Below are 66729 nucleotides of genomic sequence, written 5' to 3'. Positions count from 1 at the left end.
TCACCCCCAAATTCCCTCACAGCCTTCCCTGGTTGCTCCCGGACCCCCCAAAGCCCCCCAGACCAGCCGGTCACCCCCGGAACACCCCCGTGGCTCCCGTTCCCACACCCGACCCCCCCCCCACCGAATCCTCTGGTGCCCCCCAATTCCCCCCAGACCCCCTCAGACCCCTCTGGTCACCTCCCGACCCCCCAAAGCCCCCCCGAGCAGGAAATGAGGGGAGAGGGCTCAGGAATTGGGGGGGGTCCCCAGAGTCAAAATGTGGGGGGGCGACCCCCCCCCCGAAGCGATTGGGAAGGGGGAGACCCCCCAGAGCTGGAATGGGGGGGGGGGGAGACCACTCCCAGGAGTTTTGGAGGGAAGAGGGGGAATCCCCAACCCAAAATGGGGGGGTTTGGGGGTCTCCCAAAATTAAGGGGGGGAGAGGGAACCCCCCCGGCCCAAAACAGAGGGGTTCCACTGCTGGATGTTCCCCAGACCCCAAAATGTGGGGACACCCCTCCCCAAAATACAATTTTTGGAGGGGATGTCTCCCCCGACCCATAAATTGGGCGGGGGGGGGGGGGGGGGGACACTTTGGGAGTGGTCACGTGCGTGTTTGGGGACATTTTGGGGGCTCACACGTGGGGAGGACACTTTGGGGAGTCTCAAGTGTATTCGAGGACATTCTGGGGGGCGTCACACTTGGTTTGGGGGACACTTTGGGGGGGAGTCACGTGTGTATTGGGGACACTTCTGGGGGCAATGCGTGTGGGGGGAGGACGGCCAGGGGGTCATTCCGGGGAGGCGGTCCCACGCCTGTCCGAGGGCAGTTTGGGGGGGGGGGGTCCCACCCACACGCGAGGACACTTTTCGGGGTGTCCCCCCCACCCCCGGCACGCAGGGGGGGTCCCTGGGTGCCCCCCGCCGCCGCCCCCCCGATCGAAGCCCATTTCGGGCCGCGCCGCCGCAGCTGGTTTCAAATTTGATCAGCGATGAACTTTATTTTCCGAGTTTGAGGAAAATTATATCCATCGATCCGCCGGCCCCGCTCGGCCGCTACTTAAAGCCCGGCCCCGGCGCCGGCCCGCGGCCCCGGAGCCTTCGTCCCGCTCCTCTTCCTCCTCCTCTTCCTCCTCTTCCTCCTCTTCCTCCTCTTCCTCCTCTTCCCCCTCCGGCTCTGCTTCCCGCCTTCCTCCCTTTCTCCTCTTCCTCCCCTTCTTCTCTTTCTTCTTCCCTCCTCCGCGCCTTCCTCCCCTTCTCTCCTCCTCCATCCCTCTTCCTCCTCATCCCCTTCTCCTCTTCCTGCTTCATCTCCTTCTCCTGTTCCTCCTCCTCCTCCTCCTCCTCCATCCCTTCTCCCTCTTCCTCCGGACCCTTCTCCGCTCCTCCATCCTCCTCTCCTCCTCCTCTTCCCTCCTTCCCTCCCCTCCTTCCTCCTCCTCCTCCTCCTCCTCTGCCCCGTCCCTCTCTCCTCCCTCTCCCCTGCCCCGCTCCCACCTGCCCGCTCCTCTCTTCCTCCTCCTCCTCCTCCTCTTCCTCCATCCCTCCTCCCTTCCCTCCTTCCCTCCTTCCCTCCTTCCCTCTCTCCCACCCCGGACCCTCCGTTCCCGCATCCCGGCTCCCTCCGTCCCCCCCCGCCGCTTCCACCCTCCCGCTCCCCGCCGATCTTTCCCCGCCGTCCCGCTGCCCCGCATCCCGGTTTCCATCCCCGGACCTTCTCCCGATCCCTGTTTTCCATCCCCGGACCTTCCATCCCCTCTCCCCGCATCCCCGCGGTCGCTCCATCCCCGCTGTCCCGGCTCCCTCCGATCCCGCTCCCACCGATCCGCTCCTCCCCGGTCCTCTCTGTCCCGCTCGCTCCGATCCCTGTCGCTCCTTGCCCGCACTCCCGGCTCCCTCCCTCCATCCCCCGCCGGTCCCTCTCCCTCCGATCCCACCGATCGCGTTCCTTCATCCCCGCCGACCCCGATCCCTCCATCCCCGTCGTCCCGGCTCCATCGCTGCATCCCCGCTCCGTCCATCCCGCATTCCCGATCCTTCCCTTCCCGCTCCCTCCGACCCCGCTCCGTCCATCCCCGCATTCCCGGTCCTTCCCATCCCGATCCCACTGATCCCTCTCCTTCCATCCCCACCGACCCCGCTCCTTCCTTCCCGATCCCTCCGATCTCGGGCGCTCCCTCCCCGCAGACCCCGCTCTCTCTGTCCCCGCATTCCCGGTCCCTCCGTCCCCGCATTCCTGGTCCCTCTGTCCCCGCTCCCATCGACCCCGCTCCTTCCATCCTCTCTCCTTCGATCCCGGTCCCCCGGCCCTGCTCCTTCATCCATTTCCCGCCGACCCCGCTCTTCCGCTCCCTCCATCCCCGATCCCTCCATCCCTCTCTCCCCCAGACCACCGGTCCTTCCCGGTCTCTCCATCCCTCTCCCACCGACCCGGTCCTTCCCTGTCCCCCCGATCCCTCTCCCTCCATCCCTCTCCCTCGATCCCTCTCCCACCGACCCCGCCTCCCTCCATTCCCGGTCTCTCCGACCCCGGTTCTCCGATCCCTCCGTCCCTCTCCCACTGACCCCTCTTCTGCCCTCTCTCCGCGACCCCCGGTTCTTCCCTGTCCCTCTGATCCCGGTTCCCCGGCCCTGCTCCCTCCGTCCCTCTGCCCCGACCCCGATTCCTCCCTCTCCTCCCGACCCCCGTCCACCATCCTTCTTCTTCCGATCCCGATTCTTCCCTCTCCCCCAGACCCCCAATCCCTCGCTCTCCCCAGACCCCCCAATTCCCCCTCTCCCTCCATCCCCTCGACCCCCAATTTCTCCCTCTCCCCCAGACCCCCAATTCCTCCCTCTCCCTCCATCCCCCAGACCCCAAATTCCTCCCTCTCCCCCCATCCCCACATCCCTCCCTTTCCCCACCTCCCTCTGCGGATGCCACGGACCTTCTAAAAGGGGGGTAGGGGAGGGTCCGCGACCCCAACCCCGACCCCGACCCTCTCTCCGGGACCTCCGGCCCCTCTCTCCGGGACCCGTCCCCGCCGCCTCCCTGGCCCGATGCGGGGCCGCCCCGCGGTGAGTTCCCAACTTCCCCGACGGCTGCGGCTCGGGCCGGTCCTGCGTGTCCCCCTCCCACCCGCGACCCCTCCCCACGTCCCCGCGTGTCCCCCCCCACCTCCCCGATTCTTTTTCCCGACCCCCCCCCTCCCGCCGCTGCCGGCCCCGATCGAAGTTTCTGGCAACAAAGGGAAATAGCGAATCGATCGCGCCGGAGATTAAGAGACAAGTGCGGGAATCCATCAGCGCCCGGAGAGACCCCGGAGAGACCCTATAGAGACCCTACAGAGACCCCCCGGGCTCCAGAGAGACCCCCGGGCCCTATAAAGCCTATAGGGGTTCCATAGAGCTCAGAGAGAGTCCGGCCCCACCGAGACCCCCGCCCTAGAGAGAGCTCAGAGAAACCCCCCCTGGTGCTGGGGAGACCCTGTAGACACCCTATAGATGCCCCCAGGACCGTGGGAGCCTATAGACACTCTACAGAGACCCCATGGGCTCCAGAGGGACCCCTGGGTCCTACAGAGGCTGCGTAGGGCCTATAGAAACCCTGGCACCACAGAGACCCCCACCCTAGAGAGAGCTTAGAGAGACTCCCCAGGCTGTGGAGAGACCCTATAGAGACCCTATAGATAGCCCCAGGACCTAGAGAACCTACAGAGACCTCACGGACCCCATAGAGACCCCTGCCCTAGAGAGACCCTATAGAGACCCCATAGAACACCAGCCCCGCAGAGACCCAGGCCCTGTATAGCCTAAAGAGACCCCATAGAGACCCCAGCCCCTGCAGAGGCCCTGGCACCACAGAGTCCACAGAGTCCCCCGGACCTCCAGAGCCCCCTGAACCTAGTGAGATCCCAGCCCCTATAGAGACTCTGGCCCCTCTGGAGACCACCAGCCCATTTGGAGACCCCCAGATCCTGTGGAGCCTATGGAGACCCCCGACCCTATAGAACACACCCTGCCAGCCTCTGTGGAGACCCAGAAACCACAGAGTCTCCCAGCCCTATAGACCCCTATAGGCCCCCCCCGATCCCTCCGCATCCCCTTTGCCCCCACCCCCATCACCCTATAGACCCCATGTCCCCCCTGCATCACCCCATAGACCCCATACTCCCCCTGCATCCCCTATATCCCCTATAGGGGGGGTCTCACTGCGGCGCCGGGCGCGAGGCGTGACCGGGGTGCAGATCGGGGGGGCTGCGGCACGCGGGGCACACGCGTGTGCGCCGACGCCTCCCAGTGCCACCAGTGCCACCAGTGCTGTTGCCGGGCGGGGGGGTCCCGAGGCGATTTTTGGGGTGCGGGTGGCACGTGCGATGGGACACGGAGGTGGGGGGGCGGTTCGCACATGCCTGGGGGGGGGGGGGGGGGGACACGACCAGGCGTGGTCTGTGCTGTGCACACCTGTGCTCTCTCACGTGTCCTTGCACACCTGTGCAGGTGTGCTCTGTGCACGCTCACGTGTGCCTTGCACACCTGTGCAGGTGGGGTCTGTGCACGCTCACGTGTGCCTTGTACACCTGCGCACGTGCGCTCTGTCTGCTCCCACGTGTGCGCTGTGCACGCTCACGTGTCCTTGCACACCTGCGCACGTGCGCTCGTGCCCGTGTGTGCTGACACACCTGCGCACGTGTGCCCTTGCACGTGTGCATGGCCTGCGCGCCCTCACGTGTGCTCGGCACACGTGTGCACGTGTGCTCTGCATTGGTGCGCACATGCGGCCTTGCACGTGGGGCTGGCACACCTGCGCACGTGTGCCCTGTGCACCCTCACCGGTGGTCCCTACACCCTCACCTGTACTTTGCACACCTGCGCGCGTGTGCCCGGTGCACCTGTGCAGATGTGCTCTGTGCCTTGCACGTGGGGCTGGCACACCTGCGCACGTGTGCCCTGTGCGCCCTCACGTGTGCCCTGTGTCGGGGTACACACGTCCTTGTCACGCTGCACACGCGTGGGCTGCACACCTGTGCACGCGTGCCCAGCACAGCCTGGCGTGTGTGCTCTGTGCACCCTCACCTGCATCTGCACACCTGCGCACGTGTGCCCTGCGTGCCCTTGCACATGGACTGACACACCTGTCCTTTCCACGTCCCATCCACGTTGGATCACTGTGGGGTTGGTGTGGGGTCGGTGCCGTTCCCGTGTGGGATCTGTGTCACTCCTGTGTCACTCCCGTGTCATTCCCGATTCGGATCCGTGTAGGATCGGTGTGGGATCCGTGTGGGGTCGGTGCCGTCCCCGAGCCGGATCTGCGGGAGATCGATGCCGTTCCCGTGTCATTCCTGTACGGGATTCATATGGGGTCGGTGTGGGGTCGGTGTGGGATCGGTGCCGATCCCGTGTGGGATCGGTGCCGTTCCCGAGCCGGAGCCGCGCCCGCCCAGCGCGGGATCGATGCGGCCGCGAGTCGCGCCCTGTCACGATAATGGATGGCTCCCATCGCGCCTGATCGATGCCGGCAATGAGCGCGCGGCTCCGCCGGTACTGCCGGAACCCCCCCGGTACCGCCGGAACCCCCCGAACCTCCCCCGACACTGTCGGAACCCCCCGGCATCTCCGACACTGCCGGAACGCCGCCGGTACTGCCGGAACCCCCGCGGTACCGCCGGAACCCCCCTGGTACCGTTAACAGCCGCCGGTACTGCCGGAACCCCTCCGGCACTGCCGGAACCCCCCCGAACCATCCCGGTACTGTCAACACCCCCCGGCACCCTGCCGGCACTGCCGAAACCCCTCCAGTACCGTCAACACCCCCCGGCAATGTCAGCACCCCCCCGGTACTGCCGGAACGGCCCCGGAACCCCCCCCGACCCCCCCCGGTGCTGCCGGTACCCCCCGGTACCGTGAACACCCCCCCAAAACCCTTCGCTACCTCTCGAACTCCCCAGGAACCCTCGGGCCCCCCCGGACCCCCAAAACCCCTCAGTGTCCCCGGGACTTTTGGGGGGGGGGGGATCTCCTCGCTGTCCCCCCCCACTTATGCCCCCGATTTCGGGGGGGCCGTCACCCCCTTTCCCCCCTTTTATTCCCGAATTTTGGGGGGAACTCCCCCTTTTTCTCCCCCTCCCTTTTGTCCCCCAATTTCGGCGGTGTCCCCCCCTCTGTCCCGCCCTCTTCCCACGCGTGTCCCCCCGCCCCGGGGGGGTCCCTCTGCTGTCCCCCCCCTCAGCCCGGAGCCGCCGAAGCCTCAAATCAAAAGCGGCGTCAGGACTAAAGTGGCTCCAAATGAAGAAAAATGGAGCCGGGGCCGGAACGCGGCGGCTCCGGGACCCCCGGGACCCCCGGGAGGGTTGGCGGGGCTCGGGGGGGGGCTCGGGGGGGCTTCAGCGCCGCCACCGCGACCTCCGGGACCCCCAGGAACCCCAGGGGGTGCTTTGGGGGAGGCACAAGGACCCCCGATATGTTTTGGGGGGGTCTTTGGGGGCCGACATCGGGATCATCGGGGCGGTTTTTGGGGGTCTTTGGGGGGGGGGGGGCAGCGGGAGCCCCGATGGGTTTTGGGGGGTGGCACAGGATCACCGGGAGGGGGTTTTGGGGGTCTTTGGAGGCTTCGGGGGCTACATCGCGCCCCCCGGTGAGGTTTTGGGGGGCGGCACAGGGAACCCCGGAGCGGTTTTGGGGGTCTTGGGGGTCTTTGGGGGCTTCGGGGGAGGCACCGTCGCCCCCGGTGAGGTGGTGGGGGAGCCTTTGTGGGGTCTCACAGTCACGTACGGCCCCTACAGGGGCCGGTGGTGGCCGCTCCCCCCTTTCACGCGACCCCCGTGCGACCCACCCCACATTCCCGACCCCCCCTCCACCCCCATCCCTCATTAATCACCCACTAATGGCTCATTAGCACAGCCCCTCCCCCTTCCGCCCCCTTCCGCCCCCCCCCCCCCAGACCCCTCCCCAAATCCCCCCTGTCCCCCCGGGACCCCCGGATCTCAAACAGCCCCAAACCCCCCCGAATTCGCCCCAAACTCGCGCCGGGGCCGGATCCGCCCGCGGGCGGCGGCGCCTTTGAAGTGGCTGCCCCGGGACCCCGCGGGACCCCCCGGGACCCCTCCCCAAATCCCCCCCGCCCCCTCCCCTCCAGGATGCGCTCCGTGAGCGTACCTGCGGCTCCTATGGATGGGTCCTATGGAGCCTCCCGGACCCTACAGAGGGTCGGGATGGATTCCTGGCCCCTACAGATGGGGGGAAATGGACACCCAGCCCCTATAGATGGTCACCCCCTATAGAGACACCCCCCTCAAACGCTATAGATGGGGGGGGATGGGCCCTCCCCACCCCTATGGATGGCGGGGAAGGGGACCCCCGGCTCCCTATGGATGGTCTGGATGGAGCCCCGGTCCCTATAGACGGTCGGGATGGATCCCCCCATATCATGCACGAGCTCTATATGGGCCCCCTGCCCTACAGGTGGGGGAGAATGGACCCCCAGCCCCTATAGATGGACAAGATGGACCCCCGGACCCTATAGACGGTCTGTACATACCCCCGCCCCAACAGCAGCGCCCCACAGGGGCTCTATAGGCTCCACGCTGTTTGCGCCGTTAATGACGAGCCATTAATTATCAATTAATTATCAATTAATTGTTATTAATCACTCTCCGTCGCCACCGTGCGTTCCGGTGCCTATAGAGGGACGTATGGGGGGGCTGTGTGGGGCTACAGGGGCTGTGTGGAGCCCTAAACCCCCCCCAAAACACCCCAAACTCCCCCCAAGCCCCCTTGAATCTCCCCCGAATCTCCCCCAAACCCCACGTCGAGACCTCAAGGTCCCCCCTCGCCCCCTCCCCAACCCCCCAAATCCCCCCAAACCTTCCTCAATCTCCCCCAACTCCCTCAAAACCCCCCAAATCCTCCCCCAAATGCCCCCAGAACTCCCCTAAAACCCCCTCGAACCTCCCCCAGGTTCCCCCAAACCCCACGCGGAGACCCCCAGACCCCTCCTCGCCCCGTCCCCACCCCCCCACTCCGATCGCGGCGGATCAAAGCGGCCCCATTGATCCCGCGATCGATCGGGGCCGGGGGCTCGGGGGGGCTCGGGGGGGGGTCCGGAGAGGTCCGGGGGGGGGTCTGGGGGATCGGGGGGGTCTTTGGGGGGGGGTCCGGGCTCGCTGCCATCGCCGCGGGCCATGGAACAGCGAGGCGGTAATTGGGGATCATGAATAATTCATGAGGGGGCGGGGGGAGGGGCCGTGGGAACGGGGGGGAAGGGTTTGGGGGTCTGTGGGGGGGGCTTGGGAGGATATAGGGGGTGACTGAGGGTCTTTAGGCGCGTTTTGGGGCAGTTTTGCGGAGTTCAGGGGGGATTTGGGATCTACAGGGAGGGATTTGGGGTCTGCGGCCGGGGTTTAGGGGTCTCTAGGAGGGTTTGGGGGTCCATAGGGGCGGTTTGTGGGTGTCTGAGGGGTCTGTGGGGGTGGGTAGGGGGTGCTTGGGGGTCTGCGTGTTTGAGGGGGGTGTCTATAGGGGGCCTACAGATGCGGGTTTGAGGGGTCTCTGTGTTTGAGGGGTCTGTGTCTATAGGGGGTCTGTGCGTATCTAAAGGGTCTGTGGATCTATAGGGGATTTGTGTCTATAGGGGGTCCGTGTGTGCACAACGGGCGGTTCTGTCCATGAGGGATGCGGGTCTATAGGGGATTTGTGTGTGTTTAAGGGATCTCTCTGCGCATATGCGGGGGGGTCTGTGTGTGCATAAGGGATGTGCGTGTTTATATAGGGTCTCTGTGTTTCTATAGGGTCTCTGTGTGTCTATAAAGGGGTCCGTGCCCCTATAGGGGTGTCCGTGCCCGGCGGTGGCCGCGGGCCCCAATTCCCAGCGCGGGTCGTTAACGCGATGAGAAAAAAACCCCAAACCCACTTGAAAAGCGGCGAATCCCGAAATCCCAAATAACGAGGAGGGAGCGGCGCCGCTGCCGGGGGGCACCGGGGGGGGAGGGGCGGGGGAGAGGAGAGGGGGGTGGAGGAGGGGAAGCGCGGCCGTGGCCCGAAATCACGGAATGTGCCCCTAAAGCTGCCCCTGTGTCCATAAAACCCCCCCTAAATCCCCTCCCGTGCCCCTAAATCTGCCCCCGGCCCCCAAATCTGCCCCTAAATCCCCGCCCTGTGCCCCCGTGTCCCAAAATCTCCTCCCACCCCCCTCAAATCCTCCCCTGCACTCCTGAACTCACCCCAAACGCACCTCGAAATCCCCCTCTGAACCCCAAAATCCCCCTCTGAACCCCAAAATCTTCTCCCACCCGCTCTAAATCCGCTCCCACGCCCTCAAACGCCCCCCCCCCCCCCCCGGGCCCCCAAATTTACCTCGACCCCCCAAATTCACCGCAAACCCTCCCGAATTCACCGCAAACCCTCCCGAATTCACCGCAAACCCTCCCGAATTCACCACAAACCCTCCCAAATTCACCGCAAACCCTCCCGAATTCACCGCAAACCCTCCCGAATTCACCACAAACCCTCCCAAATTCACTGCAAACCCTCCCGAATTCACCGCAAACCCTCCCGAATTCACCGCAAACCCTCCCAAATTCACCGCAAACTCTCCCGAATTCACCGCAAACCCTCCCGAATTCACCCCAAACCCACGAATTCCCCCCCTGCAGGTGTGACCCCCCCCGTCATGGACTGCGCCTGCGTGTCCGACCTGCTCCTCACGGCCCCGGTGCCCGCGGCTCTGGACCCCAGGTAGGCCCGGGACTCCCGGGCGGGGAGGGGACACACCTGGGAAGCAGCTGGGGCACACCTGGGACCCCCCGGAGTCATGGACACACCTGGGGACCCCAGGACACGCTTGGAACCCCCAAATCCTGCCCCACATGGGATCCAGGTGACGTCCCCATTGTCCCTGCAGGGTTCGTGTTCTCTGAGTGGGCACAGGAGGGGACACTGATGATGCCACAGCAATTATGTCACACTGATGACGTCACTGCCGCTGTCACAGTGATGACGCCATTGCTGTCACACTGATGATGTCACTGCTGTCCCAGCCATGTCCCCGCCGTTCCCGCAGGGTTCGCGTTCCCGAGCGGGCACAGGAGGGGACACTGCTGATGTCCCGCTGCTGTCACAGCTAGGATGTCCCAGCGATGACGTCACAGCGGCGATGGGCGTCACGCTGACGATGTCACAGCGATGATGTCACACTGCTGATGTCACACTGCTGATGTCCCGCTGCTGTCACAGCGAGGTCACAGCGATGACGTCACAGCGACGATGGCGTCACGCTGACGATGTCCCAGCGATGATGTCACAGCGATGATGTCACAGCGATGATGTCACACTGCTGATGTCCCGCTGCTGTCACAGCGAGGAGGTCACAGCGATGACGTCACAGCGGCGATGGCGTCACGCTGACGATGTCCCAGCCATGTCCCCGCCGTCCCCGCAGGGTTCGCGTTCCCCGAGTGGGCGTACAAGGCGGAGTCGAGCCCCGGCTCGCGGCAGATCCAGCTCTGGCACTTCATCCTGGAGCTGCTGCGGCAGGAGCAGTACCGCGAGGTCATCGCCTGGCAGGGCGACTACGGCGAGTTCGTCATCAAGGACCCCGACGAGGTGGCCCGGCTGTGGGGGGTGCGCAAGTGCAAGCCCCACATGAACTACGACAAGCTCAGCCGCGCCCTCAGGTCAGGGGACCCCAAATCCCCGTCCCCGGGACCCTCAAAGCCGTCCCGGGATCCCCAGAGTCGGCTGGGAGCCGGGGGACACCGGCCACTGGGGACACTGGGGGGACACGAGGGCAGCCCCACACGAACCGTGACGAGCTCAGGTCAGGGGACGGCCCAAATCCCCATCCCGGGGACCCCCGGGCTGATCCCGGGACCCCTAGACCCACCTGGGAACCCAAAAACTCCCCAGGCACCCCCAATCCCCAACTCCGGCACCCCCTGGAACCCCAATCCTTATCCCGGGCACCCCCAGAACGATCCCGGAACCCCCAGGGGCCGCTGGGGGCCACTGGGGAGGTTTGGGGGGGCTCTGTGGGATCTCTCGGGGGTCCTGGGGGGGTGCCGACAGGTACGGGGGGCATCGGTGGTCTCATGGTGTTGACAATACTGGGCATACTGGGAACCGGCACTCCGGACACTTGGCCGAACTGGGGCGGCCCCGGGCGGTTCCGGGGGGTGGCGGGGGGTCCCAGCCAGGCCGCGCCCCCTCCCCAGGTATTACTACAACAAGCGGATCCTGCACAAGACCAAGGGCAAGCGCTTCACCTACAAGTTCAACTTCAGCAAGGTGGTGCTGGTCAACTACCCCCTCCTGGAACTGGGGGGGGGGGCTCCGCTCCTGCTGACCCCCGGGCCCTGCCCCGCCGCCGCCCCCGGCCCCGAGTGCGCCCCCATCACCCCCGAGGTACGGCGGGGGCAGAAGAGGGGAGGGGGCTTCGCTGGGGGCCTGCCCCCGAGGTGCTGGGGGGGCTCTGAGTGAGATACGGGGGGGAATTGAGGAGGGGGCTTCAGTCAGAGCCTCCCCCGAGGTGCTGGGGGAACTGGGGGGGCTCTGAGTGAGACACGGGGGGAACTGGGGAGGGGTCTCCACCTGGAGCCATCCCCGCAGCACTGCGGGGCACAGGGAGGGCCTCCCGCGGCCCCCTCCCCAAATTCAGCTCCCCCCGCCCCCCCCCCCAGACGCTGCAGTCGCTGTTCTGCGCCCCCCGCCCCGCCGACCCCCCCGGGCGCCCCCCCCTCTTCGAGAGACCCCCCGAGACCCCCGAGAAGCTGCGGCTGGAGGCAGCTGTGCCCTTCCTGGGCTCCGGTGAGGGGAGGCGCGACCCCCGAAATGGGGTGGGGGGGACACCGGGAATGGACCCCCAAAGGGGGAGGGGGACACCGGGATGGGACCCCTGAACAGGACCCCAGAATGGGGGGGGGGGGGGAGGACGACACCGGGACTCGGACCCCCAGAATGGGGGGTGGGGGGCAGCGGGATGGGATCCCGAAATGGGAATGGGACCCCCAAAATAGGGACACCCCCCCCCAAAAACGGGCGGGAATGGGACCACCAAAACGAGGACCTCACAACAGGGCAGGGACCCCTAAAACGTCCCCCCCCAAATCCAGTGTGGGTCCCCACCCCCACCGGTGGGACCCCGCCCCCCCCGAATGACCCCGTAACCCCCTGACGCCCCCCTCCCCAAATTCCCCGCAGGTCTCTCGGGGTACTCGAAGGCTCCGGCGCTTTTGGGGGGAGGGGGGCTACGGGCGGCCCCCCCTCCCCGAGTACCCCTGGGGGGTGGGGGTCGTACCTGCCTGGGGCGCTGCCGCTGCCCCCCCCCCGCCAAGCTGCCCCCCCCGGCCGCGCTCTATCCCCCCCCCTTCTACCTGCCGCCCCCTCCCCCCGCGCCCCCCGCGCCCCCCGCGCCCCCCCACGCCGGAGGGGGAGCAGGGGCGGTGGGGGAGGGGTCGGACTCGGAGCTGGAAGTGACGGACGGGGGGGGGGCGAGCTCGGGGGACGAGGCCGAGACCCCTCCCCCGCCCCAGAGCCCCCCCCCAGCGCAGCCCCCCGCCCGCGGGAAGGGCCCCGCCCGTACCTGAGAGACCTCCGGGGGGGGGGGGGGGGTACCACATTCAGCCCCCACCCCCCCGTAAATTGGGTGGAGGGTCCCATGTTCGACCCGGACTCCCCCTAAATTGGGGGGGAGGGGTCCATCCAGCCCTGACTCCCCCCCCGAAATCCCGGGATCCGCCCCCCGCCCCGCCCCCTCCCCCTTCCCCCCCGCTGATTTTGGGGAGGGGGTGACTTTGTGCCCCCCCCTTTTTAACCCCCCGTTGGAAGTGCAATATGGTTGTGCCCCCCCTACCCTCGCTTGTGTCGTTGTGATGGAGGAACGAGCCCCCCCAAAAGACCCCTCCCCAAATTCTTGCGCCCCCCACCTCCCCCCCCCATGTAAATACCCCTCCCCCCCCCGCCGCCCCGGCGGCTGCTCAAGCAATAAAAGACCCCTCGCTCGGCCTCGTTTTATTTCGGGGGGGGGGGAGGGGGTGTTGGCGTGGGGGATGTCCTGCTGGATTGGGGAGGGGTCTCCGCTGTCCTCCCCCCCCACCAAAAAAACCTCAGTGCGGCAGAAGCAACCTTGACTTTATTTGGCATTTTCCCAAATTCTTTGGTTTTCCACCCACACTGTGGGGCGGGAGGAGCGGCGGGGAGGGGGTGTTTTGTGACGCCCCCACCCCCAAAGTTATGTACATCACCATGCCCACCCCCAGCACTAAAATTGGGAAGGGGGTCTCCCCCCCTCCATATATAAATTCATATAAAATCGCAGCAAATGTATAAAACCAAAACAAACAGCGCAGGAGGGGCAGCGGGGGGAGCCCCCCAGAGCGGGATGTGGGGGGACCCCCCCGCCCCAAAATAAAATAAAAAAGGGGGGGGGGGGGGCTTGGAGACCCCTCCCCAAAAACTTCAGGCTCGGCGTTTGTCGCCCTCCGGTGGCGGCTCCAGGAACTGCAGCCCCGAATTGAGGGGGGGTCGCGAATCGTCCTGGGGGGTTTTTGGGGGGGGGGGGGGGGGGGAAGGGGAGGTCAGGGGGGGGCGAAGGGAGACCTCCGGACCCCTCTCCGAGCTGCAGCCCCCTCCCCTCACCTCCCTCACGTGAAGACGCTGCGCTTGGCCAGGAAGAGCTGCCAGTAATGGTCCTCGATTTCCTGGGGGGGACGGACGGTTGTTGGGGGGGTCCACACCCCTCTTGGGGAGGGAAAGACCCCCCCTCAATCCCGTTACGGGGGGTCCCAGCTACACCAGAGGGGTCCCTACACCCCTTTTTGTGTGGGGCAGAGACCCCCAAACCCTCTTTTGGGAGCACGGGAGTCTCTACCCCCGCTTTTGCCGAGGGTCACAGCCCCCCCAGGCCCTCCAAAAACTCCCCGGAACACCGCCCTGGCCCCCCCCGTGCTCCCCCCTCACCTTGAGCCCCCTCAGGGCCTCCTCCAGTGCTCCCAGTTCAGCCCCCAGCCAGGCTGCTGGGCCCGGGGACAGCCCCAAATTGGGGGGTGGGCTCTGCTCGGGACCCCCTGCCTCGGGCAGCGCCCCCGGAGTCCCCCAGGGGCCGCTGGGGGCCGCCCCTGCAAGAGATTTAAAGGGGGGGGGGGGTCACACAATGGAAGTCAGGACCCTCCCCCACAACCTGGACACCCCCTCCCCAAGTTCCAGTGCCCCCCCGCAGCGCTCGTTTCTCTGACCCTCCCCCTTGACCCCTCCCCATTTTTTACCCCCTCCAACCCCCCCCCGCGCCTGCAGACCCCTCCCCCCTTCCTTGACCCCCTCCCGAAATTTGGGCCCCCCCCCCTCCCGCGGCCTCCCTTTCCCTGCCCCCCTCCCCGAGCCCCCACCCCCTTTTTTTGTCTCCCTCTTCCCCTTTTTTGACGCCCCCGCAGCATTCCCCCCCCCCCCCTTTTCTCTGACCCCCTCCCCAAATTTCGGTGCCCCCTCCCCCCACCTGCGGCCCCCCCCTCGGGGCGCTCGCCGTCGCTCTCGGCCCCATCTCCCGCGTGTCTCCGCTCCTGCTCGGGGGGGGCCGCGCCGGGACCCCCCCCCAAATCCTGCTCGGAGGGGTCCCCGTGGCCCCCCCCCGCCCGCAGCAGCTGCCGCAGCGCGGCCACTGGGGGGGCACGGAAAAGGGGGGGGGGCTTTTAGGGGAAATTTTGGAGGGGGTCTAGAGGGAATTTGGGGGGGTTTGGGGAGTGTCTGGGTGGGGTTTTGAGGGGGCATTGGGGGGGTTTGGGTGGGTTTTGGGGTGTTTTGGGGGTGGGTCTGGGGGGAGGATGGGGGGGTTGGGTGGGTTTTGGGTGGGTTTTTGGGGGTATTTGGGACAGTTCCGGTTGGGTTTTGGGAGGTTTTGGGTCGTTTTAGGGGGGTTTTGAGGCTCAGGGGGATGTCAACGGGGGGTTGCAGATGACTTTGGGGGAGGGGTCTCACCTCTCTGCAGGGCAGCGGCCGCCAGCCCCCCCCCCTCTGGACCACGGGGGGGTTGGGGGAGCCCCCCCAGGCCCCCTCTCTCGGCCTCACGTTTCTCGGGGGGGCCCCCGAATTCAGTGCCTTCCACGGCCCCATCCTTTTCCCGCTCTGGGGGGGACACGGGCTGAGACCCCCCAGGGACACCCCCAAAACAACCCTGGGAAGACCCAAAAACCACACGGGAATCCCAAGAACCACCCGGGACGCTCCAAAGCCCCCCCTTTTTGGGCCTCTGCGGTGGGTTTTGGGGGATTTTTACTCACTCCAGGTGGCCCTGGGGGTTTTGGGAATTCCTGGGTCAGTTTTTCAGGGCTTTTTGGGTCTCTGGGTGGATTTTTGCTGTTTTGGGGGGTTTTTACCCCCAGGACTCCCAAACCTGCCCGAATTCGGTGCCTTCCACAGCCCCGTCCTTCTCCTACTCCTGGGACACTCCCAAGTCCAACCCAAATCCCCCCCCACGAACCCCAAAACCACCCCTGGGACCTCCCAAACTGCCCCAAACCTCTCCCAGAACACCAAAACTTCCCCAAACAGCCCCCCACGACCCCCATTTTTCCCCAGACCCTCCAAACCAGGACCCTCAAGATTCCCCAAAACCCACCCAGGATACCCCAAACCCCCTCTCCAAGACCCCTAAAACCCCAACACCCTCCAAAAAGCCCCCAAAGCCCCCCAAAGACCCCCCACTTACCGCCCAGGGGTAGTGGCTCCTTCAGGGCCCCCCACCATTTTCAGAGGGGTCCCGGTAACTGGTGGGGGGGGGCGGGGGGGGAGGGTCAGCAGAGACCCAAAACCACCCCAAATCCCCCCAAAAGGCCCCCCTGGTTATCCAGGGGGATTCTGGGGGGGGGCTCTGGGGGGAGTTAGGGGCTGGGGCTGGCTCAGGACAGGGGTTTGGGGGGTGCTGGGTGGGTTTTGGGGTGGTTTTGGGGGGTGTGGGTGGGGTTTTGGGGGTGGCTGGGTGCGTTTTTCGGGGTTTTTTTTTTGGGGTTTCACTCTCTCCAGATGGCCTGGGGGATGTTTGGGTGGATTTTGGGGTCTCTGTGGATTTTTGCAGTTTTTGGGGGCTGTTACTCATCCCAGGTGGCCCTGTGGGGGTTTTGGGGTTTCTGGGTCAGTTCTTCAGGGATTTGGGGTCTCTGGGTGCAGTTTTGGGGTGTTTTTGGGGTTTTTACTCACTCCAGGTGGCCCTGGGGGCCATGTCCCCCCCCGGCCCGCGCCGCCTTGGCCCGGTGGGACCCCGGCAGTTTGAGGGACCCCGCAGTGTCACTGATGATGCTGCACCAGCTGGGGGGGTCGGGGGGATCAGGACCCCCCAAATTCCCCCCAGGACCCCCCCAAAAAACCGCAGGACCCCCAAGGCCCCCAATCACCCTTCCAAGACCCTCAAAATCCCACCAGGGACCCCCAACCCTCCCCTCAGAACCCCCCAAGCCCCCCCATGACCCCCCCCAAAAGCCGCCCCTCCCTCACTTTTTCCTCTCGGAGACGCTCTGGGCCACCAGCTCGTAAATCTGGGCGCCGTTTTCCAGCTGATGATGACGTAAAAGGCCTTGTGGTCTAGGGGGGAGCAAAATTTGGGAGGTCATGGGGGATTGGGGTACACCCCTGTGCCGGATCCCCCAAAAAAGCCCAGGACCCCCAAAACTGAGCCTTGAGCGGCTCAGAGTGAGCCCACAGCTCCTAAAATCAGCCTCAAACGAGCCCCAAGCGTCCCAAAATCAGCCCTGAGTGCCCCCAAAATGAACCCCTAAATGCCAAAAGCAACCCCTGCACCCCAAAAACAACCCCCAGGCCCCCGAAAGAACCGCCAGGTGCCCCAAAAAGACCCCCTACACGCTCCAAAACCCCGCGGGCCCCAAAACAAGCCCAGAGTGCCGCCAGCGAGCCCAAACCGAGCCAGGCTCCCCCAAACCGAGCCGAACTCCCTCAAACTGAGGCGAGCGCTCCAGAACTCGGGGCGAGCCCCCCCCAGGAGTCGCCGTCCCGCACCTGTGGCCACCTCGCGGGTCATGGCCGAGCGCAGGCGGATCACCGGGGCTCAGCATCTGCTTCCCGTCGGGCGCGGGGGTGAGCGCGCGGCTGTGGCAGCGCAGCACCAGCCGCTCCTCCTGCCGCTGCAGCAGCACCAGCAGATCGTCCAGCAGCAGCACCTGCACCTCTGCGGGGCCCCCCGAAATTCAGGGCGGTCGGTAGAGGGGTCGCAGGAACCTCTCCCCCCCGAATTTTGGGGATTCCACCCCCCTCAAAGTGTGCTCACCCACGGCCTTGTCGCGGGTGACGCGCCAGGTCAGGGGCCCCTCGTGCACCAGGGTGCGCTTGGTGATGTCGGTGTTCTGGGGGGATTTGGGGGTTTTTTTGGGAGGTTTTGGGGGGTTTGGAGGGGATTTCGGGTTGTTTGGGGGTGATTTGAGGGAGTTGGGGGAGGTCTGGGGGTGACTGGTGTCGGTGGTCTGCGGGAACTGGGGGGCTTGGGGAGCTTTGGGGGGCAGCTCAGAAGGGTCTGGAGGGATCAGGGAGGGGAATTGGAATGGGATTTAGGAGGATTTTGGGGAGTTAGGGGGTTTGGGATAGGATTTATGGGGATCTGGGGGTTTGGGGTTGTCAGAGTGGGAAAACGGGGGGGTTTGGGATGAATTCGGGGGTCCTGGGACCCCCCCTTCACCTTGAACTCGCTCAGCAGGGGGTCCGTGCTCTGCTTCAGGTTGGAGAGGTCGAGGCGCCGCTGGTAATCCTTGAGCTTCTGCAGGGGTACAGGGCGAATTTGGGAGTCCCAGGGGGAATTTGGGAGGTCCCGGTGGGAATTTGGGAGGTCCCGGTGGGAATTTGGGAGGGTTATGGCGCCCTCTGCAGGTGAAGAGGGGGCATTGCAGACACCGCTGAACGAGGGGTCCCAGGAAAGATCTGGGGGAGTCCTGTGGGGGCTCTGGGGGACCTTGGAGGGTCCCAAGGGGTTCTTGGAAAACCGAGGGGGGGTTCAGAGGGAATGTGGGGGGTCCCAGGGAAGATTCTGAGAGTCCCGGAGCGGGTCTGAGGATGTGTGAGGCGCTGGCATCCTCAGCAGGTGAAGGAGGGGCATTGCAGGTGGGTGATCCCACCACGGATTTGGGGCATTTTGGGGGGTTCCCAGGGGTTTTGTGGCGGATTTTGGGGGTCCTACCATGAGGTTCTCCATGTCCCGGACCTCCTGGTTGACGTGGTTGAGGATCTGGCGGCAGCACTCGGCCGCCTGCTCCACCTTGGCCCGCTCAGCTGCAACTTCTAGGAGGGATTTGGGGACTCAGAACGGGGTTTTTTTGGGGTTCGGGTGCTTTTTGGGGTTCTGGAGGGTTTTGGGACCACTCACCCGTGCATTTGGTGATGCTGAGCAGGAGCAGGGGGTACTTGGTGAGCCGCTGCATCTCCGTGGGAATGATGTCCTTGAGCTGCAGCCGCCGGCACCGCGGGCGGCTCTCGGCCTCCTGGGAGGCCCAGAGAGATTTGGGGAGGGTTTTGGGTACCCGGGGTTTTTGGGGACCCCCAGAGGGTGTTTTTGGGAGCCCCAGGGCGTGTTTTTGGGGGTATCTGGATGAACTTACCAAACCTTGTGTTCTCCAGCTGACCACCCCAAACCCCCTCTGACCTCCCCCCCCCAAATCACCGCTAAAATAACCCCAGACCCACTGCAGATTTTTTGGGACACTCGGGGTGTATTTTTGGGGTCCCCAGGGGTATATTTCAGAGTCCTGGGGGACGTTTTTGGGGTACTTGGGTGAACTGATCAAACCTCGTGTCCTCGCGCTGACCCTCAAACCCCCCCCCCCCCCGACATTTTGGGGTGGCTGTGGGGTGTTTTTGGGGCGTCCCGGGGGGGTTTCGGGTACCTGGATGAACAGGTTGAACCTGGTGTCCTTCCTCTGCTTGGCCTTGAGCTGCTCCAGGGCGAAGCTCTGGCGGCTGCAGAACCGCGCCGAGATCTTCTGGAACCAGCTGCCCTCGGTGCCCTCAAACTGGGGGGTGGGGGGGCAGAGGGGGCCCCCCGAACCTCGGGGACACCCCAGAACTATCGGTGAGACCCCCGAGGCTCGGGTGAGACCTCCCCAAAATCACTGGGGGACCCCGAGAACGTGTGTGGGACCCCAGACTCAAACACGAGCCCCCCTGTGCTCCCACGGACCCCCAGACTCAGAGACGCTCCCCCGAGCAACCCCGTTCCCACCCCGACGCCCCAAAACCCCCCCAAAAAACCCCAAAACCCCACCCTGGCCAGCAGCACGTCCCCAATCTCGGCGATGATGAAGCCACTCTCCTCCCGCAGCTTCTTGAGGCTGTCGAGGAACAAAGCTGGGACAGGACAAGGGGGGGTCGCACTCCCTCCAAAAAAAAGCCCCCAAAATCCCCCCTGGGGAGCGCCACGGGACCCCCCCCCCGACTCACTATGAACCTCCACAAGGTCCTCGAGGCTCGGGAAGATGTTGGAGAGCTCCTGCTCGTCGAAAAACCCCTCGCGGAGCATGGGCTGGTAGAAGAGCTCCAGCAGCACCCGCAGCATCCGCACGTGCGCGTGTTCCGTCAGGAACAGCTCTGGAACAGCGGGTTTGGCAGTTTTTGGGGGGTCCTGAGTGATTTGGGGAGGGCCTAGAGGGTCTTTGGAGGATTACTGAGGGATTTTGGGGGGGTCTCAGAGGGATTTTGGGGCGTTTTGGGGGAGATTGGGGAAGCTCTAAGAGCTCCCACAGCTCTATCAGGAGCAGCTCTAGGGGGGATTTGGGGGGTCCTCGGGTGGTTTCTGGGGGTGCTGAAATGATTTTTGGGGTCAGTTTTGGGGTTCCCCTCACTGTTGATGACCTTCCTGTCTCTGCACCTCATCTGGGATAACGAGGAGGGGGATTTGGTGGTGTTTTGGGGTGCTGGTGGGTTTAAGAGGTTTTGGGGGGGGTCCTGGGGGGTTTTTTGGGGGTGACAAGCGGTTTTTTGGGGTGGTTTTTGGGGTCCCACTCACCGTTGATGACCTCCTGGCGCCGCACCTCACGCTGGGCAGCCTGAGGAGGGCGTCGGGGGCCGCGAGCTCCCGCCAGGCCGGCGGGCTCCTGCTCCAGCTCCGGCTCCAGGCGCGGCAGAGCCTCCTCAGGCTGCCGAGGCAGAAAGGGCGGGGGGTCGCCCCCCCCGGGCCCCCCCGGCTCCAGGCTGGGGCAGGAGGGAGAGGGGGAAGGGATCGAGGAATTAGGGGGGGGGCCCTAAGTGCGCCCCCTCCCGGTAAAAATCCCATGGGAGGGGTCCTGAGGAGACCCTCCCACCAAATCCAGATGCCACTGGGTTGTCCTGGAGTGACCCCTCCCCACTAAAAACCCCTGCAGTGGAAGTCCCCCCAAACCTGGGGGTCTCACACCAATCCTGGGGGTGGCCCCACCCCAAATTTCAAACTGGGGCAGTTTTAATGCCAATCCTGCGGGGTTCTAACCCCAATCCTGGGCTTTTTTCCCCTCAAATCCCAACCTTACGTGGGGGGGGGGTCCCTGCAGGTCGGCGTTGCTGCGGGAGCGGGGGGGGTGCTGGCGACCCCCCCCCCCCCATTTTTTGGGAGCGGCGTCGCTCGGGCACCCGGAGGCTCTCGGAGCGCCCCAATTTCCCGGGAATCCTGAGGGGGGGGCCCCAAAAAAGCCACAAAAAAAACCGGGGGGGGAGGGGGGACATGGACGAGACAAGGACGGACACAGAAAGGGGGAGGCGTGCGAGAGATGGGAGGAGAGGGTGAGTGATTTTTGGGGTGGGGGGGTCCATGCGGGGTGAGGGAAGTACTTAGCTGGTTAACTTGGGGGGGGGGGCAATGCCGAGCCCCCCCGGGGTCATGCAAGGGGGGGGTCACCAACCTGAGGCGGCGTCTGGGGAGAGAATTGATTTTGGGGGGGTCCCGGCTCCCAAAAGCATCAGGGAGGGGTAGTTTGGGGTGGGGTTAATTCGGGGGGGGGAGGGGGCAGCAGGTGTGGGGGGGTCTCAGCTCCCAACAGCCTCGGGGGGTTAATTTGAGGGGGAAGTTAATTGGGGGGGGGGAGTTCATTTGGATGAGGGGTTCCATCTTGGGGGAGGTGTTAATTTGGGGGGACTAATTAGCGGGGAGTTAATTTAGGAAGGGGGATAATTTGGGGATGACTTTAATTTAGAAACGGGGTCAAATTTTGGCAGGAGGGTTAATCTGGGGGAATTAGTTCGTGGGTGGTAATTTGGGGGGGTTAATTTGGAGGGAGTTAATTGGGGGGAAAAATTTGTGGGGGTCAATTGGGAGGAGTTAATTTGGGTGGGGGGATAATTTGGGGAGGGGGTTACCTCTGGGGGGGTATTTGGGGAGGACAATTTGGGTTGGGGGGCACACACCCGAAATGGGGGGGGGGGGGGGGGGGTCTCACCTACCTCTCACTCTCAGCCCCCTCCTCTGCTGGGTGCTGCTCCCCAGGGTGGGGCTCCGGTGGGGGGTCCCCCAATTCCGAGGGTCCCGGGGGGTCTGTCCCTGGATGAGGGGGGTTTAGGGTGAGGTGGGGGCAGGATGAGACTCCCACCCCCCAAAACAGACCCCCCCTCACCTGGCTCAGCCTCGGCGCTGTCCCCGCCCGGGGGGGTCACAGTGACAGCCAGGCCTGTGGGGGGGTCAGGTGTCCCGGCGGTGCCCCCCCCACCGCGGGGGGGGCGGGAAGACCCCCCCTCAATACGCTCGGCCCCCCTCGGGCCCCTCCGTTCGGGGTGGGGGGGCTTCTCGGCTGAGGGGGGGGAGGGGGAGGTCAGGGGAAGTCCCCCAGGGCTCCCCCCAGAATGTCTGGGGAGTTGTGAAACCCCCCCTGAACATTGGGGACCTCCGTGTTAAGACGGGGGATTGGGCGGGAGCTTAATGGGGTGGGGGGATACTGAGGGGTTAATGAAGAGGGGCAACGGGGGGGAATCCTCAGTGGGGTAGGAGGGCTCAAGGACCAGGGATTAACGGATAAATGGGGTGGGGGATTAATGGAATGGGGAAAGCTGAGCCCCCCAGGGTGGGGGGGATTAATGGGGTGGTGGTCTCATGGCGGGGGGGGGGGATTAATGGGGTGGGATTCCGGGGGTACCTTCACTCTCGGGGCCTTTGCTTTGCCTGAACTCGGCACCTACGAAACAAAACGTGGAGAGGAGGCAGCTGAGAGGAGGGAGAGCAAAAAGGGACCCGGGGGGGGGTCCTGCAGGAGGTGGGGAGGGGTCTCCCACGCCCCCCACTCACCATGAGCATCACGACCCCAAAGCGCTGCCCCGGGGAGGCTGAACCCCTTCCGGGCCTTTCCCTGGGGCTCCTTCCCAGAAATCTGCAGGAAAAAGGTGGCGGGGGGGGGGGGGGTGTCAATAGGGGTCTGTGGGTGTTTGGGGGAATTGGGGGGTGGGGGCGGTCTCACCTTTTTACGGAAAAAGTTGGATTTGGATTTTTTGGCATCGCCCGCCTTGGTCCTCACCCCCAGGAATTTCATGTAGGTGACGATGGCGCCGAAGATGAGGGAGCTGGGGGCGGGGGGGCATTGGGGAGGATCTGAGAGGATTGGGGGGCCTGGGGGTCCCCTAAGACCTACTCGAGACCCCTCAAGTGTTCCCAGCCCCCCCCTCACCTTTTTTCCTCATCGGAAGAGATGGTGAGGCTGCGGAGGGAGAAGAGGATGAGCCCCAAATTCCATCTGGGACCCCCCAAATTCCACCTGAGACCCCCCTAAATCTTATCAGACCCCCCAAATTCCACCTGAGGCTGCTCCAAATCCATGGATTTGGGGAGTTTATAGGGATTTGGGGAGGAGTTATGCAGTTTTAGGGGGTGGTTCCATGGATTTGGGGGGGGGGTTCCACGAGGATTTGGGCGGCACTACAAGGATGTTATGAGGAACACACGGGTTCGGGGCGGGATTATACAAATTTACGAGTAGCGCCATGAACCGGGGGTGGTCCCAAGGATTTAGGGGCGTTCCCCCAGACTTAGGGGCGTTCCGTGAATTTCCGGACTCGCGTTTAAGTGAGAATTGACGAGTTTTTGGAAAGGCGCTCCCACGGATTCCACCGAAATCTCAACAGCCCGGGAGAGGATCCAGGGATCCACGCGGGGTCCGGGGGGGGTCACCCCATGGATCCCGGGGGGTTACCCCGCGGGTGAAGCCCCCTCCCCACTCACTGCATCTCCTCGAGCCGTGCCAGGAGCTGCTCCGCCAGCTGCTTCTCCCTGGATTCGCATCCCGAGGGATCCCGGGCGCGGCTCCCCTCCAGCTCCGACAGCTCCTGCTCCCCCGGCGTCATCCCCATCAGCCGCTTCGATCTGGGGGGGATCACGAGGCGTTGGGACCCCAGAACCCCCCCCCCCAAATTAACCCCAAAATCCCCCACTTGAGACCTGAAGTCTTCCAGCTGCCGGGAAATTTCCGGCTCCTGGAAATTCTGGATGTCCTGCAGGAATCGCCGCTGGGTCTCCTCCGACAGCAGCTCCGGGCGGGTCCGTTCTGGGAGGGGGGTGGGGGGCAGTAGAGACCCCTCCCCACTTTGTAACCCCCCCACTTTTGGGATCCCCAAAGCCTCCCTGGCTCTGGGAGCTCGGGGAGGTTCCGGCCCCGACCGCATTTCCGGCAGAGTTTCCGGCAGGGTTGGGGCTGGAGGGGTTGGGACCCCACAAAAAGAGGAAGGGGTCGTGGGGGGGGTTGGGAGTTGCAGTGTCACTCACCCAGTTCAAACTGGACATGGTGTGGGATGGGCACCCGCAGGAGCTGTCAGAGGGGGGGAGTCGTCAGGACAGGCGTGGCCATTCCAGGGGTGGGGAGGGGTCTCGGGGAGTCTGGGGGGGGGGGGGTCTCTCACCCCCGCCTTGTCCAGGAACAAGTGGCAGAATTCCAGGAATTGCTTCCTGCCCTCCTTGGGGTTCATCCTCCGCAGCATGTCCACGTGCAAGTAGCAAAGCTGGGGGGGGGGGGAAATGGGGTGACCTCCCCAAAAAAACCCCAAACCCCCGCAAAGAAATCCCAAGCCCCCCCAAACCTTCCCCCCTCCCCTATTTTACCTCAGCTCCAGCCCCTGCCAGCGGGGAGCGGGGAACAGAGACAAGATGTTACTCCAAGGGTTCAGCCTCCCACCCTCGGGTGCCCCCCCGGGGAAATTTCACCCTCAGGACCGCCCCCCCTCCCCCGATACTGGGGGGTCTCTGGCGGGTCTGGGAGCCCCTTCCCCATCTCACCACGGGGCAGGAGTCGAACTGGAGCACGACGTGCTGCAGGAAGGCCATGAGGGAGAGCGGATGCTGCCGCAGCAGCTCCAGGCTCTGGAATTGGCTGTTCTGCTCCTCGGGGGTCTGGGGAGGGGGGCACGGGGTCAGGATTTGGGGGGGCAAACCCGGGGGATTCCCCCAGGGACCCCTCCCCACACTCACGGGCTCAATGTCGTTCTCAAAGTCCTCGTCCTCGGCGCCGATGATGGTAGCGGCCGAAGGGCCGCGGGCACCCGCGCAGGGGGGCTTGGGGCGGGGCGAAGGGGGGATTTGGGAGCTCTGGGGCGCGCTGGTGGGGTCCCCCAGGCCCCCCGGGATACACCCAGGAGCCCCGACCCTGAGACCCCCTTGACCACCAGAGTCCCAGGCACCCCAACACCCCCTGAGACCACCAGGACTCCCCAAAGCCGGGACTCCCCCAGATCCTGTGACCCCAAGACTGAGACTCCAGGATGCCAGAAACCTCCAGGACCCCGGGACCCCCCGAAAAGACATCTTGGGACCCCGACCCCCCCAGACTCCTGCGATCTTGGGACCCCCGAGATTCTAAAACCCCAAGACCCCTGAGCCCCCCAAAACCGCGGGGTCCCCAAGGCCCAGCGACCCCCGGGACCCCCCCGTGACCGCGGGATCTCGGGGGAGGTCTCTGGACCCGCCGGGGGTGGGGGGGGACCGCTCACCCCATTAAAAGCCTCCTCCGGCTCCATCATGCTCGGGGGGGGGGCTCGTCCTGTGAAGGGGTTTGAGGGGGGTCTCAGGGTTTGCGGGGGGGGTGAGGGTGTCTCAGGGGTTAGGGGGGTTTCTCCGCCCCCCCGCCCGCGCGGTTTTGGGGAGGGGTCGCGGGTGGGGAGGAGGCGGCGCCGCGCTCAAAGCGGCTCCGGTGCAGCACAAAGGGCCCCATTCAGAAGGGGGCGGGGCGAGGGGGCCAGGGCGGACCCCCCCCCCCCCCCCCAGGAAACCCCTTTGGGGTGCGGGACACACGTGGGAATTCGGGGGGCGACCCCGGGGGGGGGGGGGTGAAGGGGAACTTTGGGGACGCTTTAGGGGGGTTGAGGGGGAGTTTGGGGATGACCCAGCGGCCCCCTCCTCCCCCCTCACGTACCTGTTTCCGCGCTGGAGAAACGATCCAGGAAATGGAGGGGGTAGGGTCCGGGGGAGGGGCGGGTTTAGGGTGGTGTTTTGGGGTGTTTCGGGGTGTTTCGGGGCGCGGGGGAGGGCGGAAAAAGGCGTTTCCCGGGCGGACACAAAGCGCGGCCCCGGCGGTGCCGGAGCGGCCGGAGCTTCCTGCAGGAAGTGGGGTGGGGCCGCGGCCCCCCCCGGGACACAGGGACCCCCCCGCGGGGATGGGGCACGCGGGGTGTGACCCACTGGACCCCCGCGGGTGACACACGGAGCCCCCCACGGGGTGTGACCCACGGACCCCCCCAACAGACCCCCCCCACTCCAATGCCGGAAATGCCCACGGTTCCGGGACCCCTGAGACCACCAGGAAACCCCCAGACCCGAGCCTTGACACCCCAGACCCCTGAGACCCCCGGATCCAAACCGTGAGACACCAGGAGCCCTGAGAGCACCCGACCCAAACCCTGAGACCCCATGGCTGAGACCGCAGGAACCCCAAAACCCAAACCGTGACATCCCGTTACTCAGACCCCCAGACCGCTGAGACCCCAAACCCAAATCCCAACACCCCAACACTGAGACCCTCAATTCCCCAAGCCCCCCGCCTGCCCCCCTAATCCCCCGCTCTGAGGTCCCAGGGGATTTTTTGGGAAGGCTATGGGGCGGGGCCCCCCATTTCCCTCCCCTCGGGGCACTGGGGCAAATCTCCTTCAAGGCCTGTGCGGACGCAGCTGATGGAGGCCGCTCCCCAAACCTGGGGGGCTGCCCCAAAACAGGGGGTCCCGAGCCTCCTCCTCATCCTCCTCCTCCTCCTCCCAGGTATCACTGCGGGGGGGGGAGGTTGGGTCTGGGGGGTTTCAGGAGTCTCAGGGTTTGAGTTTGGATCTGGGGGGTTTTATGGGTTCTGGAGTGCCGTGGTTTGGGTCCTGGGGGTCTCAGAGGGTCTCTGTGTTTGGGTCTGGGGGTTTCAGGAGTTCCAGGGTCTGAGGGCTTGGCTCAGGAGGTCTTAGCGGTCTCAGGGATCTCAGGGTTTGGCTCTGGGGGTTTCAGAGTCTCATTTCTGGGGTCTCAGGAGTCCTGAGGATCTCATTTCCGGGGTCTCGGGATTTGGGTTGGGGTGCTTCAGCACTTCCAGGGTCCCAGGGCTTGGGTCTGGGGATCTTGGGGGTCCCACCAGTGCCCACCCCTCACGCGTCTAACAGCGGGTCCCCAGTGCCCGTTACCCATGCCCATGGGGATCCCCGAACCCGGCAGGGGTCTCTGGGGGACCCCAAAACCATCGACTGCTTCCCCCCAGCCACCTGTGCCAGAGTGTCCCCTGGGACCCCCCAGGACTGTCCCCGGAGCTTCCTGTCCCCAGTGGGAACTGAAACTCGGGGGCGGAGGCGGGGGAGGGCCAGAGGGGGGCTGTGGGGACCCCCTGGTGTCACCTGCAGGGTGCCTGTGTGAGACCCCCGCCCATGGGGGTCCGTGGTCTGCAGTGTCCCCCCAGCAGGGTCAGTGCCCCTCGATGACCTCCTCGTTGTCACAGGTTCCAAGTGCCACAACGACACCAATTCCCCGATTTCCTCCCTGGCTGTGAACACCACCCCTCGCTCTGGCCCCTCCTGTGGCCCCTGGCCAGAGGTCCACGTGTGGCCCGGGCCCCCCTCCCGCTCCGGAGCCCTCGGGGACCCCCTGACCCTCGAGTGCCGCTTCAAGGCGCCGGCGGCCGCCAAGGTCACCTGGCTGCAGGTGTGTCCCCGGCGCTACCGCGGCGACAGCTGGAGCTGCAGCTGGCCCCAGGAGGTGTCGGCCTCGGGCAAGGGTCTCGAGGTGGTTGGTGGCGACAATCTGTCCAAGCTGAACTTCCAGCACCTGGAGCACAACCACAGCGGGCTCTACTTCTGCCGGGTGGAGTTCGGCAAGGTGGCCGCACGCTCCTGTGGGACTTTTGTGCGGGTCCGTGGTGAGTGGGGGTCTCTTGGAGGGATTTGGGGGGTTTCTGGGGGTCTGACTGACTCACCTGCTCTGGCAGAGCCAGTGCCAGTGCCGTTCCTGGACCTGGGGGAGGCCACCAAGAACAGGATCCTGACGGCGCAGGGGGTGCTGCTGCTGCTCTGCGCCGCGGGGCCGGGGCTGCTGCTGCTCTTCAGGGTGAGGAGGGGGCGAGAAGGGGGACCCCCGCCCTTCATTCTGGTCCTGGTGTCCCTGGTTTTGGTTCTTGGTGTCCCTTATTTCAGCCCTGACAACCCTAATTCCTCCTGGCTATTCAGGGGTACCCATAAATCCCGTTCTGGTACCCCTAAATACCCCCTGCCGTACCCATAAATCCCCTTCCTGGTACCCCTGAATACCCCCTGCCACCCTTAATTTTTCCCCTGGAGACCCCCCAATTCCCTCTATACCACCTCCAATCTCCCTCCGGCACCCCCAATTCCCCCCTGCCACCCCTAATTCCCTCCCAGAGACCCCCAATTCCCCCCCCCCCCCACCAGCACCCCAATCCCCCCGGGGGTCCCCCAAACTCCCCCCATACCCCTTCTTTTCCCCCCTCCCAGAAGCGCTGGGCCAACGAGCGGCTCCTCCAGCCCAAGAAAATATCCTGCGAGGAGGAAAATCTTTATGAGGTGACCGGGGGGAGAGTCCCTGAGCCCCCCCAAAAAAGGGGCTGGGGGGTCCATCACCCCCAAACTAAACCACTCACCCTGATTTCCCCCTGCACAGGGGCTGAACCTGGATGAGTGCTCCATGTACGAGGACATTTCCCGGGGGGTCCAACCCACCTACCAGGACGTGGGGACCCCCCCCACCACTGACGGCCTCCTGGAGAAGCCTTAAAAGACCCCCTAAAACAGGGTGGGATCCCACAGGACCCCTCCCCAAACCCCTGCATGCCCCCCACCCCCCAAAGGCTTTGCTTTGGTAACTGAAGGCCGTGCTGCCTCCTCCCCTCCCAATAAAGCTGATGAATCGCTAATAAATCATCAATGATTCTTAAAAAGTCATGACTAAGTAATGAGAATGGGGTCTCCATTTTCCCCCTTATCCCCAATTTCCCCCATTTTATCCCATTTCCCCCCCATTTCTCCCATTTTTTCCCGTTATCCCCCATTAGCTCTTCTTTCTTCACAATTTCTCCTATTTCCCCCCATTTCTCCCTCATTATTCCCAGTTCTAGCCCACTATGTCCCATTTTCTTCTACCATCCCCCAACTTTCCCCTATTACCCCCATTTCCACCCATTTGCCCTCACTATCCCTATTTTCCCTCTTTATCCCCATTTTCCCCATTTTCTCTATTCTCCTCCCATTTCACCCCACCATCCCCATTTCCCCACGATTCTCCCCCATTACCCCAGATTTCCCTCGCTGTAGCCCATTTTCCCGCTTTTTGCCTCCATTTTTCTGCCTGAATTTTCCTCTTCCCCCCCACTTTCCCTCATTTCCACCCATTATTCCCAGTTTGCCTCCATCCTTCCCTCACGCCCGCCCCCTCCTCCCTCATAGCGACGGCCCCGCCCCTCCCTTTTCCCGCCCCCGTGCCTTCGGCCAATCAGCGCCCGAGCCCTGGGGCCCCGCGGGCCAATCGGAGCGACGCGCGGGAGAACGCGAGCGCTGCCTGGCGCCCAACGGCCGCCGGCGCGAGCTGGCACTGGCCCCGCCCACCGGCGCGTGAGGGTGGCGTGGCCTCGGGCCCGGTGCGGGAACTGGGGCAGAAACTGGGGAAAATCGGGAGGAACCGGGAGTCCTGGGGGCATCCTGAGGGGGAATGTGGGTGCTAGAAAGGAATGGGGGGGGGCCCTGGGGGGAGATCTGAGGGGAAGATAGGGGTTGGAGTGGGGCCTGAGGGCCCTTGAGGGGGGGGCCTGGGGATATTGGGAGGTTCTGAGAAGAAAATGGGGGAGAGCTGGGGGGGTCCTGGGGGTGAATGGGAGGCTCTGGGGGGGGAAATCTGAGGTGGAACTGGGGGGTTCTGGGAGTGAAATGGGTTCCAGGAGGGTCATGAGGTAAACGGGTGTCCTGGAGGGGGGAACTAGAGGGTCCTGAGGTGGAATTGGGGGTCTCTGGGGAGCAATTATGAAGTCCCGGGGGGGTGAATTAGGGGGTCCTGTGAGTACCAAGAGGTTCCATGTGGTGAATGGGGATCCTGGGGGGCACCTGAGGGGGAAAAGTCCTCAAAAACCTCCCTTTTCCAGCTCTTTCCCAGACGCCACTGCCGTCATGAGCCACCACCGGGGGGGTCCTGGGGGCCCCCCCCGCAACGAAATCAGCACCTCGTCCCCGCCCGCTCCAAATCCAAACGCCTCCGGACCAAACGGGAACGCAACGCCGCCAAATTCGGCCCAAAGATCCCCTTGGGGGGGTCCCGGCGGGGTCCCGGCGCTCCCCCGCCCTGGCTGCAGCCTCCCCCGTGGGGGGGTCTCGCTTTGGGGAGCCCCCTGGGCCCCCCCCAAGCCCGTGGTGATCACTCAGAACCGGCTGTGCCACCGTGGCCTCTTCAACCGCGAGGTCAAATCTCTCGATGTCCGGCGCCTGCTGACCCCCTGCCCTGGTGGGGATTGCCCACCCCCAGCCCCCCAAATTGAGGAGGGCATGGTCGGGGGGGTCCCGGCCGAGGCGCTGAAGGAGCTGGTGGCGAGTCTGGCCTCGCTGCTGGGGAGCTTCGGGGTGTTTTTTGGGGCGGGAGCTGGTGAGCGAGCGGCGCCGGAGCCTCGTGGCCGCGCTCAGGAGGCACCGACAGGGACTCCCAGACCTGGGGGTCTTCCTGGCCCACCGGACCGCGGCCCAGCCCCCAGGTACTGCTCCCACACCAAGGAGGGGGGGGAGGCACCGGAGACACCCCCTCCCCCTCTCAGGTGTGGTGTCTTCAGCAGGTCAGGAGACCCCCCGGGCCCCCCGGCAAGAGGCGAGGCCGGGACTCCCAGGACGAGTGGTCAGTCTGGGGGGTTGGGAGGTGGGGGACCCCCCTGCTGGGACCCCCAGCCCACTTCGTGCTGTCGATACGGTGAGTGCCCCAAAAAGTGCCCCAAAAATAATACAAAAGTGTCCTAAAGTTGTCCCCAAAGTACCCCAAAATTGGCCCATTCACCCTAAATTGCCCCCTCTCTTCCCACAGCCCCCGCCGGCCCCCCGCACCCCCAGCCCCATTTTTGGAGCCCCCAGAGAGCGGGAGGTGAGTCTGGAATTTGGGGGTGAGGCAGGGGGATCCCACCCAAGTTTTGGGAGTGTCCTGGGGGATTTATTGACCCCCCCTCCCCCCTCACCCCCAGACCCCTTTTTCGTGGAGCTCGGCTGAGGATGAGGAGGATGAGACCCCCGGGCGGCTCACCCAGACCTGGGGCAATGGCGGGGGGCTCCTGCCAGGACCCCCCCCCCTTTTGGCAGTCCCCACATCCCTGCCGGGAGGAGGAGGAGGAGGAGCTGGATGAAGGCTGGACCCCCATCGCCCCCCCTGCCTTCAGCCCAGACCCCCCCACCATGGGGACCCCCTCAATCCAGAGACCCCAGCGGGCCCCCCCCGCGCCCCCCGACCCCCTCGGACCCCCAAAATCTGGAGAAGTGAGACCTCCTGGGTCCCCCCCGGATCCCTCCAGGCCCCCGTGGGATGCCCCAAGAGCCCCTTGGGATTCCCCAGACCCCGCCCGAGCTCCCCTGATCCCACCCAAACCTTCCCAGGCCCCCCAAATCTGGAGCCCAGAGCCCCGCAGGGCCCCCCCGGACCCCCCCAGACCCCTCTGGGAGCCCCCAAACCCACCGAGACCCCTGTGGAACCCCAGACCATGGAGCCCGGACCCGCCCCGGGCTGCCCTGGACCACCCCAGACCTCCCCGGACTCCCCAACTCTGGAATCTGGAGCCCCCTAGGGCCCTTCTAGATGCCCCGAGACCCCTGTGGGACTCCCCAAGACCCCACTGGGAACCCCCAGATGCCCCTAGACCCCTCTGGGATTCCCCACACCCCCCCTGGGCCCCCCTAGACCCACCCAGATTCCCCCAGACCCCCCAACTCTGGAGCCCAGAGTCCACCTGGCACCGCCCAGCCCCCCCCCCGACCACCCAGGGAATCCTCCAGACCCCCACGGGACCCCCGACCCTGGAGCCCGGAGCCCCCTGAAGCCCCCCAGAACTCGGAACCGTCACGATGCTGCTGCCATCGGCTCTGTCGTGACATAGCCCAGCGCGACCCACTCCGTCACGACCTGCTCCGTGGCCACGCTGCCCGCCGCGAGCCCCCCGGCCACAGCGCTTTCCGTCGCTACCTGCCGCGTCCGGACCCCCCCCACTGCTGCCACCAGGCCCCGAAGCGCCGCCGCCCGGACTGGGGAGGGGTCGGGCGGGGAACCTGGGGGGGGCCCAGCGATGGCCGCCCCTCGCCCCTCCTCCACTCGGGCTGCAGGTGCCCCTGCAGGGGGGGCTTTGAGATGAGGAGGGGGCTGTGATGGGGGGACCGCCCCTTTTTAAGGGCGGCCCTTGCCCCCTCCCCCCAATAAACGCTGTTCAATCAAACCCTGGGGTCTTGCTCTTCTTTCAGCTCCCCCAAACACCCCCTGAAACCCCTCAGTGAGCCCCAAATCCATCCACGCTGGACAACACAACACGCTAGACAATACAGGACAGACTGGAGCTGCTCTGCACCGCACACCCTACGGTTGCAACAAAAGTAGAGCCACTCCCTTTAGCTGTGCTAAGAGGCCCCTTAGAGGACATCCCTTTCCCCCCTGCTAATTTTGAATTCTCTCTGAGGAATTTCCACCCCGCTATCACCCCATGCACGGGTCGCGGCCCCCAACTTACCTTTCGGATAACCGGCGACACGAATCCGTGTTGGACGTGAAATGAATCTTCCTTGGCTGTCTCGGAAGGCCCCGCGATCACCGGTTAGCTTCTTAGTCAGCTACGATAAAGAAAACCAGAATCATTGTGCGAGTTTACTGGCACACAGGCCAAATCCCAACAAATCAGCGGCTTGGCCTCTCCTAAGTGCGCCCGGGTCCCCGAGCCTCCGGCTTCATCCCGAGCCTAAGGCTGTGGCTGTTATTACAATGGGCACCCGGGTTAGCGAGAGACAAATTTACGTGGCATTTCTTTGAGCACAGGAGGTGCATTTGCATGCCGTAAGACACCTAAATGCATCCTCTGCGCTCGTGGAAAAACCTCGGGGGGGCCCCCAAATAGATACCTGGAGGGGTTTGCAGCCACTGGGAGCTGGCGGAAGGGGGTTTTACCGACACAAAGAAGCCCGGGGGTCAACGCTGAAACCCCTCTGGCAGGCGGCACTCAGTGCCCACCACACAATGAAAACGGGGTAGAGCTCCTCACCCAAAGGGAGCTGCACCTTCTGTTGCTGTTTAGCAGGCACGCAGGCGAAGGCAAAGAAGAAAGAGATAGGGCTCTCCGTATGTGTTCCACGCAGGTTTATTCCTGTGAAAACACAGGGAGGAAGAGGCCAATTCATGAGAGGGTCCAGGGATCTTATACTGGGTACAGAATAGGTGGGGAAAGGGATCTCAGCCAATGGGATCCCACAAGCAGGCGGGGTTGACAGGAAGGGAACAACGCATAGGCGGGACTCAGGGAAGGATCCAATGGGGCGTCGAGGACAAAGAGCTTTCTAGAACTAATGCGGATTAAAGAAGGAAAATGAATGTACGTAACTTCATACACAAAACAAGAAGACAAAATATTCACCAATCAGGGGAAAACATGCAAAAGGCAAAACAAAGGAATCATGGACTCTCACCATGACTGAAAGTTACATGCTAAACTTGGGTTGCTGACCACCACAGCTGGTTGTCTGAGTTCTCCTCAGGAGAAAGAGTAGCTGCAGCCACCTGCACTGCAACATCTCCCCCTTTTTCTGTTTTTAAAAGAGACTGGGTGGTGTTAGCAACAAGAAAGTTTTTGAAGTAACTTAATACAAAATTTATGAGAAAGAAAATGAATATAAACTAAATAATGGATTTAACAATAGAAACCCCCCACCCTGACAACCCAAAGTTCAAAAATAGCTCTTTTGTCCAGTATTCTGACTCCTGTTGGATTCTTCTCAGTCCTTCTTTGATCTCCTGGAGGGAGGCATGGATCGACTGACTATTTTTCGGTATGTCTCGGGGCAATCCATGCCGAGGCTGGTATTGGCATCCAGGAGACCACCAGGGACAGGAGCAGAAGACTGCTGGACATCTTGGGTGTCTGGTGTTTGGGGTAAGCTTCTCTAGGGAAACAAAAACATAACATTACTAAAGTACATAGCAAAAGGAAATTACGAAATTCAATATAAATCAGAATAAACTCGATACATCCCATTCTGATTCCCCCTTTTTGGAAGCAAGAAATAGGACAGAAAACAGGGTAAGATCTGGGGAGACACCACAGGTGTCCTGACTTATCCCTTCCAAGTTTTTTGCAGTTTTGGTGACAGGATGGTGTGTCAGTTTCTACGGTGGACATCGGTGCTGTTTTGCATCGTCTTCATTTCCAAGCAGTGGTGGTCTGGTCTTTTGACGGCACCCTGTTCATCTTGGCTGGTGGTGTGTCCACAGGAACGGTGTTTGCTGGGCTAGTCAGGTTTGCTTCTTCTTCTATGATGTTCTCGCAGCTCTGTGGGAACAGTCTGAGTCCTACAGCCTGCCTCTCGCCGCCCCCCTCTTATTCTGCTTCTCATGGAGCACGGGGGTGGAATTTCCTGGCAGGGCTGGGGCTGAGGTAAAAGACATTACGCGGGTGGAGTTCTCGCAGCTAGGGGAGCAGAGCCGTGACAGCGGCAACTCGGCAGCTTCAGGACATTTGCCGAACGGTGGCGGAGGGGAAGGGCATGGCTTAGCGGCCGGGGCGAGCGGGGGCAGCTGGGGCAGAACGTGTCCCCAGGAGCCGGCCCCCGTCTGCTGCCACAGCGGGCAAAGCTGAATCCAGCAAGTTGAAAACGACAGCAAACTGTCCCTACAACTCCCGCGCCACGTGGGCAGCCAAGGCGAGCTGCAGCAAGCGGCCGCACGGGGCTCGGTCCCGGGCTAGCAGTGTGGCTAGCTGGGGCGTGCTCCCACCTCGGCGGGGGGAGGCAGCCAGAAATGAGCCGGCGGCAGGTCGCGGGCGAGCCTGGGCTTCGCGGCCGCGACAAAAGGGAAGACAAGCAGCTGGGGCGCAGAGCCGACGCTTAGCGGCAGGTTGGACTTGGCGGCAGCGGCTGGTCCGGCACAGGGCTCGGAGCAGGCGGGCGCGAACGCTTCGCAGGCTCTCCTCCCGAAGCGGGTACGGGCGCTGCGTTCTTGCAGGAGTTCTCGCAGGGCTTTGCTCTTTAGCACGCGCAGCCGCAGCCTCCCTACGGCTGGGCAGCGAAGGGAAGGATACGAAGGCAGCGCACGCGGAGGTGCCGCTGTCCCCGAGCGTCCCGGAGTCTCCCTGGCTGCGACCACCCCAGAAGGTTCTACGGGGTCCCATTGGGTTCTGTGGGGCTCTAGAAGGTCCTATGGGGTTCTGTGGGGCTCTAGAAGGTTCTGTGGGGCTCTATGGGGCTCCAGAAGGTTCTACGGGGTCCCATTGGGTTCTGTGGGGCTCTAAGAAGGTTCTGTGGGGTTCTATGGGGCTCTATGGGGCTCCAGAAGGTTCTGTGGGGCCCTGTGGGGTCCTAGAATGTTCTGTGGGGCTCTATGGGATTCTGTGGGGCTCTAGAAGGTTCTGTGCGGCTCTGTGGGGGTCTATGGTGCTCTGTGGGGTCCTATGGGGCTTTAGAAGGTTCTGTGGGGTTCCACTGGGTTCTATGGGGCTCCAGAAGGTTCTGTGGGGCTCCAGAAGGTTCTGTGGGGTCCCATTGGGTTCTATGGGGCTCCATTGAGTTCTATGGAGCTCTGGAAGATTCTATGGGGATCTATGGGGCTCTATGGGGATCTATGGGGCTCTGTGGGGCTCCAGAAGGGACTGGGGGGCTCTGTGGGGTTCTGTAAGGTTCTATGAGGTTGTATGGAGTTCTATGGGGCTCTACGGGGTCCTAGAAGACTCTGTGGGGCTCTATGGGGTTCTATGGGGTCCCATTGGGTTCTATGGGAGTCTATAAGGCTCTATGGGGCGCTGTGGGGTTCCAGAAGGTTCTATGGGGTTCTATGGACCTCTGTGAGGTTCTGAAAAGTTCTGTGGGGTCCCATTGGGTTCTATGGGGCTCTACAAGGTTCTGTGGGGTTCCATTGGATTCTACGGGATCCAGAAGGTTCCATGGGATCCCATTGGGTTCTATGGGGCTCCAGAAGGTTCTATGGGGCGCTGTGGGGTTCAGTGCGGTCCCATTGGGCTCTGTATGGCTCCAGAAGTTTCCGTGGGGTCCCATTGGGTTCTTCAAACTCAGCAAAAATCCCCCCATGTCTGCCTGAAATAGGAATACTTGGTTTAAAATGGGCCTTTTGTTACAGGGCTGGAATTAGGGAGTCGCCCAGCAGGGACTGAAAACACATCTGAGGATCAGCAGAGGAAAAAGCAGCTTTTTCCTGCTGTCTGCAGGTCAGAGCTCTTTAAATGGGGGCTGTTAAATGTCCCTGGCCACAGGAGACTGGGGAAGCAGAGGTGAAGGGAAAAAATCCTCTTTATTCCCTGATTGGTCCCTGAGCTTGGGCTGCTCCAAAATGCAGCCCCAGAAAAAGAAGAAGCAGAGAGAGGGAATTTGTGCCTGCAGGGAGGGGCCTAAAGCCTCCTTAGGTTTTCAGCTCAAAGCAACTTTCTTTTTCATGGGGCCATAAACAGATTTTGAACTACCTTTTTCACCTTCCTTCCTTTGTTCATTTTTACCTTTCTACCTTTGTTTGTTTCTGTAGCAGCTTGGAAAAAAAACAGAGACCACTGTTTCTTCAGGCAGGATCCCTCTTTATTACACAAGCCCCAGTATTTCTGTGTTTCTATCTTGGGAAAGTTTTAAGAGAGTTTTGGCAATGGGCACAGGGAAAGACAAAACAGCTCCATGCCCACAGACTGGTCAGGGCAGACTTTCTGCCCCTTCTAGGCCACAGACATGAAACCCCCCAGCTTTCTGGGAGGTGAAGGAAGAACAGTCACACCTGGTGCTTCTACCTGTAGTCATTTGCCTGCTCTGCATCTTTCCCAAGAGAGCAGAAGGCGCTTAGCAAAGTGAAGATCAATGGAACAAGTGGCTCTTCCACTCAGGGCTCTCGTTAAGGCTGGAATGGCTGCTGCCAGCCTCTGCACTTTCTGCCTCTCCAACTTCCTCCCTTTGTTCATTTCTACCTTTCTATTTTTCTACCTTTGTTTGGTTCTGACTCTCTACCTTTCTATTTTTCTACCTTTGTTGCTTTCTACCTTTCTCAATTTCTAACTTGATACGTTTGTTTGTTTCTACCATTTGAACTTTCTACCTTTCCATCTTTCTTCATTTCTAACTTTCTATATTTCTACCTTTGTTCATTTCTGCGTTTCTACCTTTCTACATTTGTTCATTTCTACCATTCTGACCTTCTGCCTTTCTGCCTTTTTCGTTTCTACTTTTATGACTTTGTACCACCTTTCTAAGTTTTCTCTCTTTTTACCTTTGTTCATTTTTACCTTTGGTAGTTTCTAACTTTCTACATCTCTGACTATCTTTGTTTCTACTTTTCTGACTTTCTACATTTCTAACTTTCTACTGCTTGTTTCTATCTTTCTACATTCCTACCATTTTTGTTGCTACCTTTCTAACTTTCTACCTTTGTTTGTTTCTAACTTTCTAGATTTGTCCCTTTCTGCCTTTGTTTGTAACTTTGAAACTTTATACCTTTGTTTTTCTCCCCATTTTTACCTTTCTAACTTTGTTTGCTTCTAACACTCTACATTTCTAACTTTGTGCCTTTCTAAATTTGTTTTTTACTTTCTAACTTTTACTTTTCTAACTTTGTTTCTAACCTTCTTGTTAGAGTGAAGACTCCTCTGGCCTCAGGCCCAGAGGGAAGCCAAAGCATTAGGTTTGAATTAAAACCTTTGGACAAGCTGACATCCATGAAGCCACACCAAAATGAAATAGAAATACAGATTTTTAACTTTTAGTAGAAATAGATGCTAAGTGCCTTAAACATGAAAAAGCTGTAGCAGAGATCTTAAACACAGCTTTTGCTGCAGCAGTGTTACCTTTTCACAGAATTCTTTACTTTAGACAAAATCTAGATAGAATTACACTGTTCACATTTTTTAGATGGAGTGTTCACATAAACAGTAAGAGCTGATAGAAACTGTATATGCAAATCTGTGTAATACAGATGTAACACTTGTGTGAGGCTTACGACTGTTAGAATTAGAGCAGGATGGGTTAAGAAAAAGAAAACTAGAATTGTGTGTTAATCTTACTGGTCAATTAACAAATAGAATCCACACTTCTGTAAGAAAAAATAGAGTGTATGGAGCATATAGAAGAAGCTGGTTTTGGCTGCTGCTGCTGCTTGGCTTTATCATGTAACCCCATTCGAACTCTGCCTTCAAGACAGCTGTGAGATCGTGAAATAAAGAACTCAGCAGAGCAGCAGCCTCCTCTGCTCTTTCACCCTGGTCCGAGAAGGAAGGGTACCCTGTCAAAGGCTCAACACTTGCCTTTCTGAGTTTGTTTCTAAATTTCTACCTTTCTAATTTTGTTTGTTTCTAATTTTTGTTTTTGTTTCTAACTTTGTTTGTTTTTAACTTTCTACCTTTAGAAATTTCTTTGTTTCTTGTATTTTACCTCTTTGTTTCTAAATTTCTGCCATTGTAACTTTGTTTCTAACTTTCTACTTTTTAAATTTCATTTGTTTTTAACTTTTTACCATTCCTCCCAGGGAGGGATGTGTGCAGAATACTAAAACCTGTTAAGTTCTTCACTTTTACATCTCTAGGCAAATGCTACTGATTTAGATGTAAATTCATTTTGAAATGAGCCAGCCCTCTCTCTCTACTCTGTCGCATACAGGAATATAAGGAGCTGGGAATAGAGATCAGCAAGTTTTGAGAATAACGAGCCGGCGTTTTTCTGTAGGAAGGAAAGAAGCAAGCGCCTGGCCCCAGGAGCCGAGACGCTCGGGCTGCAGGAGCTGCAGAGCGCCCAGAGGCGGCTTTTCCCTCTGCTCTGTCCCTGCCCCCGGGCTGAGCTGGGCGGCGCTGCTGCCGCCTGGTGGCGAGAGCGCGGCACTGCCGCCCCCGACACGGCGCCCCGGCGCTGCTGCCGCCCGGTGCCGGCTGAGCCGAGAGGGCGGCGGCCTCGGTGGCTGCCGAGCGTGGCAAGGGCAAGGAGCGGGAGCGAGCGGGGCTGGGTCTGTCAGCGGAGGGGAGGGGCGAAGGGCGGTTCGGAGCGCCGAGGGACACGGCCGTGCGTGAGCGGGGCCACAGCTATGGAGAGGAGTGGGCGCCGTGCGGGGCGGTGACCGCGAGGAATGACAGCGCGGGGGGCGGGGCCGGTTTTGCCGGGCAGCAGAGGCGCGGTCGCAGCGCGACCCGGGCGGGGGGCACCGGGCGGGCACGGTCGGAATGGAGCCGCCCGCGTGTCGCTCTCAAGGAGGCGGCTCGGAAAGGAAGGCGCAGTTCGGCGCTCTCGGGACGGCGTTAAGTGACGTTTTTATTAGAACCTGCCAGGACCTTGCAGAGGGTGGTTTACACTTCCGCCACACTCAAGATGGCGGACGCACTAGGCCCCTTTGAGAGGTGTCCCTGCCGATGCCTGCCGCCGGTCGCGGAGCAGTCGCCCGCCTCCGGCGCCGCTGACCCCACCAGCCGTGTCCTCGCACCGGGAAGCACCGCGGAGAATCGCGCGGAAAGCGCGGGGCCGGCGTCGGAGTCCGGGCCGGCTTCAGGCAGCCGAATAGACGCCCTTGTGAGGAGCGGCGGGGGCCCTTAAGTGTACCACACTAAAGATGGCGGCTCCACCGGAAGTGGCTTCTGCCAGCACCCAAGATGGCGACAAAGGGAGGACGTTACGTCATCGCCTCACTAAAGATGGCGGCTCCACCGGAAGTGGCTTCTGCCAGCACCCAAGATGGCGGCAAAAGGGAGGAAGTCACTTCACAGCCACACTAAAGATGGCGGTCGTTTGCGCTGTTTTCTGACCTTCTCAATATGGCGGCAGGGAAGCCCCCCCCCCCCCCCCGCACCCCCCTCCGCCCAAGCGGCGTCTATTCGGCTGCCTGAACGCGACGCCGACGCCGACGCCAGCCCAGCGCTTGCACGCAGATTTCTGAGGCGTTTCCCGCTATGCGGACACCGACTGTGAGGTCAGCGGCGCCTGGGGCAGGCGGGAGCATTCAGGCAGCCAAATAGACGGAGCGGGGTCCTTCCGGCCGCCATCTTGAGAAGGTCGAATAGCCACATTGGTGCGGTCCCGGTGACTTCCGCCCTTCTTCGCCAGGAGCGGCAATGGCGGGGAGCCCGGGGAGCAGCGCGGCCGGGCCGGGGGCACCGGGGCGGGTGCTCCGGGCTCGGAGGTGAGCGGGGAACGGGGACAGCCCCGAGCGGACGGTGGGGGCCGCGGGGGATCGGTATTCCGGCCCAGGGTTGGGTGTCCCGGCACAGGGATGGATTCCTGGACTATCTAAGAATATTATATAACGATCGTACAAGGAGATTTATATAAAAAATTCTCCATGGTCAGCCTTCTCCCAGCCCCTCTGTGTTTTCAGGATCTTGGGGGCAGAGTTTGGGTCTGGACAAGGCTCTCGGGCACAGGGTGGGATTCTTGGGGTGCAGGGCCAGGATTTGGACTCGAGGCTCCCTGTGGGTCCCTTGCAGCCCAGGAAATGCTGCGATCCTGTGCCTCTGAGGGTGAAATAAAGGGCACCGGTGGAGTTTGTGCCCGCTGTGTTCACGGCCCCGCCGGCTCGGGGCGGGTTCAAGGCGCAGCTGCCCCGAGCCAGCGGGACCGGCCGGGGCTGCTCGCTCCCGGTGCTGCCGCCTTGTGGGGAGAGCCCGGCACTGCAGCCCGCACAGGCGCTGGACCACGGGATCGGCGTGGAACAGCAGCGCAGGGAGTGCTGAGGCAGCGCAGGGAATGCTGCGGTCCCAGGGAAGGCTGAGGCGTCCCAGGGAATGCTGAGGCACCCCAGGGAGTACTGAGGCACCCCAGGGAATGCTGAGGCACCCCAGGGAATGCTGAGGCGTCCCAGGGAATGCTGAGGCTTCCCCTGCCCGGGGCACTCAGCAGCAAATCCCTGATGTTGAGCAGAAAAAGGAAAGTTCTGGGTTAGTGGGAGGGGGTTTCTGGAATGGAGCTGGGACAGGTGCTGATCCACGCATGGAATCACGGGGTGGTTTGGCTTGGAAGGGACCACCAAGATCATTTACACTCTGTTTGTTTCTGATTCCACAGCAAAGAACATCCAGAACTGCCTCCTCACCCTCACGGACAGCAGGAATGCCTTCCATAGCTCTTGTTTCGGAATGGGAATGGCTGTTGGGAGCTCTGGCAGGACCAGGTAAGAACAGAAATGGGATCATTCTGGCTGCTGCTGGAGGTGGTTTTCTGCTTTGAGGCTGTTCTTCTCATTGATCCTCTCACAGCAGTGTTCTAGGGCACATCTGAGGGTAATTCCAGGAATTTCAAACCAGATAAAAACTGGTGGGGAAAAAATGTGAACCTGATCCATTTCTGGTAATTCCAAGCTTGTCCCACAACACCGTTCCAGGGGAAACCTGATAAAAGGGTAAAGATGCAGAGGAACAAGTGCTGTGAACCCCCCTGGCACTCTGACAGAGCAAACCTTCCGGTACTCCCAGCAGATCTCTTGGAGAAAGTGTGGGATCGCAAGGTTTTCCAGGAAAGCAAAACAGGGGCGGAGATGAGGGAATAGGCTTCCAGTTCTTCCTTTAGCTGAAAGCCTGGGGGAATTGAGAGGGGCCACAAGAACTGTTTGTGTAGGAAGATGGGAGTTTGGGGGCTGAATCTGAGTTTCTCTCTGGGGCATTTTTGAGGGAAAAGCCGAGGTGCTGTTTAAGGGAGAGAATGCACATTTTTGGGGTGGAAAAGGTTTAATCAATATTGTAGAGGAAGTAAAATGTTGGGGGTAAAAGTGGATGCAATCTGGAGGAGACAGAAGGAATATTTTGGAGGCAAAATGGGGAACTCAGTAGTGGACAGATGGGGAACATTTTGGAGGCAACACTTGACAAACTCTCTGGGGTGGAGAACGAACACATTGAGGGAAAAATGAGGTGATGAGCAGTGGGCACGTAGGGAAGGTCGTGGGGGTAAATCTTGAGAAAAGCCCCGTGGTATTCAAGAAATCCTTGGAAGCAGGACTGAGGAATTCAGTGGTGGAAAGATAGGGGAATTTTGTGGGGTAAAACTTCAAAAGATCTAAGAGTTGAGAGTGAGTGTTTTTAGGTAAAAAGGATGTCTTGTTGAAGTTGGGCGTCTGGATTGTGGCATTTATGGATCACAGGGTGTTTTTCCAGAAAGTAGAAGATAAAGAAGACTCCCAAAGCCTCGGTAGCTGTGTTAAGAAATCCCTCGCAGGGAAGAAAGGTACCTAAACCTCCTAGAAGTAGGGACTAATTAGCATGGGAAGGGGAAAACCCACCCCCAGTGGGAGAGAGCCCGCCGGGTAAGGGAAGAGAAGGATGCCCTTAAGAAGAAGCAGGGAAGGTGAATTTCTCGGTTTGCTGAAATGTATCAAAAAGTTTGGAATCTGGGTCTGTGTGGAGGCCGGGATTTTCTCGGCCATATGCAGAGCCCAGCACTAGGAATAGAGTAATTCCAGGCTTTCCAACGCCAAAAATGCAGTACCAGAGAGTTCTGTTATCCCGAGGACTTGGGGGATATTTGGCAAAAATTTCCGGGGGCCCAGGCTGGACCGAGCTTTTAACGCTCCCCGGATTCACGGGATCGGGGATTCCAGCGTGCCCTGCACGGGTTTTTTCAGGGAAGTCCCAAATCCGTGTGAGCGTGAAGCAGAATCCCCTGGGAGCTGTGAAGGCAACAGGATATTTCTTGGGAATTTTGAAGGATTGGGTGAGTCCTCAGTGTTAGGTTGGAATGAACGCAAATTGTCCGGGAGTTGCTGGTTTAGGGATGGCGGGGTCTGGGTTTGGATTTGTGGGCACCGAGTGTTCCTTGTGTCAGGTTTAGGTCTGGATTGGTGGGAATTGTCAGAGAAAAGAGAAGGGAATTGAAATGCAGAGCTCCATTCCCGGAGAAATGATCAGGAAGGGAGAGGAAAGGCTGTGGAGCTGCTGGGAGCTCCTGGAGAACGAAAGGATCTGAGGTCTGGAGGCAAAAGCTGTGGAACAAAGCCTGAAAAGGGTGCGGGGTGGGGCGGGAGGGGGAGGAGGGCACCGCAGGGGGGGGAAGAATCCCTGCTCCGGGAATCCAGCAGGGACCAGGACAGGATCATTTTCCATCCACTGCTCTCAGTGGAATCCTAATAAGGAAGGTCGAAGGAAAGTGATTCGTTTGTTCTTAGGTTTGGAATGAAAGGTGCTCTTGCAGTGGGGAATATTCACCTGTTAAAATTCTGTTGGATACAGGAAAAGAGGGAGGAAGCAAGCAGCTGGGGAATGAACGGGTGGATTTTTGGTGGATACAGGGAAAGACACGGGAAGGGGCTGTTAAGTAAAATGCACCTCATGGGCAGCACCAGGAAAAGCCTCAACTGCCCTTTTTTTCCAAGCTCTGACATTCCAGAGGAGTAAGCAGTGGTCAGCCCATCACTTTCTGTATTCTTTGGATGCCCAGTGCTTTGTTGGGAAGAGATAATATTTGGAAATGGAGAAATCCGGGGATGTAATTTCCTGATAGTAAAGCCCCAGAGACCCTGGTTTTGATATCCTTCCAGCACCCAAACGCAACAGAGGGAATCCTGGAGGAGCTGGAAAACGCTGTCGCTCCGTCGGTGGAATTCCTGGGAAATGGAAAACAGCAGAAGCAGCAAGAACAGAGTTGGAAGCAGGCTCCAGCCGGGTAAGGCAGACACCAAATCCTTTGGAATTAGAAGTGGGCAGGGGTGGGGAGATTTAATTCTTACATTTGTAGCCCATGGATTCCTGAGCAGGATCCCGGCAGGGAAGACTGCAGGGATCAGACTGGGGACTGATCCCAGCTGGGGGCAGCGAGCCTTGGAATTGGCTGGAGGGAAGAAAGAGGGATCCTTTGAGCACAAGGATCAGCTGTCAAATGTGGAGATGGCATCAGACAATTCCTCGGGAGGGTTTAGTTCCTGGGCCAAATCGATCTCCTGCCTTGTGAAGGAGCTCAGAGATCTGGGAAGAGCCCAACCAACGCAGGGAATGCAGTGGCAGATAAAACTGCCGGGGAACGGTGGGGAAAAGCATCGAACAGGGGGCCTCGTTTTGTACAGGAACGGTACAAAAAATTGTCCGAAAGAATAGGAATGGAATGGGATTTTACGTATTCCTCGGAGGCCACAATGCAGTGGGAAGGCTGAGAGAAAGAAACAAAGCCTAAAAAGGCAGATGAGCCAAATCTGCCCAAAGCCTCCAATGGCCACATTCCCTGGCATTGCTGAGGACTTCAGCCAAGCTCCAAGCAAAAGGTGAGCCCCTGATTTTGGTGCCAAGGGAAACTCCAAGTTAAGAATAATCCAAATATGAACCACTTCTCACAAAACTCAGCTTTGCAAACCTTTATTTGGGCTAAAAAAGAAAAGATGGGAATGCCCTTGGCAGAAAAGCAGCTGTGAGGCACAGCAGGCTTCAAATGCCTGTCAGCAGGAGCTCCAGGAGAAACGGCTGCTGGCTCCGGGCATCCTGGGCTTTCCAGGCAGGTTTTGTAGCGGATTGCAAGGCAGTTCTCCTGCCTCTGGGGGGTGGCACCTGCATCCCACTGGAAAGGGAAAATGTGGAGAAAGCGGCAAGCGGGAAGACGGTTGCTGATGTGTGTCCTTGGATTGCAGTTCCTCCCGGTGAGTCTGTGCTGCTGGAAGTTTGAAGGAGATCAGTCTTGTGGATTCACCTGTGGGGTTTGGGAGCGACGCTGGACGTGAAATTCCAGGGATGTTCCCCTCGCTGGAGTGAGAAGCAGTGGAAGCACTTTGCTGTCTGCTTCTTCATCGCCTTCACCTCGGTCCCCTGGGGCTCCAGGTAATCCCCTCTCACCTTTGCTTTTCCAAGGGTCTCTAAATGAGGGCTTGAGCTTTGGTGCAGCTCCCTTTACAGGGAAGATCTGTTCCAGGAAAGGTCTCCTGGTCTGGACCGATGGCGTTGCAGGAAGAGCAGGAAACCCCACAGTTCCTGTGGCTCCCTCATCTGATTTGCCTGCAGGCAGCAAGGATCATTCCCAAGTGTCATCCCCTGGCTCCGTGACTCGGGGAGGTTGTGTTCCCCCAAAGGCCAGGGGCCGCTTTGTGTTGCAGCTCACGGAAGTCCAGCTCGGTGGTGCTGGGTTTGGTTTTTGTGTGCAATGAAGGCACTAAAAAATTCCCCTCCTTCACTGGCACAGCCCTGGAGTGGGAGCAGATTCCCCTTATCCCGGAGTTATCCTGCTCCTGCCCTGGATCCCTGCGGTGCCGTGTGTTCTCCAAGCTCACAGCACTGCTGGCTCTAAACAAGAAAAACAATCCCTGTTCCTTCTCTTCTCCGTCCTTGATGTTCCCAGGCCCTGCATCTCCCTGGCTATTCCCTGTGGGAGTCTTCATCTCCATCCCACCTTATCCCGATCAAATAAGGGTCTGAGACGTGTTTAGCAGCAAATGCATTCTTGTGAAGAAAGCCAAGAGCAAAGAGCGTCCAGATGCAGAGAAGTCGTTAGAAAAGCATTCCAGACGTGCAAATGAGGGATGTGTCTTCCTGCATCTCCTGTTGTTTTTTCTCTGTCAGGTTTTGGAAGGGTTTTCTCTCAGTGATTTCCTGCAGTCCAGGTGCGTCCCTTCCTTTGTCCAAATCCAGTGCCAGAGGATCGAACAACTGACGAGTGGGGTCTGGGATGAAAACGGTTCTCCTAAAATGAGGGAAACAATGCTAGAAGAGAAATGAGCATCCTTTTAATACCTGGAATAAAAATGCTGGAAAAGAGCACTTTTTATTTGATATGGTGTCATTCTCCTTTTTTTTTCCATGGCTAAAACTGCACGGTGAGCAATCAGAGCAGAAATATGAAATGCAGGAGTCTTGGATTCCACAGTGGGATTAACTTCCCTTTTCTGCTCTCTTTCAGGACAGGAAAAAACCACTGAACTCGCCCCATCTTTGGGACCAAGAGCTTTGGTGTTGGAGTAGGCAAAGCCAGCTAGGGCCCCCCTTGTCCTGCCCATGGTGTGGGTCAGGGACAGGCTCCTCTTCTCCTCTGTGCTGGGATGAACTGGCTAGGGAATGCTCTTTCTGACAGGCCGGTCCTAGCCCCGGCTACTGGAAATGGGCAGAGGTGAAGAGGCAAGTGCCAGAGTTCCTTGGGGATGATGGAATTGTGGTGTTTGGCTGTGCCCAGAGGGGCAGGTTGGGCATTTCTGTGTGTCTGAGGACCGGTTTGGGTGCTGGGGAGCCCGGGGAGCCGAGCTCTCAGTGCATTCCCAGCTCTGCCAGGGGTGGGAGCTGGTGCAGGGCTGGGTGACAGCCTCTGGTCGGGCTCGGGGCAGGCCCTGGCCCCGGCACAGACACGCTGGGGTGGTTTGGGGACGCCTGGGGAGCCGTGGGAGGCAAATGAGGGATGGTGCTGGGCGGAGCGATCGGCCTGCGCTCGTGTCAGCGCAGCCGTGCAGGGCACTGGGATCTGGGTAAAACACCGGCTCTCCTGGCGTTCAGGGATGCAAGGTCTGAGGGACTGGATTTACTTGGGGCTTTCCAGTACAGCAGGAAGAAGAGGAAAAGTGGTGCCAGAGGTGCGTCCCATCTGGTTGCATTTCCCTCTTTCCCATTTCCTCCTCAGTGCAGGTGTCCCCTGCAGCCCATGAGCACGGGGCCGGTGACAACTCCCTGTCTGTAGAGGGATTCCTTATGGAACAAGGGCAGATGATACCCCTGGAAAGATTGGACAACCCAGGGTTGCTGAGGAAAAGCCCCTGAACAGGCCCCTGACTGCAGGCAGCCCTGAGAGTCCTTGGCAAGGTATACAGCTGCCCGGCTCCCCCTCTTATTAGAGGCCATCTAGAGGGACTGGGCATGAATCTTTGCAAAAGTAGATATAAGTTGGCATAGTTGAACAATAAAGGGAGAAGGATGCTTAATTGTATTGGTGTATGTGTCGTTTCTGCGGCCAGCTCTCCGGACTCGGTCCCTAACACCTGTCCTCCTCCTGTCCCCCTGTGCCCCTTTTGTTGGACAAGTCTCAAATGGCAACACACATTCCCAAAGACTGTCTGCTTCCTTAAATCCATGGACCAGCTAGTGCTGTCACTGAACAGCTGAAATGAGCTTTCAGAGCCTAGAAACTAGCAGGAGTGACAAACAAATGGATTTGAATCTGGAAGTAGGTGAGGTCCACCCACCCACTGCTGCTGATGCAGAGACTGGGGCTCAGGGCATCTGCGCAGCCCTTCCCTTTGGCACTGATCCTGCACTGGAATGTTGTGTTGCTGCCAAACCGGGCCTCAAACCAGGAGAAGGTAAGCCCTGACCATTTGCCCCTGACCCTGGCACACCCACAGTGTGTTATCTGGAGCGTGTGCCTCAGCTGGTGTCACTTGAGTTTCACCAGAGTTGCAAGTTGGCTCCTGCTCTGGGCGATTCCGAGTGACCATCGCATCAGTTCTGCACTAAGCACCGTTTAGCCAGACCCAGAGATTTGGCCACATAGTGACTTCTGAACAGAAAATCAGAATGCAGGAAAAGTGCCAGGACCACGCACGGGCCCGGGTACAGCACGGTCTTTGTGGGTCACTGTCACTCCACTCTTACAGTCCCTCCTCATCTTTCTTGTAGGCTCTTGTAGCCATTGCTCACTGCTGTTTTTGACTATTCTCTGCCAAGGAAATGAGTTGAATTTCCTTGTCAAATCTAATATATCCCAGCTGGAGCATTAATTGAATTAGATAATTGGATAATTAGTTAATTAGCCAATTTTTCAGTGCGCACACACACCACCCACACCTTTCACTCATCCTAAGCTCTACCCCCCATTCATCACAGGCTCCCACCCCACACACATGCGTCACGCCCCCCCTGGCCCGTGTCACGCCCCCCCGCACCCGGTCGCCGCCCCCCTGGCTTGCGTCACACGGTCCCGGCCCCGGTCACCGCCCCCGCCTCGCGCGTCACGCCGCTCCGCCCCGGGACCGCCCCCGCCGCGCGCGTCACGCCGCTCCGCCCCCGGCCCCGCCCCCGCCTCGCGCGTCACGCCGCTCCGCCCCCGGCCCCGCCCCCGCTGCGCGCGTCACGCCGCTCCGCCCCCGGCCCCGCCCCCGCCTCGCGCGTCACGCCGCTCCGCCCCCGGCCCCGCCCCCCGCCGCGCGCGTCACGCCGCCCCGCCCCCGGCCCCGGCCCGGCCCCGCCCCGGCCCCGCCCCGGGACCGCCCCCACTGCGCGCGTCACGCCGCCCCGCCCCCGGCCCCCGCCCCGGCCCCGCCCCGGCACCGCCCCCGGCACCGCCCCCGCCGCGCGCGTCACGCCGCCCCGCCCCCGCCCCCGGCCCCGCCCCGGCCCCGCCCCGGCCCCGCCCCCGCCCCCGCCCCCGCCCCCGCCTCGCGCGTCACGGCGCTCCGCCCCCGGCCCCGCCCCCGCCGCGCGCGTCACGACGCCCCGCCCCCTTCCCTCGCGCGCGCGCGTAATGTAGCCCCGCCCCTCTTCCCTCACGGTGCTTCCTGCCTTCGGCACCACTCCCGCGCCAGTCCCGCGCCGCTCCTGCACCTGCCGCCACCCGGAGCCCACCGGTCCGGCACCCGTCGCCGCCTGCAGCCACCCGCCAGCCCCCCGTGAGCCGCCGCCGTCCCCCCGCCGGTCCCGCACCGCTCCGCCTCCTCAAACCGCCCCACCGCACCTCCCCGCCGCCCGCCGCTCCCCCCTCCCGCCATTGTGGGTCCCCTCAAGGTATCCCCCGCCCCGTGCCGCCCGCGGGTCCCCTCAGGGCAGCCCCCGCCGCCTCACGGCACCCCTTCCCGCCGTTGCGGCTCCCCTCAGGGCGCCCCCCGCCCCTTCCCGCCTCACGGCTCCCCTTCCCGCCATTGCGGCTCCCCTCAGGGCGCCCCCCCCCCGCAAGCCCCCCCTTCCCGCCATTTATGCACCACCCCACAGCACCCCTCAGGCCACCATTTTAGCCCACCCAGCCGCAGCAGGCAGACCCCCCAGCACCAGGAGAACACCGCAGCCCCCATGGAAGGACAACACCCATACAAAAAAAGGTTAGAAAAACACACAGAGGGTGGCAGCCAAGGAGGGACACTGCAGGGGGGCACAATAAAGGCCGAGAGCCCAGGGGGACATTCCAGGGGGACATAATAAAGGCCAAGAGCCCAAGGAGGAGGCAGCAGGAGAACATAATAAAGGCCAAGAGCCCGGGGGGAGTCCAGGGAATAAAGAGAAAGGGCTCAAAAATCACACACTACACAACAAACACAAGGGGTATGACACACAAGCCCTGTTCCCTAAACCTAACCTTAACCAGGACCCCAAACAACACCCCTTTCTCCCCAAAAGCAGCCACAGGCAGCAGCCCTCCCCACAGCCAGAGGCAATCACCCTGAATGCTGAGCCCATGCCAGCACCCTCCTCACAGCTGGAGGTAATAATCCCAAATGCTGAGCCCATGCCAGCACCCTCCCCACAGCTGGAGGTAATAATCCCAAATGCTGAGCCCATGCCAGCACCCTCCCCACAGCTGGAGGTAATAATCCCAAATGCTGAGCCCATGCCAGCACCCTCCCCACAGCTGGAGGTAATAATCCCAAATGCTGAGCCAATGCCAGCACCCTCCCCACCTAACCCTAACCCATAGCCCCCTAGCCCTGACCATGACCCCTAACCCCCAACCCTAACCCCAACCCCCTAACCCTAGCCCTGACCCTAACCCCATAGCCCCAATACCAATACAATGCCAGGACCACGCCAGGAGCCCGCCACACAAGGGACAACGCACGCAGGCCAGAGACCAGCAGGTAAGGTTCAGGGGCCAAGTGGTCAGTAGTACATAGGGTGGAGGGGGCAGAGGGACGGGGCAGGGAGCACAGAGGCACAGGGCCAGGGGCCAGTGCCACGTTAGGTGCCACACACCACCATCAGGAGTAGAAGCCAGGTAGCAGGGGCCAGATGACACAGGTAGGGATCAGTGCTAGGCATCAGGTGACAGCGCCAGGTGACAGTGCCAGATGTCAGGCTACAGGTGTCAGGTGATAGCGCCAGATGTCAGGTTACAGGTATCAGGTGGCAGCGCCAGATGTCAGGTTTCAGGTGTCAGGTGATAGCGCCAGATGTCAGGTTACAGGTATCAGGTGGCAGCGCCAGATGTCAGGTTTCAGGTCAAGTGACAGTGCCAGATGTCAGGTTTCAGGTGTCAGGTGATAGCGCCAGATGTCAGGTTTCAGGCCCCTCATGCCACACCCCCACCCCTCCCATAACCCCACCCCCTACCTCTAGGAATCCGTACGCACCTGCCAGGTGAACATTTAGGGTTTTCCAGGTGGGTTTTCCTGAGGGTTTCTGAGGCATAGGGTCCAGGTCAGGACCCAGGCACCCAGTCAGGGTCCAGGCACAGGTCACGGCCCAGTATCCAGGTCAGGGTTAGGGTTGCAGGGCAGCAGTGCAGGTACGGGCCAGGGGCGCAGGTTAGGCGCGCAGGTGCATGCTAGGGGTGCAGGCGCAGGTGAGGAGCACAGGCTAGGGTTAGGGGTGCAGGTGCAGGGTAGGAGTACAGGATAGGATTAGGGGTGCAGGTGCAGGGTAGGAGGCAGGGTTAGGGGTGCAGGCCAGGGGTGCAGGCGCAGGTGAGGAGCACAGGCTAGGGTTAGGGGTGCAGGGTAGGAGGCAGGGATAGGGGTCACAGGTTAGGGTCATGGGTTAGGGTCACGGGTTAGGGGTCACGGGTTAGAGTTAGGGTTAGCGGGTTAGGGTTAGGGTTTGGGGTTAGGGTTTGGGATTAGGGTTAGGGGTTAGGGTTAGGGTTGGGTTAGGGTTAGGGTTGGGTAGGGTTAGGGTTAGGGTTACGGTCACGAGTTAGGGTCACAGGTTAAGGTTAGGGGTCACGGGTCAGGCTTAGGGTTAGGGTTAGGGGGTTAGGGTTAGGGTTAGGTTAGGGTTTAAGGTTAGGGGTTAGGGTTAGGGTTTGGTTAGGGTTAGGTTGGGGTTAGGGTTGTGGTAAGGGTTAGGGTTAGGGTTAGGATTTGGGGGTTAGGGTTAGGTTTTGAGTTAGGGTTAGGTGTTAGAGTTAGGGGTTGGGGCGAGGGTTGGATTAGGGTTAAGGTTAGGGTTAGGGTCAGGGTTCAGGTTAGGGTGTCGGTTAGGGTTGGGTTAGGGTTAGGGTTAGGGTTTGGGTTAGATTTAGGGTTAGGGTTAGGTTTTGTTTAGGGTTAGGCTGGGGTTAGGGTTGCGGTAAGGGTTGGGGTTAGGGTTAAGGTTCGGGGTTAGGGGGTTAGGGGTTGGGATAGGGTTAGGGTTTGGTAAGGATTAGGGTTGGGGGTTAGGGTTAGGGTTTGGGGGTTAGGGTTGAATTAGGGTTGTGGTTAGGGTTAGGGTTAGGGTTAGGGTTGTGGTTTGGGTTAGGGTTAGGGTTGAGTTAGGGTTAGGTTTTAGTGTTAGGTGTTTCAGTTAGGGTTATGGTTAAGGTTAGGGTTAGGGTTAGGGTTAGGGTTTGGGTTAGGGTTAGGGTTAGGGTTAGGGTTAGGGGGTTGGGGTTAGGGTTAGGGTTGGGTTAGGTTTCGGTTTCGGGTTAGTGTGTGGGTTGGGGTTTGGTTAGGGTTTAGGGTTAGGGTTGGGTTAGGGTTGGGTTTAGCGTTTATTTAGGGTTAGGGTTAGGGTTAGGGTTAGGGTTTGGGTTAGATTTAGGGTTAGGGTTAGGTTTTGTTTAGGGTTAGGCTGGGGTTCGGGTTGGGGTAAGGGTTGGGGTTAGGGTTAGCGGTTTGGGTTAGATTTAGGGTTAGGGTTAGGTTTTGTTTAGGGTTAGGCTGGGGTTAGGGTTGCGGTAAGGGTTGGGGTTAGGGTTAAGGTTCGGGGTTAGGGGGTTAGGGGTTGGGATAGGGTTAGGGTTTGGTAAGGGTTAGGGTTGGGGGTTAGGGTTAGGGTTTGGGGGTTAGGGTTGAATTAGGGTTGTGGTTAGGGTTAGGGTTAGGGTTGTGGTTAGGGTTAGGGTTAGGGTTGAGTTAGGGTTAGGTTTTAGGGTTAGGTGTTTCAGTTAGGGTTATGGTTAAGGTTAGGGTTAGGGTTAGGGTTAGGGTTAGGGTTTGGGTTAGGGTTAGGGCTTGGGGTTAGGGTTAGGTTAGGGTTGGGTTAGGATCAGGGTTAGGTTTAGGGTTAGGGTTGGGTTAGGGTTAGGGTTAGGGTTTTAGGTTAGGGGTTAGGGTTGCATTTAGGGTTTGTTTAGGGTTAGGTTGCGGTTTGGGTTGTGGTAAAGGTTAGGGTTAGGGTTGGATTAGGGTTAGGGTTAGGGGATTGGGGTTAGGGTTTAGGGTTAGGGTTGGGTTAGGGTTAGGGTTAGGGGGTTGGGGTTAGGGTTAGGGTTGGGTTAGGTTTCGGTTTCGGGTTAGTGTGTGGGTTGGGGTTTGGTTAGGGTTTAGGGTTAGGGTTGGGTTAGGGTTGGGTTTAGCGTTTATTTAGGGTTAGGGTTAGGGTTAGGTTTAGGGTTTTAGGTTGGGGGTTAGGGTTACATTTAGGGTTTGTTTAGGGTTAGGTTGCGGTTTGGGTTGTGGTAAAGGTTAGGGTTAGGGTTGGATTAGGGTTAGGGTTAGGGGATTGGGGTTAGGGTTAGGGTTTAGGGTTAGGGTTGGGTTAGGGTTAGGGTTAGGGTTAGGGGGTTGGGGTTAGGGTTAGGGTTGGGTTAGGTTTCGGTTTCGGGTTAGTGTGTGGGTTGGGGTTTGGTTAGGGTTTAGGGTTAGGGTTGGGTTAGGGTTGGGTTTAGCGTTTATTTAGGGTTAGGGTTAGGGTTAGGGTTAGGGTTTTAGGTTAGGGGTTAGGGTTACATTTAGGGTTTGTTTAGGGTTAGGTTGCGGTTTGGGTTGTGGTAAAGGTTAGGGTTAGGGTTGGATTAGGGTTAGGGGATTGGGGTTTGGGTTAGGGTTTAGGGTTAGGGTTGGGTTAGGGTTAGGGTTAGGGTTAGGGTTAGGGGGTTGGGGTTAGGGTTAGGGTTGGGTTAGGTTTCGGTTTCGGGTTAGTGTGTGGGTTGGGGTTTGGTTAGGGTTTAGGGTTAGGGTTGGGTTAGGGTTGGGTTTAGCGTTTATTTAGGGTTAGGGTTTAGCGTTAGGGGTTTCGGTTAGGGGTTTGGGTTTGGGTTAGGGTTGAGGGTTAGGGTTATGGTTGGGTTAGGGTTATGGATTGGAGTTAGGGGTTCGGGTTAGGGGTTAGGGTTTGGGGTTTAGGGTTAGGGGTTAGGGCTAGAGGTTAGGGTTAGGGTTAGGGTTAGGTTTTGGGTTAGGGGGTAGGGTTAGGGTTTGGTGGTTAGGGTTAGGTTTTGGCTTAGGGGTAGGGGTTAGGGTTCGGGGTTAGGGCCGGGGTTGGATTAGGGTTAGGGTCAGGGTTCAGGTTAGGGTGTCGGTTAGGGTTAGGGTTAGGGTTTGGGTTAGATTTTGGGATAGGGTTAGGTTTTGTTTAGGGTTAGGCTGGGGTTAGGGTTTGCGGTCACTGGTGAGGGGTTAGGGTTAGGGTTTGGGATTAGGGTTAGGGTTAGGGTTTGAGTTAGGGTTTGGGGTTAGGGGGTTGGGGTTTGGGTTGGGTTAGGGTTAGGGTTGGGGTTAGGGGATTAGGGTTAGGGTTTAGGTTTAGGGTTGATTTAGGGTTGGGGATAGGGGTAGGGTTGAATTAGGGTTAGGGTGTTGGGATTAGGGTTAGGGTTGGGTTAGGTTTCGGGTTAGGGTTATGGTGTGGGTTGGGGTTTGGGGGTTAGGGTTAGTGTTAGGGTTAGGGTTGGGGTTAGGAATAGGGTTGGATTAGGGTTAGGGGGTTGGGGTTAGGGTTAGGGTTGGGTTAGGTTTCGGGTTAGGGTTAGGGTGTGGGTTGGGGTTTGGGGGTTAGGGTTAGTGTTTAGGGTTCGGGTTGAGTTAGGGTTGTGGTTAGGGTTAGGGTTGAGTTAGGTTTAGGGTGTAGGGTTAGGGGTTTCAGTTAGGGTTATGGCTAGGGTTAGGGTAAGGGTTAGGGTTTAGTTACGGTTAGGGTTTAGGGTAGGGGTTTGGGTTAGGGGTTTGGGTTAGGGTTAGGATTTAGGGTTAGGGTTATGGTTGTGTTAGGTTAGGGATTCGGGTTAGGGGTAAGGGTTAGGGTTAGGGTTCGGGTTGTGTAGGGTTAGGATTAGAGTTAGGGTTAGGGTTAGGGTTGGGTTAGGGTCAGGGTTAGGGTTAGGATTGGGTTAGGGTTAGGGTTTTCGGTTAGGGGTTAGGGTTAGGGTTAGGGTTTAGTTACGGTTAGGGTTTAGGGTTAGGGGTTTCGGTTAGGGGTTTGGGTTAGGGTTAGGATTTAGGGTTAGGGTTATGGTTGTGTTAGGGTTAGGGATTCGGGTTAGGGGTTAGGGTTAGGGTTAGGGTTCGGTTTGTGTAGGGTTAGGATTACCGTTAGGGTTAGGGTTGGGTTAGGGTCAGGGTTAGGGTTAGGGTTAGGGTTGGGTTAGGGTTAGGGTTTTAGGTTAGGAGTTAGGGTTAGGGTTAGGGTTGGGTTAGGGTTTAGTTAGGGTTAGGTTGGGGTTAGGGTTTTGATAAGGGTGTGGGTTGGGGTTTGGTTAGGGTTAGGGTTTAGGGTTAGGGTTGAGTTAGGTTTGGTGTTAGGGTTAGGGTTGGATTAGGGTTAGGGGGTTGGGGTTAGGGTTCGGTTTGGGTTAGGTTTCAGGATAGCGTTAGTGTGTGGGTTGGGGTTTAGTTAGGGTTAGGGTTTAGGGTTAGGGTTGGGTTAGGGTTAGGGTTAGGGTTTAGTTAGGGTTAGGGTTTAAGGTTAGGGGTTTCGGTGAGGGTTATGCCTAGGGTTAGGGTTAGGGTTTAGTTAGGGTTGGGGTTTCGGGTTAGGGGTTTCGGTTAGGGGTTTTGGTTAGGGTTAGGATTTAGGGTTAGGGTTATGTTTGGGTTAGGGTTAGGGATTCGGGTTAGGGGTTTGGATTAGGGTTAGGATTTAGGGTTTGGGGGTTAGGGTTAGGGGTTAGGGTTCGGCTTTGGTGGTTAGGGTTAGGTTTTGGGTTGGGGTAGGGGTTAGGGTTCGGGGTTAGGGTTAGGGTTGGATTAGGGTTAGGGTTAGGGTTTGGGTTGTGTAGGTTTAGGATTAGGGTTAGGGTTAGGGTTGGGTTAGGTTCAGGGTTAGGGTTAGGGATCGGGTTGTGGTAAGGGTCAGGGTTAGGGGTTAGGGTTTGGGGGTTAGGGTTAGGGTTTAGGGTTAGGGTTTAGGGTTAGGGTTGTGTTAGGGTTAGGGTTCGGTTAGGGTAGGGTTGAGTTAGGGTTAGGGTTTAGGGTTAGGGGTTTCAGTTAGGGTTATGGCTAGGGTTAGGGTTAGGGTTAGGGTTTAGTTACGGTTAGGGTTTAGGGTTACTGGTTTCGGTTAGGGGTTTGGGTTAGGGTTAGGATTTAGGGTTAGGGTTATGGTTGGGTTAGGGTTAGGGATTCGGGTTAGGGGTTTGGGTTAGGTTTAGGAGTTAGGGTTTGGGGTTTAGGGTTGGGGGTTAGGATTAGGGTTTGGTGGTTAGGGTTAGGGTTGGGTTAGGGTTAGAGTTTGGGTTAGGGTTCGGTTTAGGGTTAGGGTGTGGGTTGGGGTTTGGTTAGGGTTAGGGTTTAGGGTTAGGGTTGAGTTAGGGTTGTGGTTAGGGTTAGGGTTGGGTTAGGGTTAGGTAGTTGGGGTTAGGGTTAGGGTTGGGTTAGGTTTCGGTTTCGGGTTAGTGTGTGGGTTAGGGTTTGGGGGTTAGTGTTAGGGTTCAGGTTGTGTAGGGTTAGGATTAGGGTTAGGGTTAGGGTTGGGTTAGGTGGAGGGTTAGGGTTAAGGTTAAGGTTGGATAGGGTTAGGGTTAGGGGTTAGGGTCACAGGTTAAGGTTAGGGGTCATGGGTTGGGCTTAGGGTTATGGTTAGGGGGTTAGGGTTAGGGTTGGGTCAGGGTTGGGGTTTTAGTTTAGGGGTTAGGGTTAGCATTAGGGTTAGGGTTTGGTTCGGGTTAGGTTGGGGTTAGGGTTGTGGTAAGGGTTAGGGTTAGGGTTAGATTAGGGTTAGGCTTAGGGGATTGGGGTTAGGGCTAGTGTTGGGTTAGTTTTCGGGTTAGGTTTAGGGTGTGGGTTGGGGTTTGGTTAGGGTTAGGGTTTAGGGTTAGGGTTTAGTTAGGGTTGGGTTTAGGGTTAGGGTTGGATTAGGGTTAGGGTGTTGGGGTTAAGGTTAGGGTTGGATTAGGTTTCGGGTCAGGGTTAGTGTGTGGGTTGGGGTTTGGTTAGGGTTAGGATTTAGGGTTAGGTTTGTGTAGCGTTAGGATTAGGGTTAGGGTTAGGGTTGGGTTAGGGTCAGGGTTAGGTTTCGGGTTAGGGTTGGGTTAGGGTTAGGGTTTTAGGTTAGGGGTTAGGGTTACGGTTAGGGTTTGTTTAGGGTTAGGTTGGGGTTTGCGTTGTGGCAAGGGTTCGGGTTAGGGTTGGATTAGGGTTAGGGTTAGGGGATTGGGGTTAGGGTTCGGGTTTAGGGTTAGGGTTTAGTTAGGGTTGGGGTTAGGGTTAGGGTTGGATTAGGGTTAGGGGGTTGGGGTTAGGGTTAGGGTTGGGTTAGGTTTCGGTTTCGGGTTAGTGTGTGGGTTGGGGTTTGGGTAGGGTTAGGGTTTAGGGTTACGGTTGGGTTAGGGTTAGGGTTGGGTTAGGGTTTTAGGTTTAGCGTTAGGTGTTTCAGTTAGGGGTTTGGGTTTGGGTTAGGGTTGAGGGTTAGGGTTATGGTTGGGTTAGGGTTCGGGTTAGGGCTTAGGGTTTGGGGTTTAGGGTTAGGGGTTAGGGTTAGGGGTTAGGGTTAGGATTAGGTTTAGGGTTTTGTTAGTGTTAGGTTGGGGTTTGGGTTAGGGTTAGGGTTAGGGTTAGGGTTGAGGGTTAGGGTTATGGTTGGGTTAGGGTTAGGGATTAGGGTTAGGGGTTTGGGTTCGGGTTAGGGGTTAGGGTTTGGGGTTTAGGGTTAGGGGTTAGGGCTAGGGGTTAGGGTTAGGGTTAGGGTTAGGGGTTCGGGTTATGGTTAGGGGTTAGGGTTAGGGGTTAGGGTTAGGGTTTGGTGGTTAGCGTTAGGGTTCTAGTTATGCCTAGGCTTAGGATTGAGAAAACCACAAAATCAGGAGCTCCAGTGACACTGACCATGCGAAAGGCAGGCCAAGTTAAGCACAGCACATCAAAACGTTGCTCCCTCTTCATCTTTCTTCGAGGGTTGTGGTTAGGGTTAGGGTTAGGCTTTGGGTTAGGGTTATGCCTAGCATTAAGGTTGAGAAAGCCACGAAGCCAGGAGCTCCAGGGATACTCACCATGCAAAGGGCAGGCCAATTTTAGCAGGGCAACGCCGAAACCTTGCTCCCTCATGTTCTTTCTGCTTTGAATTCACCACAGCACATTGCTCGATTTCTGTCTCAAACTAGGTTTAGGGTTTGCACTAGGGTTATTCCTAGGTTTAGAGTTTAGAAGACCACAAAGCCCGGAGCTGCAGGGACAGTGACCATATGAAAGGCATGCCATGGTGAGCGCAGCACAGCCCAAACCTTCCTGCCTCATCTTCTTTCTGCTCGGAACTCGCCACAGCCCAATGCCTGATTTCTGGCTCAAACTAGGGTTAGGTTTAGGGTTAGCAGTAGGGTTACGCCTTGGATTAGGGCTGCGAAAACCACAAAGCCTGTAGCTCCAGGGACACTGACCATGCGAAAGGCAGGCCAAATTTAGCATGGCACAGCCCAAACCTTGCTCCCTCGTCTTCTTTCTGCTTGGAACTCCCCACAGCCCAATGCAGGATTTCTGACTCAAGCTTGAGTAAGGGTTAGGGTTAGGGTTACGCGTAGGGCTAGGGTTGAGAAAACCACAAATCCAGGGGCGCATGGGATACTCACCGTGCGAAAGGCATGCCAAGGTGAGCGCAGCACATTCAAAACCTTGCTGCCTTTTCTTCTATCTGCTCGGAATTCTTCACCGCGCAATGTGGGATTTCTGACTCGAGCTTGCCTTAGGGTTAAAGTTAGGGTTATGCCTAGGGTTAGGATTGAGAAAACTACAAAGCCAAGTAGTCCAGGGATACTCACTACGCGAAAGGCATACCAAGGTGACTGCAGCACATCCAAAACCTTGCTCCCTCTTCGTCATTCTGCTCAGAACTCGCCACAGCCCAGTGCTCGATTTCTGGCTCAAACTGGGGTCAGGGTTAGCGTTAGGATTATGCCTAGAGTTAGAGTTTAGAAGACCCCAAAGCCAGGAGCTCCAGGGACACTGACCATGCGAAAGGCATGCCAAGATGGGCACAGCACAGCCCAAGCCTTGCTCCCTCTTCTTCTTTCTTGGAACTCGCTGCAGCTCAATGCCGGATTTCTGGCTAAAACTAGTGTTAGGGTTATGGTTAGGGTTACGCCTAGGGTTAGAGTTTAGAAAATCACAAAGCCAGGAGCTCCAGGGACACTGAGTGTGCAGAAGGAAGGCCAAGTTGAGCACGGCACATCAAAACCTTTCTCTGTCTTCTTCTTTCTGCTTGGAACTCGCCACAGCCCACTGCCGGTTTTCTGCCTCAGTCTAGGGTTAGGGTTCGGGTGACAGTTACGCGTAGGGTTAAGGTATAGAAAACCACAATGCCAGGAGCTCCAGGGACACTGACCATGCAAAAGGCATGCCATGTTGCACATGGCACAGCCAAAACCTTGCTCCCTAGTCTTCTTTCTGCTTGGAACTCGCCACAGCCCAATGCAGGATTTCTAACTCAAACTAGGGATAGGTTTGGGGTGACACTGAGGGTTAGGGTTGAGAAAACCACAAAGCCGGGAGTTCCAGGGATAGTCACCATGCGAAAGGCATGCCAAGGTGGGTGCAGCACATCCAAAACCTTGCTCCCTCTTCGTCATTCTGTTTAGAACTCGCCACAGCCCAATGCTCATTTTCTGGCTCAAACTAGGGTTAGGGTTAGCATTAGGGTTAGGGTTACGTGAAGGGATAGAGTTTAGAAAACCACAAAGCCTAGTGCTCCAGGGACACTCACTATGTGACAGGCATGCCTAGATGAGCACAGCACAGTCAAAACCTTGCTCCCTTTTCTTCTCTCTCCTTGGAACTCATAACAGCCCAGTGTGGGATTTCTGGCTCAAGCTAGATTTAGGGTTAGGGATAGGGTTACACCTAGGGTTAGGATTGAGAAAAGCACAAAGCCAGGAGACCCCGGGACACTGGCCATGCAAAAGTTAAGCTCGGCACATCAAAACCTTCCTCCCTCTTCCTCTTTCTGCTCGGAACTCGCCACAGCTGTATGCCCGATTACTGGCTCTTGCTAGGTTTAAAACTTGGGTTAGGGTTATGCCTAGGATTAGGGTTGATAAATCCAGAAAGCCAGAAGCCCCAGGGACACTCACCATGTAAAAAGCAGGCCAAGATGAGCACAGCACAGCCCAAGCCGTGCTCCCTCTTCTTTCTTCTCGGAACTCGCCACAGCTCAATGCCAGATTTCTGGCTCAGTCTAGGGTTAGGGTTAGGTTTAGGGTTAGGCCTAGGATTCTGGTTGAGAAAACCACAAAGCCAGGAGGAAAAACCACAAAGCTCCAAGGATACTCACCATGCGAAAGGCATGAAAAATGAGCACAGCCCAGCCCAAACCTTGCTCCTTCTTCTTCTTTCTGCTTGGAACTCACCACAGCCGAATACCCGATTCCTGGCTCAAACTAGGGTTAGGGTTGGAGTTACGCCTAGAATCTTGTAGGTTCTGTGGGAGTCTATGGGGTCCCATTGGGTCCTATGTGGTTCTAGAAGGCTCTGTGGGGTTCTGTGGGGTCCTGTGGGGCATTATGGGGTTTCAGAAAATTCTGTGGGGTTCCACTGGGTTCTATGGGGGTCGATAAGGCTCTATGGGGTGCTGTGGGGTTCCAGAAGGTTCTATGGGGTTATATGGACCTCTATGAGGTTCTAGAAAGTTTTGTGGGGTCCCATTGGGTTCTTTGGGGCTCTACAAGGTTTGTGGGGTTCCATGGGATCCAGAAGCTTCTATAGGATCCCATTGGGTTCTATGGTGCTCCAGAATGTTCTGTGGGGTTCCATTAGGCACTGTGGTTCTCTGTCAGGCTCCAGAAAATTCTGTGGGGGTCCCATTGGGTTCTATGGGGTTCCAGAAGGTTCTGTGGGGTTTTACGGTGGTCTGTGGGGTTCTAGAAGTTTCTATGGGGCGCTGTGGGGAGCTGTGGGGCTCCAGAAGCTTCTACAGAGTTCCATTGGGTTCTATGGGGCTCTGTGGGGCTCCAGAAGGTTCTGTGGGGCTCTGTGGGGGTCAATGGGGTCCCATTGGGTTCTATGGGGGTCTATGGGGCTCTAGAAGGCTTCGTGGGGTCCCATTTCGTACTATGGGGCTCTAGAAGGTTCTATGGGGTGCTGTGGGCCACTAGAAGGTTTTATGGAGTTCTATGGGGCTTTATAAGGCTCTGTGGGGCTCTGTGGGGCTGCTATGGGGGGCTGCAGGGCTCTAGAAGGTTCTGCAGGGTCCCATTGGGCTCTATGGGGCGCTGTGGGGTTCTAGAAGCTTCTATGGGATCCTATTAGGTTCTGTGGAGCTCTGGAAGATTCTATGGGGCTCTGTGGGTCTCTATGGAAATCTATGGGGTGCTGTGGGGCTCCAGATGGTTCTGTGCAGCTCTGCGGGGCTCCAGAAGGTTCTCTGGGGTGCTGTGGGGTCCCATTGGGTTCTATGGGGGTCTATGGGGCTCTCTGGGGCACTGTGGGGCTCTAGAAGGGTCTATGGGGCTCTATGGGTTTCTGAAAGGTTCTGTGGGGCTGCTATGGGGCTCGATGGGTTTCTAGAAGGTTCTATGGGGTCCCATTGGGTTCTATGGAGCTCCAGAATGTTCTATGGAGCTCCAGAAGGTTCTAGGAGGCCCTATTGGGTTCAGTGGGGTTCTATGGAGCTCTGTGGGGTTCTAGAAGGTTCTGTGGGGTTCTGTGGAGTTCCATTGGGTTCTATGGGGCTCTGTGGGGCTCTAGAAGGTTCTGTGGGGCTCTATGGGGCTCCAGAAGGTTCTATGGGGTCCCATTGGGTTCTATGGAGCTCCAGAATGTTCTATGGAGCTCCAGAAGGTTCTAGGAGGCCCTATTGGGTTCAGTGGGGTTCTATGGAGCTCTGTGGGGTTCTAGAAGGTTCTGTGGGGTTCTGTGGAGTTCCATTGGGTTCTATGGGGCTCTGTGGGGCTCTAGAAGGTTCTGTGGGGCTCTATGGGGCTCCAGAAGGTTCTATGGGGTCCTATTGGGTTCTATGGGGCTCTAAAAAGGTTCTATGGGGTTCTATGGGGGCCTATGGGGTGCTGTGGGGCTCTAGAAGGTTCTATGGGGTCCCATTGGGTTCTATGGGGCTCTATAAGATTCTGTGGGGTTCCATTGGGTTCTATGGGGCTCCAGAAGGTTCTGTGGGGTCCCATTCGGCTCTATGGGGCGCTGTGGGGCTCTAGAAGGTTCTATGGGGTTCTATGGAGTCCTGTGGGGCTCTATGGGGCTCCAGAAAGTTCTGTGGGGCTCTGTGGGGTTCCTAGAAGTTTCTGTGGGGCTCTATGGGGTTCTATGCGGCTCCAGAAGGTTCTATGAAGCGCTGTGGGGGTCTATGGGATCCCATTGGGTTGTATGGAGATCTGGAATGTTCTGTGGGGGTTCTATGGGGTTCTACAGGGCTCTGTGGGGCTCCAGAAGGTTCTATGGGGTCCCATTGGGTTCTATGGGGCTCCAGAAGATTCTGTGGGGCTCTGTGGGGGTCTATAGGGTCCCATTGGGTTCTGTGGGGCTCCAGAAGGTTCTGTGGGGTCCCATTGGGCTCTAAGGGGCGCTGTGGGGTTCTAGAAGTTTCTATGGGATCCTATTAGATTCTTTGGAGCTCTGCAAGATTCTATGGGGCTCTGTGGGGCTCTGTGAGGATCTATGGGGCTCTGCAGGGCTCCAGAAGCTTCTATGGGGCGCTGTGGGGTCCCATTGGGTTCTATAGGGGTCTGTGGGGCTCTATGGGGCACTGTGGGGCTCTAGAAGGTTCTATGGGGCTCGATGGGTTTCTAGAAGGTTCTATGGGTCCCCATTGCGTTCTATGTGGCTCCTGAAGGTTCTATGAGGCCCCATAGGGTTCTATGGAGTTCTATGCAGCTCTGTGGGGTTCTAGAAGGTTCTGTGGGGCTCTATGGAGCTCTAGAAGGTTGTAGGGGAGTCTGTGGGGTTCTGTGGGGTCCCATTGGGTTCTATGGGGCTCTGTGGGGCTCCAAAAGGTTCTGTGGGGCTCTGTGGGGCTGCTATGGGGCACTGCGGGGCTCTAGAAGGTTCTATGGGATTCTGTGGGGTCCTGTGGGGCTCTATGGGGCTCCAGAAAGTTCTGTGGGGCTCTGTGGGGTTCCTAGAAGTTTCTGTGGGGCTCTATGGGGTTCTATGTGGCTCCAGAAGGTTCTATGAGGCGCTGTGGGGGTCTATGGGATCCCATTGGGTTGTATGGAGATCTGGAATGTTCTGTGGGGGTTCTATGGGGTTCTACAGGGCTCTGTGGGGCTCCAGAAGGTTCTGTGAGGTCCTTTTGGGCTCTGTGGGGCTCTATGGGGCTCCGGAAGGGTCTAGGGGGCTCTGTGAGGCTGCAGAAGGTTCTATGGGAGTCTATGGGGTCCCACTGGGTCCTATGGGGTTCTAGAAGGTTCTGTGGGGTCCTGTAGGGCTCTATGGGGCTGCTATGGGGCGCTGTGGGGCTCCAGAAGGTTCTGTGGGGTTCTATGGAGCTCTGTGGGGTTCTAGAAAGCTCTGTGGGGTTCCATTGGGTTCTATGGGTCTCTGGAAGATTCTATGGGGCACTGTGGGAATCTATGGGGCTCTATGGGGCGCTGTGGGGCTCCAGAAGGTTCCGTGGGGCGCTGTTGGACTCTGTGGGGTTCTAGAAGGTTCTGTAGGGTTCTATGGGGTGTTGTAGAGCTCCAGAAGATTCTACGGGGTTCCATTGTGTTCTATGGAGCTCCAGAAGGGTCTATGGAGCTCCAGAAGGTTCTAGGAGGCCGTATTGCGTTCCATGGGGTTCTATGGAGCTCCATGGGGTTCTAGAAGGTTCTGTGGGGTTCCGTGGGGTTCCATTGGGTTCTATGGGCTCTGTGGGGCTCTAGAAGGTTCTGGGGGGTTCCGTGGGGTTCCATTGGGTTCTATGGGGCTCTAAGAAGGTTCTATGGGGTTCTATGGGGCTCTATGGGGCTCCAGAAGGTTTTGTGGGGCTCTGTGGGGTTCTAGAATGTTCTATGAGGTTCTATGGGGTTCCCTTGGGTTCTATGGGGCTCTAGAAGGTTCTATGGGGTTCCATTAGGTACTGTAGGTCTCTGTCGGGCTCCAGAAAATTCTATGGGGGTCCCATTGGGTTCTATGGGGTTCCAGAAGGTTCTGTGGGGTTTTACGGTGGTCTGTGGGGTTCTAGAAGTTTCTATGGGGCGCTGTGGGAATCCAGAAGCTTCTACGGAGTTCCATTGGGTTTTATGGGGCTCTGTGGGGCTCCAGAAGGTTCTGTGGGGCTCTGTGGGGGTCAATGGGGTCCCATTGGGTTCTATGGGGGTCTATGGGGCTCTAGAAGGCTTCGTGGGGTCCCATTGCGTACTATGGGGCTCTAGAAGGTTCTATGGAGAGCTGTGGGGCTCTAGAAGGTTCTATGGAGTTCTATGGGGCTTTATAAGGCTCTGTGAGGCTCTGTGGGGCTGCTATGGGGGGCTGCAGGGCTGCAGGGCTCTAGAAGGTTCTGCAGTGTCCCATTGGGTTCTATGGGGCTCCATTGGCTTGTATGGAGCTCTGGAAGATTCTATGGGGCTCTATGGGGATCTTTGGGGCGCTGTGGGGCTCCAGAAGGTTCAGGGGGACTCTGTAGGGTTCTTGAAGGTTCGATGGTGTTCATAGAATCCTCCAGAAATAACCCAAAAAATACCCCAAAGAACTGCAAAAAACCACCCCAAAATAACCCCAAAAATACTCCAACCCCCCCAAAACTACCCCAAAAAACTCCCAAAAAACCAAAAAAACACCCCCAAAATAACCCCAAAAAACCACCCCAAAAATTGGGAAAACTAGCCCAGAACTGCTGATGAACACTGGGGGAGAAGTCAGGTGATAAAAAACACCCCAAAACACCCCAAAAATACCCCGGAAAAAACCTAAACCCCCCCCAAACCCCCAAAATAACCCCCAAAAATACCGCAAAAAACCCCAAAAAATACCCCCGAAAATAACCACCAAATCCTCCAAAAAAACCCCAAAGAAAACCCCAAAACCAGCAAAATAAAACCCAAACAAGCCCCGCCCACTACTGCTAAGGCCCCGCCCACACAGCCAGAAGCCCCGCCAAATCTACCATTTATCCCCGTCCATCCCCCCTTTAGCCACGCCCATCCCCCTTAAGCCGCAACAATTTTACCTTCAGACCGGCCCATTGCCACTGTAGTCCCGCTCATCCGCCTTTTAGCCACCGGCCATTTCGCTTTTAGCCCCGGCCCATTCCCTCTTTACCCCGGCCCATACCCCCTTTAGCCACGCCCATCCCCCCTTTTGTCACGCCCATTCCCCCTTTAGCCCTTCTCATACACGATTCTGCCTCGCCCATTCCCCTTTTAGCCTCGCCCATGGCCCCTAGAGCCCCGGCAAGCTGCCCCTTAGCCCCGCCCCTTCCGCCTTTAGCCCCGCCCACTCCGCCCTTAGCCCCGCCCCTTCCGCCTTTAGCCCCGCCCCTTCCGCCTTTAGCCCCGCCAACTCCACATTTAGCCCCGCCCGTTCCGCCTTTAGCCACGGCCTTTCCCCCTTTAGCCCTGCCCATACACGATTCTGCCTCGCCCATTCCCCTTTTAGCCTCCCCCCTACGGCCCCTAGAGCCCCGGCAAGCCCCCCCCCTTTAGCCCCGCCCCTTCCGGCTTTAGCCCCGCCCCTTCCGGCTTTAGCCCCGCCCACCCCGCCCATTCCCCCTTTAGCCACGCCCATTCCGCCTTCAGCCACGGCCTTTCCCCCTTTAGCCCTGCCCATACATGATTCTGCCTCGCCCATTCCCCTTTTAGCCTCCCCCCCTACGGCCCCTAGAGCCCCGGCAAGCCCCCCCCTTTAGCCCCGCCCCTTCCGGCTTTAGCCCCGCCCACTCCGCCCTTAGCCCCGCCCACCCCGCCCTTGGCCCCGCCCATTCCCCTTTAGCCACGCCCATTCCGCCTTCAGCCACGGCCTTTCCCCCTTTAGCCCTGCCCATACACGATTCTGCCTCGCCCATTCCCCTTTTAGCCTCCCCCCTACGGCCCCTAGAGCCCCGGCAAGCCCCCCCCTTTAGCCCCGCCCCTTCCGGCTTTAGCCCCGCCCCTTCCGGCTTTAGCTCCGCCCACTCCGCCCTTAGCCCCGCCCACCGCGCCCTTGGCCCCGCCCATTTTCCCTTTAGCCACGCCCATTCCGCCTTCAGCCACGGCCTTTCCCCCTTTAGCCCTGCCCATACACGATTCTGCCTCGCCCATTCCCCTTTTAGCCTCCCCCCTACGGCCCCTAGAGCCCCGGCAAGCCCCCCCTTTAGCCCCGCCCCTTCCGGCTTTAGCCCCGCCCACTCCGCCCTTAGCCCCGCCCACCCCGCCCTTGGCCCCGCCCACCCCGCCCTTGGCCCCGCCCATTCCCCCTTTAGCCACGCCCATTCCGCCTTCAGCCACGGCCTTTCCCCCTTTAGCCCTGCCCATACACGATTCTGCCTCGCCCATTCCCCTTTTAGCCTCCCCCCTACGGCCCCTAGAGCCCCGGCAAGCCCCCCCCTTTAGCCCCGCCCCTTCCGGCTTTAGCCCCGCCCCTTCCGGCTTTAGCCCCGCCCACTCCGCCCTTTGCCCCGCCCACCGCGCCCTTGGCCCCGCCCATTCCCCCTTTAGCCACGCCCATTCCGCCTTTAGCCACGGCCTTTCCCCCTTTAGCCCTGCCCATACACGATTCTGCCTCGCCCATTCCCCTTTTAGCCTCCCCCCTACGGCCCCTAGAGCCCCGGCAAGCCCCCCCCTTTAGCCCCGCCCCTTCCGGCTTTAGCCCCGCCCACTCCGCCCTTAGCCCCGCCCACCCCGCCCTTGGCCCCGCCCATTCCCCCTTTAGCCACGCCCATTCCGCCTTCAGCCACGGCCTTTCCCCCTTTAGCCCTGCCCATACACGATTCTGCCTCGCCCATTCCCCTTTTAGCCTCCCCCCTACGGCCCCTAGAGCCCCGGCAAGCCCCCCCCTTTAGCCCCGCCCCTTCCGGCTTTAGCCCCGCCCACTCCGCCCTTAGCCCCGCCCACTCCGCCCTTAGCCCCGCCCACCCCGCCCTTGGCCCCGCCCATTTTCCCTTTAGCCACGCCCATTCCGCCTTTAGCCACGGCCTTTCCCCCTTTAGCCCTGCCCATAGACGATGCTGCCTCGCCCATTCCCCTTTTAGCCTCCCCCCTACGGCCCCTAGAGCCCCGGCAAGCCCCCCCCTTTCGCCCCGCCCCTTCCGGCTTTAGCCCCGCCCACCCCGCCCTTAGCCCCGCCCACCCCGCCCTTGGCCCCGCCCATTTTCCCTTTAGCCACGCCCATTCCGCCTTTAGCCACGGCCTTTCCCCCTTTAGCCCTGCCCATAGACGATGCTGCCTCGCCCATTCCCCTTTTAGCCTCCCCCCTACGGCCCCTAGAGCCCCGGCAAGCCCCCCCCTTTCGCCCCGCCCCTTCCGGCTTTAGCCCCCGCCCACCCCGCCCTTAGCCCCGCCCACCCCGCCCTTGGCCCCGCCCATTCCCCCTTTAGCCACGCCCATTCCGCCTTCAGCCACGGCCTTTCCCCCTTTAGCCCTGCCCATACACGATTCTGCCTCGCCCATTCCCCTTTTAGCCTCCCCCCTACGGCCCCTAGAGCCCCGGCAAGCCCCCCCCCTTTAGCCCCGCCCCTTCCGGCTTTAGCCCCGCCCACTCCGCCCTTAGCCCCGCCCACTCCGCCCTTAGCCCCGCCCACCCCGCCCTTGGCCCCGCCCATTTTCCCTTTAGCCACGCCCATTCCGCCTTCAGCCACGGCCTTTCCCCCTTTAGCCCTGCCCATACACGATTCTGCCTCGCCCATTCCCCTTTTAGCCTCCCCCCTACGGCCCCTAGAGCCCCGGCAAGCCCCCCCCTTAGCCCCGCCCCTTCCGGCTTTAGCCCCGCCCACTCCGCCCTTAGCCCCGCCCACCCCGCCCTTGGCCCCGCCCATTCCCCCCTTTAGCCACGCCCATTCCGCCTTCAGCCACGGCCTTTCCCCCTTTAGCCCTGCCCATACACGATTCTGCCTCGCCCATTCCCCTTTTAGCCTCCCCCCTACGGCCCCTAGAGCC

The 66729-nt window shown here is 59.7% G+C and overlaps 5 protein-coding genes across 6 annotated transcripts; 3 read left to right on the top strand and 2 right to left on the bottom strand.

Annotated features, from left to right (window-relative positions):
* Window positions 1–9628: 9628 nt before the first annotated feature.
* Window positions 9629–12539, top strand: ERFL (ETS repressor factor like). The gene is given in 6 exon segments (XM_048293241.1): window positions 9629–9672; window positions 9674–9693; window positions 10397–10631; window positions 11169–11358; window positions 11634–11760; window positions 12154–12539. Coding segments are annotated over 6 exon segments (1002 nt in total).
* A 527-nt stretch (window positions 12540–13066) lies between these two features.
* On the bottom strand, window positions 13067–15512 carry LOC125320811 (serine/threonine-protein phosphatase 1 regulatory subunit 10-like). Its single transcript, XM_048293240.1, has 6 exons — window positions 15494–15512; window positions 14923–15219; window positions 14444–14605; window positions 13912–14069; window positions 13591–13652; window positions 13067–13488 (listed from the first exon to the last, which is right to left on the bottom strand). The coding sequence occupies exons 1-5, from the start codon at window positions 15510–15512 to the stop codon at window positions 13596–13598; spliced, it is 693 nt and encodes a 230-aa protein (XP_048149197.1). The 3' UTR covers window positions 13067–13488; window positions 13591–13595.
* On the bottom strand, window positions 14982–25484 carry ARHGEF1 (Rho guanine nucleotide exchange factor 1). The gene is given in 32 exon segments (XM_048293243.1): window positions 14982–15069; window positions 15653–15710; window positions 16141–16248; window positions 16435–16489; window positions 16492–16521; window positions 16954–17002; window positions 17004–17122; window positions 17222–17297; window positions 17627–17704; window positions 18122–18222; window positions 18308–18422; window positions 18825–18950; window positions 19202–19284; window positions 19378–19524; window positions 19943–19975; window positions 19978–20127; window positions 20442–20578; window positions 20811–20822; window positions 21349–21445; window positions 21519–21692; window positions 22035–22073; window positions 22184–22265; window positions 22353–22455; window positions 22560–22589; window positions 23111–23251; window positions 23327–23432; window positions 23651–23693; window positions 23785–23883; window positions 24158–24271; window positions 24350–24433; window positions 24868–24917; window positions 25290–25484. Coding segments are annotated over 30 exon segments (2598 nt in total). The 5' UTR covers window positions 24898–24917; window positions 25290–25484; the 3' UTR covers window positions 14982–15069; window positions 15653–15673.
* Window positions 25273–28268, top strand: CD79A (CD79a molecule). Of its 2 annotated transcripts, none has more exons than XM_048293245.1 (6): window positions 25273–25329; window positions 25619–26128; window positions 26841–27257; window positions 27327–27445; window positions 27853–27918; window positions 28016–28268. In XM_048293245.1, the coding sequence occupies exons 2-6, from the start codon at window positions 26044–26046 to the stop codon at window positions 28127–28129; spliced, it is 801 nt and encodes a 266-aa protein (XP_048149202.1). In that variant the 5' UTR covers window positions 25273–25329; window positions 25619–26043; the 3' UTR covers window positions 28130–28268. The 2 variants fall into 2 exon arrangements, with proteins under 2 accessions (XP_048149202.1, XP_048149201.1); XM_048293244.1 differs by having other exon boundaries at window positions 25275–25329; window positions 27850–27918.
* A 438-nt stretch (window positions 28269–28706) lies between these two features.
* Window positions 28707–30999, top strand: PRR19 (proline rich 19; the record flags this gene model as incomplete). The annotated part of the gene is given in 6 exon segments (XM_048293239.1): window positions 28707–28988; window positions 29487–29735; window positions 29737–29967; window positions 29969–30295; window positions 30407–30463; window positions 30561–30999. Coding segments are annotated over 6 exon segments (1305 nt in total), but the record flags the coding sequence as incomplete, so codon positions are not given.
* Between the last annotated feature and the right edge of the window lie 35730 nt (window positions 31000–66729).

Source organism: Corvus hawaiiensis, assembly GCF_020740725.1.
Source record: "Corvus hawaiiensis isolate bCorHaw1 chromosome 37 unlocalized genomic scaffold, bCorHaw1.pri.cur SUPER_37d, whole genome shotgun sequence".
Lineage (NCBI taxonomy): Eukaryota > Metazoa > Chordata > Aves > Passeriformes > Corvidae > Corvus > Corvus hawaiiensis.
The sequence above is the reverse complement of the archived record's forward strand: the minus strand, read 5'-3'. Positions and strand labels throughout refer to the sequence as shown.

What these genes read in the sequence shown, in the direction of transcription:
- LOC125320811 (XM_048293240.1), bottom strand. An exon ending in CCCCGAGGGGGGGGCCGCAG is followed by an intron (nt 14,070 to 14,443) that starts GTGGGGGGAGGG and finishes AATCTCTTGCAG; the next exon opens with GGGCGGCCCCCAGCGGCCCC. An exon ending in AGGCCCTGAGGGGGCTCAAG is followed by an intron (nt 13,653 to 13,911) that starts GTGAGGGGGGAG and finishes CGTCCCCCCCAG; the next exon opens with GAAATCGAGGACCATTACTG.
- CD79A (XM_048293244.1), top strand. Translation starts at nt 26,044, where the DNA reads ATGGAGGCCGCTCCCCAAACCTGGGGGGCTGCCCCAAAACAGGGGGTC. An exon ending in GACTTTTGTGCGGGTCCGTG is followed by an intron (nt 27,258 to 27,326) that starts GTGAGTGGGGGT and finishes CTGCTCTGGCAG; the next exon opens with AGCCAGTGCCAGTGCCGTTC. An exon ending in AGGAGGAAAATCTTTATGAG is followed by an intron (nt 27,919 to 28,015) that starts GTGACCGGGGGG and finishes CCCCCTGCACAG; the next exon opens with GGGCTGAACCTGGATGAGTG.